Raw genomic sequence first — 63,506 nt, 5'->3', positions numbered from 1 at the left:
CTTTGAAGCACAAACTTTTAAAATTTTGATAATGTCCAACTTATCCATTTTTTTTCTTTCCTGTGCTTTTGGTGTCATACCCAAGAAATCATTGCCAAATCCAATGTCATGAAGCTTTCTCCCTGTTTTCTTCCAAGAGTTTTATAGTTAGAGCTAATCTTTAGATTGGCATCAATTCAGTAATTCACTAATATTTTAAGTATACTTTTGCAATCACTTATAAATCTATCATCATCCAGTTCACATTTTCCACCTACCCATTAAGCAATTAATCCTTTTATCTATTCTTTTAATCAGTACCTACAAAGCTAAGAATTATGGATCCAGCAGTGAAGTGGTCAGGAATGGTCCCACCCTGCCCTCACCAAGCTCATAGCCTATTGATTGAAGAAGGCAGACACTGAACAGGTGATTACAAGCACAGGTATGACGTGAAAGAAAAGGAAACTGCCAACATGTAAGACTGAGAAACATAAACTAACCAAAAAGATTTTATCAATTTCTTGGGAATCTTTGACTTATTGGTCTATTAACCCAAACAAAAGAAATACTTTAGCTAACTACTGACTCCGAATGTAATTATTGCTTTCTTCTCTAAGTGCTCACAGACTTTTATTAGTTTCAGAGTCCACTCTAGGCTCTACCGGGGGCCAAGGAGCTCTTGGTCTTCAGATTCTGGAGTCTAACATTTCACGGGTTTTAAAAAACTAGGACCACATTTGCCTTTGTATTTTTGGCTCTCTGAGACTCAAAATCTAAAAATATCTTAATTTCTCATAGATAATTCTCTGAAGTAACATTTATAACTTCTTTATCTGCCTCGGGGTATTATTCACTGGATATGAAGATCTGAAGTCATTAAAAGCAACCTGGTGTTATGTGCTCATCTCTTTAAGGTTTTGATCCCTCCTAACAATGTTTGTTTGGCCATTTTTGGCTTGAAGATTGGTTCCCTTTATAGGAAAGAGAGGAGAATTTGGAGTTAAATGATTTCATTTTGTCTGTCTCCTTTATTAAATCTTTTCCCCCAGATACTTGGGCCTATATTTTACTTTTTCATTATATTCTCAGAATATAGTTTAAAAGCAGTTAGCTTCCCCTCCTCACCCCACCTTACCCAAGCCTCGGGTATCATGGATAAAAATTGGGGGAGTTGGGGAGAAGTGCTTGTTGGGGGTTGAGGAAGTGCTGAGTATGAAGTGAGTGATGATGTGGCATCTATGTGTGCACAGCTGGAAGTAAAGGCAGGGGGATGAGAGGTTTGGATTGGTTATGGAGATCTGAATTTTTCCACATGGAGATGAGTATAGATTATCTGTCCATGGGAGTGGGAGAAAAGAGAGTCACATGGAAGGCCAAGAACTAAGTCATGAAGGATTGGCACAGTCAGAAGTGGGGAGAAGTTTCAGCCAAAGAAACTGAAATTCATAGAATAGGAAGAAAGCTTAGAAATGATCTAGCCCACCTCTCTCATGTAACTGATGAGGAAATGGTTGTCCAGATAAAAAAGAATCAGTCAATGGAATAGCTACAAATGTATAGAGTTGTATAAATCCTGAGAGGGTGGGAAAGTGGTTTTCAAGAAATAGGAGATGGTCCACAGGACCAAATGGTACTGAGGAATCGAAGAATGTGAGGGCACTAAGGATGGGTCTCAAAATTGATTAAATGATGCTTTGGTCTTCCAGAGTACAGTTCTGATAAAGCAAAAAAAAAAAAAAAAAAAAGGAAGCCAGATTGCAAGGGTAAGTATCAGGGAAAAGGGTTTGAGTGTGAAAGAGACAAGGAGATAGATAGTGAGTTATAATACACTCAGTAGGTTTGGCAGTACTAGGCAAGAGAAATAAGATGATAGCTAGAAGGAAAGGAGAAATAAAGTTTAAGATAATGGAAATATTACTATTTTAAGACAGAAAGGAAGGAACCAATTGAGTGGGAGGGATTGAGGATGCAAGAGAACTCTTGCCATCCTTGGCAGGAAGATCACAAGAAGCAGAAAAGGAACCAGAGCACAGGTGGATGTAAGCTTTGGAGAAAGGAAGATACTGGAAAGTGAAAAGAAGAAGGTACCACATGTGGTGAAGGAGGCAAAGCAAAAGGAAAGCCACATCCCAGAGGACAGGTATGGGGATATGGGGAGAAAACCAAGCTGACCTCAAGGTCCAAGGTGGGACTCTGAGTCCTGCCTCTGCCTCTCCCTGGAACACTGACTTTGATCCCTTGGAGCCAGCAGCTTTACATTTGGATGTCACAGAGTTTTTATGAGACTGATATCAGGTAACATACATGCATATGCCTAGTACAAGCTGAGTTATCAGAGCATTTTTGAGATTCATCCCGGGGCTCACAATGCAAAAAGAGAAGATCTGAAATGGCTGCTCTAGTGAGTAAATACAAAAGTTCACAAGATGTGTGCTGGCTGGGCAGTAGGAAGGTTCTAGCTGGGGCTGGAAATTGTGTTTCTTCTTTCAGAAGAGAGACCCAAGGAGCCCTCTTGCTGCTCTCCTGGGCACTGAAAGGCAGCACAGAAAAGCCTTAGAGAAAGAAGCACCAGAGTGTAAATTCTGAGATGGGATGGTGGGAGCAGTAGCAAGAAGGTATTATTTCAAGAGCCACTATTCCCTGGAGTCTCAAAGCCCAACCAGCCCAAGGTGATGGTAGCAACACTTTTAACAGGGTTATACTGAGGTCACCAGATTCTCAAGCACTCCCCTCTTCTTTAAAGTTCAGAACCATCAAATTAGAGGACCAAACCCCATCCTTGACCACATGAAAAACAAAATGAGGCCTGCCTCTGACTCAGACTGTTCACAGGGAATGAAGGATGCTGTGGAATCATAGGAGCAGAGATTCTCAGGGTGGGTAAAGACTTTAAAGACCATTTATTCCACCACCTGGCTGGTGTGCGACCCTTTTCCATACTCTGGCAAAATGCCAGTGTAAGCTCAAAATCCTCCAGTGACAGCCCAGTTCATGCATGGCAGCTCTGATTATTTCACCGACTATCCTTATATTGATCTAAAGTCTATATGTCCCTATACTATCCTTATATTGATCTAAAGTCTATATGTCCCTATAGCTTACATACTGGTCTGAGTGTGGTCCTTGGGATCCACATAAAAAAATCTTTGATGTGCCCTCAGCGCCTACCATTCCTCCCCCTTGATGGTCCTTTTCCAGTTGACATGTTTGTCTGTCTCTGCTACCAAGTCTGGCTCTCAGATCTGAGCACAGCTCTCTGGGTGTGCTCCGGGCTGTGCGGGACAAAACAGCGCCATCACCTCCTTCATTTCAGGGACCAGTGAAGACACAGCACATTTAGAATTTTAAGGAACACATCATATTATTGATTCACACTGAACAAATTGCTCACTACAACCCCTATACTATTGTGGGCAACTGACTGTGAGATCAAGAACTCTGTATTTATCCCCAGTAAGTTACATCTTGTAATATTTGGCCCAGGAACAAAAGAAAGATATCAACATGGACATAGCTGGACATATCTAACATACTTATCATTTATTCACTCTCATTCATTCATTCATTCAATAAGCTGTTCCTCCCAGTTTTATGCCCTTAGTAAATGTGACTAGCCTGCACTCTGTTTATTCGGTTGTATTTTTACGCAAACCATTGAAAAACATGTCCAAAAGGGCAGAGGCCTACTGTACAACATGAAACACCTCCCTGAAGAATGATTGACCACTGATTTAGTTACTTTATTAATTCAGCAAATTCACTCAATTAATATGTGTTGAGGCTCTATGTGCCAGGTCATGATCTATGTGCTGGAGAAACACACAGCAGTGAACAAACCAGACAAGGTTCCTGCTGATTATAGAGGGAGAGACAGGATAATACTAATACTACTACTACTAATAGCTAACATTTATCGAGCATTTCCTATGTGCCAGGTATTTTTCTAAACACTTTACATGTTTATTCTTCACAAAATCTTATGAAGTAAATACAGTACTATCATTATTCCCATTTTATAGATTAAGTGTTCTGAGGCACAGAGGAGTTAAGACACGTGCTCAAGATCACACAGATCCTAACGGATGGAGCATCAGCCTAGGCTGTCTGGCTCCAGAGCCTGTCTGTTTAACCATTGAGTTTCTATTGTGTCTCTGCAAAAATAAACACTAACTTAAACATACACATAAACACATAAGGAAATATTCTCATATGAAAAAGTCACATTTAAGCTGAGGTCTGAATGACAAGAGGGAGCCAACATCTCAAGAACTGAGGGAAGAGCAAGAGGTAGGAGAGGTGGGCAGAGGGCCTATCATGAGGGGCCTCTAGTACTAGGGGAATGCTAGGCATATAGCTATAGGAATTGAAGCGTTTATAAATATGCCTAATTGCTTCAGTATCCAGCCTACACATGATCATTTTTTCCACAACTATAACGTGAATGATTTCCATTCCTAATCCCTACACGTGATCAAAGATGCCCCCTTTACATTCTGACAGTTCCCTTCTAGCTGTCACCATCACTGGTGTATACCAAGACACACTCTGGACCCACAGTCAAGATTCAGCATCCGTTGCATCTGCATCGTGCTATGTGATCTTGGCCAAGTCACAGCCTCTCTGATCTTCAGTTTCTGGGGATTTTCCCCATTGCTCCAGAATGCTACCTTACTCCTAGAACTGAACCACTAGGGTGTTAAGCGTCTGGGGACACTTTGATCTAGGGAGCAATCACTTTCAACCTTTCCCCTTCCTGATCTCTTCCATCCTTCTCCCCACAGGCCCAGGTAAGCTGTGTCTAACTTTATGCATCTGGCTTCCATTACTAGCAGCTCCAGGGACTGCTCTCTCATCTCCCAGAAGCCCTGCTGGTTTGACCCCATCAAGTTCTACTTACCCAAGTGTTATACAACCCTCCCCTTAATTACACACTCAATCAGTTCCTCCCGAGCTCAGCAATTTGTGGTCTCTGGGCATCCCCTGGCTGCTTTTCTGGAGGTAGCTCCCAGGCTGGGCCTTGGCAAGCCTCTGAAGCACTGACTGGGTTTCTAAGGCCACGGTGCCCAGAGTTGAAAGCCCTGCTGCTATTTCACACTCTATTTCCTTCCAAATTAATTCTCTGATGAATACTGTCCTTTGCAGTGATTCAGTACAGGCCATTTTCTTACATCTTTCCTTTACCTTTGAGACTTTTAATCTCTCTTGAATCCAGATTTTCCTCCGTGGAAAACCTGCCTCAGGGAAAAATGCCCTGCTTTCCAACCAATATAAACAGACCTACCCCACAGCACACTTCCTTTACTGGTTTACCTAGGCCCTACTTTTGATTTCAAAGCACATGCTTGCACTCTCTAAACATCCCTACACCACAAGGAGCAACTCAATCTTCAGGGCATGTAACAAGCTGCTGAATTCTAGTTTCTTTAAGCCCCAAATACATGAAGATGCAGATTCAAAGTTTGTACTTAAGAAGCTACCATGTTCCAGACCCTTTTATATAGTTATTTTGCTTTACACTCTCCACCACTTTCCCCCTCCAACGTGCAGAGAGTATCATCATCCTCAATATACAGATAAAGAGAGACTTGGCCATGTTAAGTGAGTGGCCCACGGTCACAAAGCCCAGGAAAGTGGTAAAGCTGGCATTCAAGTCCCTGGTTCTTTACTCCAAGGTGGGTGCTCTCTTACCGTCTCACAAGTGGCTTAAGTGCCTCTAAAACAGTCACCAGAATCTGACCACCAATGGCAGGCCGTCTAGGATGGGGCGCCCACGGCCGCAGCTGCCTGAGGAACACTCAGGAGACACAAAGAGGCTTTTCTGGCAATAATTTGAGCAACGCCTCACGTTTGTATAACACTTCTTTACATTATGAAGTGCTTTACATGTGTGAGCCCTGGGATAGTTCTGTGAGGGGGGCGCTATATTTGAGTCCCACCGTACAAATGAGGATACGCAGGCTTGTTAATGGAAAGTGAACAGAATGTCCAAAGTCACACAGAAAGTACATACAGAGGTAGGACTTGAACTCACAGCTCGTGACTCCAAGACCAGTTCTCTCTCAAAAGTCCTTACACGTTAGTTTGGATTTTTGCTTCAGAAATGGAGATTGCATGCCACCAGCCCTCTTCCACCACCTCCCACCTTCAGGGAAGTGTACATTTCAAAAGGCAGGTGGAGAGAAAGGAGCTCAGGGAAGACCAGCTTTTTATTGGGGAAAGTGTTTCTCCCCTCCCTCCACTCACCCTTGGGCAGGCACCAGGTTCCTAGAGGTTGGCGGGGTGGACCGGGAGGGTCAGGGCTGCATGGCTGGTCCCCTTGGCCACTAGAAGGCGGGGTCTGAACAGAGCACACAGCCCTCTCCCCAGAGAATTCTCCAGCCAGCCAAAGGGACTCACACTTGCCCGAGCAGACCCAGGGTGCACAGCGAACCACAGCTCTTGGACCCAAAGCTGAAGAATGATACTTCCCTGGCATATAGTAAACAAAGTAGTGGCTCTTAGCCCCTCCCAGCCTCCTTCGCAGGTACATGGGCAGTGCCCTAGAGGAGTCCAGCTAAGGAAAAGGGGTGCCAGGTATCACTTACAAAGACCCAAGTTTCTTATAATAAATACAAACAGGTCAGCATGCCAAGACCCAGGACTCTGAGGTCTGGGGGTGGGGTGGGATGGGAACTCTTTCTTCCTCCCTCTCTCCAGGTGGAACTTTCAGAGTTTTGACGTCCTTGCTGTTCTTTTAAACTGTCTACATGAAACTATTAAAGGGGTGCCGGCACATAGCAATGCCTGGCCTTGTCTACTAACAGCTATTTCATCCCACTGCGTACCAGACCAAGAGCTCTTGAGTAAGATAAACCATGAGGCCCTCAGGAGGGTTTGGCAGGTGAGTTCCCCATGAAATCAGCCTACCCGAGCAAGCCCGGTTAAATGGGGGAAGAGGAGTGACCACTCTCCTCTATCCTGGGAGGCCCTTTACTTTGCCATCCAAGGATGAGATCCCCTCTGGAAATTATTTTAACCTTAACAACACTCATTTTCAAAAGCATTAAGAGAAAGGAGTCAAGGGCAAGGGCTGGTTAGGAGTTTATGAAGTGCTTTTCACATCCATCCTCAGAACAAATCGTCAGGTAGGCAAATAGCAACATCACTGTTTTATAGTTGGGAAAGCATAAGCTCAGAGAAGTTAAATGACTTGCCCACAGTTGCACAACTGGTGGGCGAGGGGCCAGAGTTCTCCTGCGCACACAGGCTCACTCTTCTCCGTAAGGGCAGGCAGAGGGGAGGCACTGCCTACGGAGAGGGTGGCTGGAAAGAACAATCCCAGTTTCCTACTAGTTGAGGAAACCTGTTACAGCTAAGAATCTAGTGGGGAAGAAATAGCCAAAGGGCAAAAAGGAAAGTTTGAAGGCCCTTATATTTACTCAATTCTCACAACAACCCTAATTAGTAGGTATAATTATCTCCGTTTTACATGAGAGGAAAAACAGGCTCAGAGACACCTGTCCAAGGGTCACAAATACCAGCTTCAGAATTTGAACCCAGTAGAAGCCGCGTTTTCTTTACTCCATGCTTCCCCCTGGTGGTGAGTGGGGAAGAGTACATAGAAGCCCCTTTGCGCAAAGCGGAAACTAGGAGAGGGAGAGGTCAGAATCCATTCAGTAAATCTTGGCTGAAGTCCACTTTGTGCCACGTCTTGTACTTGGCTCTAGGAACACAATAATGGACAAGACAGGCAGCTCCCTACTGAGGGACAAACAGAAACACGGGAGGCATCCAGATGAGAGGGATAGGGACTTCCTTGGTGGTCCTGTGGTTAAGATTCCATGCTTCCAATGCAGGTAGTACGGGTTCGATCCCTGATCAGGGAACTAAGATCCCACATGCCACAAGGCACGGCCAAAAAAAAAAAAAAAGAAGAAGGAATTCTCAAGACAGCAACATAGAAACCCTGTCTGAGTTTCCAACCATCAGACTCAAGATGGCAACACCAGCTCTTACCTGAGCCTCCTTCCTAAAGACTTGCTGGTCCCCAGGATTGTGTGAGCCAACTCCTTAAAATAAACGTCTCTCTTTCTCCTTAAAAAAAAATTGCTTAATTAAAAAAAAAAAAAAGATGAGAGGGATACGTGGGCAAAGGGAGGGTGTGTCGGGGGCCAGGGGAGGAAACAGTGTGTCACAAGGGCCAGAGGAGAGGGACTAACTTTTCTTGAAACAGTTCAGTCTGGCCAGGGGGGCAATGCATGAGGGGGTGTGAGGGACGAGGCTGGAGATATAAGCAGGGGCCACGTCTCAAAGGGTAATGGAGCACAAGAAAGGGAGTGATCTGTTAGGAAGGCACTGAGTAACCTGGGAGGATGATTATGGGCCCAGGAGAGCAGTGCCAGAGGTGCTCACTCACTCAACAAATCTGTGAGCACTAGCGCGTGCTAGGCACTATTCTCAGTGCTGGGGACACATCGGTGAACAAGGTAAAGTCTGCCTTCACGGAGTTTACATTCTCATCAGGGAGATAAACAAATAAATACACAGATGTGTAATATCAAGCACTGAGAAATACCACAGGGTAAAAGAGACAGGACAAGGTGGATGGATTTGCTTGGGCTACTGTAACAGAATATTACAGATCAGGTAGCTTAAACAACAGAAATGTATTTCCTCACAGTTCTGGAGGCTGGAAGTCCAAGATCATGGTGTCAGCAGGGTTGGTTTCTTCTAAGGCCTCTCTCCTTGGCTTACAGATGCCCATCTTCTCCCTATGTCTTCACATGGTCTTCCTTCTGTGTCAGAGTCCTAATGTTCTCTTCTTTACCCAGTCATATTGGATTAGGGCCCACCCATATGACCTCTTTTTTTTTTTAAGTTGAGAAATATGGTTTTTTTTAATTAATTAATTTATTTATTTATTTTTGGCTGCATTGGGTCTTCGTTGCGGTGCGCGGGCTTCTCTTGTTGTGGAGCACAGGCTCTAGGTGCGTGGGCTTCAGTAGTTGTGATGCGTGGGCTCAGTAGTTGTGGTGCATGGGCTTAGCTGCTTCTCGGCATGTGGGAATCTTCCCGGACCGGGGCTCGAACCTGTGTCCCCTGCATTGGCAGGCGGATTCTTAACCACTGCGCCACCAGGGAAGCCCATATGACCTCTTTTTACCTTAACTGCCTCTTTAAAGGCTCTATTCCAAATTCAGTCACATTTGAGGTACTGGGGGTTAGGACTACAAAATGTGAATTTTGAAGGGATATAATTCCACCCATAATGCAAGGTGATAGAGTGTAACTAGGCTGGAGGTAGAGTGAGGGGGTGGATCTGAAATATCTTATGTAGGACAACAGGGAAGGGCCTCTCTGAGATGAGAGTGAGCTGAGATCTGAATGAAGAAAGGGCGCTAGCCATGCCCATGTCTAGGAGAGCATTGCAGAGAGGGGAAGAGCTTGTACAAAGAGCCTGAGGTGAGGACATGACTCGGGGCTCCTTGGCAGACGAGAATGGTAAGGCGGCTAGTGCAGCTAGCATAAAGTAAGAAGAGACAGGTAGGAGAGAAAATCACATAAAGGTCTTGACGACCATTATGACTGGCTCTTTCTTTGAGATGGGAAGCCCAGAGAGAATTTGGAGCAGAAGAGTGACATGATCTGACTCGTATTTTAAAAGCAACACCTGCGTTGAGGATAAATTAGCAGAGAGGGAAAGGGCAGAAACAGGAGACTTTGCAATAATCCAGGTGAGAGGTGATGCTGGGATGAAAATAGTAGCAATGGAAGTCTTGAGAAGTGGTCAATTCAGGATAAAGTTTGAAGAGAGGTGCAATAGGATTTACTGACGGATTAGATGTAGCACACGAGAAAAAGAGAGGAGTTAAGGGTAACTCCAAAGTTCTTGGCCCAACCGACTGGGTTAATGGTGGTGCCATTTACCTCAATGGGGAAGCGTGTGGGAGAAGTCGAAGAGGCATGAGAATTGAGAGTTTAGCATGGACAATGGGAAGTTCAATACATATTAAATAGCTTAAATATCCACGCAGAGATGTTGAATAGACAGTTGGAAATGGAACCAGAATTCAGGGGAAAGGTCCAGATTGAAGGTATGAATTTAGGAGACATTACGTAAATAATATTTTAAATTATGGAACTGCTTGAGATCACCTAGGGGGGTAAGTGTAGGAGAAAAGGTACAAGGACTAAGCCTTGAGATACTCCAACACTTAGAGATTTTTAAAATGTAGATTCAGCAAAAACTGAGAATTTGAGAAATGAGGAAAACCAAGAGAGTATTTGTCAAGGAAGCCAAATGAAGAAAATATTCCAAGAGTGCTGATGAGAAGCTGAGTAAGAAGACTGAACACTGGCTACTGATTTAGCACTCAGAGGTCACTGATGATTTTGACAAAGCTGTTTCCATGGAGTGGGAGGGGTGAATGCCAAATCACAGTTGGTTCAAGAGAGAAGGGGAAGGGAAGAATCAGAGATGGCAAGTATGAACAACTCTTTTGAGCAGTTTTGCTACAAAAGGAAGAAGAAAATAGCATAGTAGTTCAAAGATGTGGGAAAACTTCTTAAGACAGGAGATTTTACAGCATATGTGTAAGCTAATGGGAAGACTGGGAGGAAGAGAAAATTAACAATAGAGGAAAGAAATAATTGTAGGAATTAATGCAAAGCTGGAGGGTTGGCCTTGGATAGGAGTAGGGATGGTTCATTCTTAGTAAAAGGAAGGAGGGCCTTATAGGCACCAATGCAGCTGGGTTAGCAGGTTGGGGGTGGGGTGATGGATATGGAAGTTCTCTTCTGATTGCTTTTACTATCTTAGTGAAATAAGAAATATAGCAATTAGTAGGGTGAGGGGATATTGAAGATCGAGGAAAAAAGATATGAGTATATTCAAGAAATAAACAGGTAGGACTGATAGAACTTAACTGATTAGACATAGAAAAATGTGAGAGGAAGGAGACAAGGATAGATTTCTGGTTTAGTAACTGAGTGGATGGTGGAGGCGTCTTCCATTCAAATAGGGAAGGCTGTAGGAAGAGCAGGTCTAGGAGGAGAGAGGGAAAATTTTGTGTCTGTGGGAAATCCAAGTGGACATAAGTGTCTGAAGCTCGGAAGAAAAAACTTGAACTAGAGAGGTAGATCTGGGAGTCATCAACATAAAGATAGGAAGCAGAGAGGTTTTTGTGCTTGCTATTTTCTCTGAGAAGTAAAGGGGTTGGTGGCTCGAGATCAGAGAAAGTTTGAAATAGATTCTGGGGAAGAATGAGAAAATTGATAAGGAAATAGGGGGATCACCAGGTAACCTTGGGGGCCCAGGTCACGGTGGAGCACTTATGCTGAGAGTGGTCCCGACCCGCCATGCGAGCCCTCATCCACGCTCCTGGAGCTCCAGCTACCAGAAGCCAGTGCCCTTCCTGCCAGGTCTCCACAGCAGGGCCCCACCTCCTTGCCCAGCAACGTGCCCTGACCTTCAAGCCTGCCTTTTACGTAACACCACTTCCTTCTTGCTTACCTGGTTAACTCCTACTCCCTCATTTTCTCTATTCAGATCAGGACAGAACTTCCCAAGAAGCGTTTAACTGCTCCCCCCAGCCCCTGCCAACTGGGGCTGCGGGTGTCTTCTCTGTACCCAAGTAGCCCCTGATGTACCTTATCACAGAATGAAATATACTGTATTGTCATCACTGATTCACTTATCTGCCTCTCCTACTGGACTGAAACAACTTGAGGGCAGTAACCTTTCACCTTTATAATGATCACTACTTAGTAGGTGCTCAATATATGTTTGTGAAATGAAGATAAGAAAAAAGAACTGAAGTCCAAACCCACACTCAATTCTACAGGGTCATGATGTCCCCAGCCTATGTCACAGGCAGCTGCTTCTGGCCATGGAAATCAAGCCACAAAATAGGATACATCATTCTGGTCTCAACATTACATGCCTTTTCCTTTCAAGAAGAGACCCTAATATACCTACAGGAGGGAAATACCCTTCCCTTATGTTAAAGTACCTTAACCCTTGTTCCTGCCTTTCCCAAACACAACAGCTGGAGGCATTGTGTAAAGGCATTTTATTTAAAAAAATCAACACATCCTACTTGTACAAATCACTCACTCTCCATTTCCAAGTCTCATCACTTGTGCTTCAGAGCAGAGTGTGTGGTATTTTTCTGGGCTCAAGGTATAAATTGACATGGTGTTCAAGAACTTGTCCAGTGGACAGAGCCGGTCAGGGCAACCTTTCGGCACCTGCTCCTGTGGAAGAGATAGAACTCAGCAGGGGCACTGAGGACCCCGTCTGGCTGTTTTCAGCTGTGCCCGGAGCTCTGAAAGGCTTTGACCCAATGGTGTGTGTATACACACATATAACAGACAGGAAGGCCCCATTAACTGGTCAACTTCCAGAGTCAGAGCACTATGCCCTGCTTGTGAAAGTCCCTCAAGAACTGTTGGTTGAATTGACTGGGAAAACACACTCATGTTTACTCCTGAGCTGGGAAGGCTAAAGGTCTAAGCCGTGGGGAGTGCTCTAGCCCCTGCCCTGGATAGCAACCTGCTGAAGCAGCCAAGGCACCAGGAGTACTGACAGTAAACATCACCTCCCAAAGACAGCATCATTCATTTTCAAAACAGGCCTCACAGTCAGGGTGTTACATCCTGGCAGAGACACTCATGAGAAGAGAAGGGCGGTCCTGTTCTTAGAAGATAAGGGATAAGGCCCAAGTCCCAGCCTGCCACTATATGCCCAGTTCTGCCTTAACCCTGGGCCACAGCCTTGAGAGGATTCTGAGAGCTCAGGTGCCAGTGGAGACTCCCTGGGCCCGAGGAGGGAGACTTGGTGCTAAACCAGGTGGGTGGGGTCGCCCAGCCACCTCCCAACCCCACCCCGGGGCTCTTACCTCCCCACGGTAATAGAGCTGCACAAACCACTCCTTAGACTCCCGGTGCTGGTAGAGTTCCATGGTCAGGTCCACAGCAAACGGGGGCCATTTGTGGTCAAAAATCCCCAGGGCCATTAAGAGAGGCATGAGGGTCACATCATGAGCTGCATAGAGGTACAGCTTTCTGCAAGAAGAAAACAGTTCTCCACAATTAATTCTTTACCTTAGGACTCTGGAGGCCAGGACACTGCTGCCTTCGCGAGTGAGGAAACCGGTGACATCTACAAATCAGTTGAGCCTAGTAAAAAACTCCTTTGAAGTAGATCGTGGGGAGAACCCTTATCCGCACGCCCCTTGTTTTCATGAGGAGGGATCCCCACTGGAGTAGCCCTCCTGGCCTCCTCCTGCCCAACCAACCACCTACTCCTCCCCTGGTGAGTTTTGAAGAAGAAACTGGGCGTGTGTGGCACAGCCCTACCTCTCTTCTCTCTTTGGGACCCGCCTGCCTACAGCAAATGTTCTTCCTACTCTCAGCTGTGTGATGAGTTTAGCAGAGCAAGCTCTCCTTGTTGGGGAAGGTTGCAGTTTGGGGGAATTAAGTCCATTTCATTAATATGCCTGTTTGGCCCTCAATACATTCTCTAAATGGGCTTTAATCAGTAATAAAGTTGCCTTTTAATCTACATCTACCTGATCCTTGTATCTGTCTCTTGGGAAACACTGAGGATTTTATTTGTTGACCCCCAACCTAGAAGGCTAACATTGGACCGTACAGGACTCTACAGACACAAGGCCGAGGCCGGGCAAGGTGGCAAAGGCCAGTAAGAAATCTATTGTCATTGCAGGTCTGTGAAGGGCAGGGAAGGGCATTCACATGGTTTGCTATTATAAATCTAGGCCCAAAGTTCCTGAATGTTCCTATTTCAACTCACTGTCCCCTACCTTCCCCACGCTCATTGCGCATTTCTAACTATGTACAATTCTTTCTCTCAAGAAGGCAGTCTACAGCAGTCCTTCTCCAATATTAGGGCGCTTACAAACCACCTGGGTGTCTTGTTAAAATGCAGATTCTGATTCAGTGGGTCAGGTTGGGGTGAGAGAATCTAACAACCCCAGGTGACAGTGAAGCTGTTTACCTGCAGACCACACTTTGCTTAGCAAGTGCCCAGGACACATAACATTCCAAATCTGTGGTCCCTAACCTGGGCTTCCAGGCACTCCAAAAGTGGCAATGGAGGTTCACGAGCCACGTCCAACATTTTTAAATGCCCAGTAGAAATCCTACCTTCCTGTATATTCAGTGAAGTTGTTTAAATAATCTATTAAGCAATTATCAGTGTTTGGGGCTATTATAATACCAAATCAGTGTGATGTCCTAATTAGCTACTCCGTTGGACACATGTTCAATTAGTTAAAAAAAAAAGGAAAAATAAATTTAGGGTTCTTTTTTACTAAAATAAAATTTCAGAACATGGTAGGACAGGTGTGGCAGGAAGAAAGGCAGAAATGTTGTGAATGTCTCTGGGACACGTGGCCTCTTAAACATCTACTTTCAGTCACTGACAGCCTCGTTCTTGCCCTCCTAGAACCTGGGTTCGCTCCCTGCAGCCAGATGCCACCCCGCCCCGCTGCCCTCAGCCACACCAAGCCGAGCTGCTGGGCCAGGTACCTGGTCTTGCCGGGTGGAGTGGCAGGGTCCACGACGTTCAGCAGGTTGCTCTCCAGAATGTGGAGGAATTGGCCCACTGCCATCTGAAGGCTTTCCCTATGGCGAGTAAACAATATTTAAGTACCCAGTGGGCACCCGGCACACAAGGGATGCAGGCTAGTTCTGCCCCCTTGAACCTCATGAGCCCAATGAGACAGAGTTGAGAAAAGCCAAGGGATGCGTGAGGGACAGTGACAGGCAGTAAGGAGAGAAACAGTGCTGCCACGAGTCTGAGGGCGCTCTGCGCGCAAAGCCTGCCGACAATAACAGCAGCAGGATACAGACCTGGTATGAACACAGCTGAGACAGGACACGTCATGGAGAACTAGGCCTTCACGGTTAAAAGAACAAAACTGGGAAGGACACGGTGTAATGGATTCCAGGAATTCCAGAAGGCCCTTAGAAAAGCCATCCAAAGGAACTGCCTAAACTACACTTCCTACGCTTCTTTGGAATTTAGACCATAAGGACTTTTCTTATTTATTTAACAAGAAGTTCAACACTAGTGCTCCCAGGCTTGGCGCTGTGGCTCCACCACTTTCATGCTCAGGACTGTCAACCTCATGATCACAAGGTGGTACCTCTACTCAAAGCATGTCTTCTCACAGTAGCAAACAAAGCTAAAAGATGGGGCTAGTAAGTAGCAAAAAGGCTTGGTTTGGGTGCCTCACACTTTTTATCAAAGAGGAAAAAAAAAACCTCTCCCAGAATTCCCAGAACCCAATCACTGACAAAAGGAAGCGGGGTTGCCATGATTGGCTTAGACCAATCTTTATTCATGGTGACTGGGTAAATGGCCACCTTTATAAATCAAGGAAAGTTGAAGCAATAGCTGAGGAGTACGCAAATACGCTTTCCAGAAGAATGTGTGCAGGCCAAGCCAAGTTGGATGGCACTGTGAAGTTGTAACCATTTGTCCTTGAAGAAACATCAGTTTTATGAAACCAGGGCTAACGGAAAGGAGAATGGATCAGGTCTTGTTTGAAACGCTTTACACCAGGAGAAAGCAAACTATGGCCATGGGCCAAATCCAACCCACCTGCCTGTTTTTGTAAATAGAGTTTTATTGGAACACAGTTGAGCCCATTTGTTTGCGTATGATCTATGGCTGCTTTCACGCTACATGGGCTGAGATGAGCGGATGCAACGGACAATACACGGGCCGCAAAGCCTAATATATTTACTAAATATGTGGGTATGTGTTGGTGGAGGGGAAGGCAGTGAGTGACAATTTAGGTCCAGTGGGGCCACTTCAGGAAAAGACGAGGGAAGGAGACAAGTCACAGGGAGTGGCAGCAAGCTGAGTGGCGCGACTGGAGCCTTCCAGATGCCCAAGGCAAGTGCAAAGTGGACACACTGACTCTGCGTGGGAGAAAAGCAGGCAGAGGCTCCTATGTTTATGCAAGACCAAGCAAATTCTTGAAATGTTAGCTGCTTTTTCCTCCCACTCATCTTCCCCGGACTGTTCCTCTACTTCCCATTTCCCCTCTCTACCAAGTCACCTATTCTGAGGACAAGCTGAATGCTTTGAACCAATCATAGAAAGGTGTTTTTTGAAATTTGGTAAGAGAGGCACTCTCCATTCTGGTAGTCAGGAAATAGGTCTTCTAAAAACAGAGCCCTAAGTACCAGTAAAATAGAGAAAACACAGGATTGGCGGTCAGAAGATCTGGGTTCAAGTCCCGCCTCTGCCACTTGCTAGCTGAGCCTGGGCAAGGTAGCCCACATCTCTCAGGTCCAGTTTCTCCATCTCTAAAGCGAGGACTTGGACTTGTCAGGGATAATGACACCTACCTCACAGCGAGAACAGGAAGGTGCTTTGTAAACTGTAATGTGATGAATAAAGTAGCAATAATGATTCTTCCTTCAGCATCCCCCGCCACCCAAATCTTTTGAAACTTAAAGCAAAGGAAAAAGTCAGTGATTAAGAGAAACCCAGCCGAGTGGTGGCTCCCGGTTCTGTGTAACAGTGAATGGAAGCACTAGGTCACTAGTCCCAGCTCTGGAAATGTAAGGACCTAGGGCCGAGTCCATTCAGAAGGCCAGCAGAATGGGGTGATCTCGGCCTCTGCACACAGAGACGCCAGCTAACAGTGTGAGCAGGCCTGATGAGCCCCCGTCCCCACACACTGGGAGGCCTGACCGAGCGTGACTTTATGCCAGCAGCCGAAGAGGCTCCTCACCTGTCTTCCCTTTGCAGGATGTACAAGGCTGTGTCCACCGCTCTCTGCTCAATCATCCATGCGAACCTCTTCAACGTGGGGCAGCTCGGGAGGCTGTGCACCTGAAAGGTCCAAGGGTACAGGTTTTGAAAGAAATGCTTCTCATCCACTGAGCCTGGCAGCCAATCAGCTTTCATGGAGCCCTAGGGGCCTGTCTTCTCCTGGGGAGAGCTCTCTCCTGGGGAGAGCTCAAAAATCTATGTCCCCAAGGCCTGTCGGAAGCTATTCCTCGAGATCTAAAGGCCCAGGAAAAAAAAATTGTTTTTCCTCTCTTTCTGATACTCCTCATCTACCCCAAAGTAAAAAAAAATTTGTATTTTCTTAAGCTAAAAAAAAAAAAAAAAAAAAATTGAATAAAATACAAGGCAAGGAATTCATAAATTTCTACTTGGCCTTCATTTTCCCCAAGATGATTTCTAAAAAGTATGCCATATAAATACGTTATATACGCAAACTCTTGTTTATTAACCTTAACCCTATTTTAGGCATAAGCACAAGGTACATTTCTGCCTTCAGGGCACACCGTCAACTTCACAAGAGAAGGAAGGAAGATCCAGGCTATACTGCCTTTGGGTGTCTGACTTTTGAATCTAGAGCAGCATTTCCTATTGTGCAGTCTTCAGTATTTATTAGATAAAAAAGATTCTATGGCTAAACAAGTTTGAGAAAAACAGACTTAAGGATTAACCAACTTTCTTTACTACAGGCTTCTCAGATTCTTTAATATGCTGACGTGTGTATAGACTCTCCAAAAAGTGATACAATAAAGAGGGATTCCAAAATTTTTAGACAATAATCTCTCCCTACCATCACCCACCCCACCCCTGCCTGCCCACGTAATACACGCTCACATCATGGGCATTCTGGCGAATGTGCTTTAAGAAACTCTGGTTGAGAGTTAAATGTCTGGGCTCCTAACCCAGTAAGGGGTCCTCCTTGATTGTTCCCTATCCCTCGGTTCCCACGTCCATTCTGTCTGCAAGTCCTATCACAGCTGCCTCCAAGCCAGGAGGTCTCCACCCAGTTCTAACTCCGGAGGCAGCCCACCAAGCCTCCCCCAGGGTCCCCCACCCCCAGGGCCCGAGGAGGACCGCCAGCCCACCTGCTCAGCAGCCATGTTGTCCAGGAGGATGAGGAAGTCCACTCCATCGCTACTGGCAATGCCCATCCCTTCCTTCACCTTCTTCAAATCCTCTGAGATCCCTGGCTGCAAAGCAGCAGCCTGCCTCCGGCCTCTGCCAAAAAATAACAAGTTATTCCTTATATTTCATCATACTGTAGAGTGATTAACAGTTGACAAAGTGTATACAATTCTTCACTTGGGATCTCATTTAACCTTCAACGACGACTCATCGGGGTTAGCTAGTATTATTGCCATGGTATAGATGAATAAACTAAGACTCTATGAGGTCAAATGACTTGTAAAAGGAAGTTAGTATGTACCAGGACTAGACTAATAACCCGGATTTTCCAAATCCCACTCCAGCATGATCAAAAACAGTGCAAGCATGGCCAGGTCTGCTTGAAAGCAGCATTCTCCTTCTGGGGGAACACATACTACACAGGCTTAGTGCAGCCCAGAAATACCTGAAAACTGAAAAGTGCCACCAGCCCAAACCAATCTATCCTACACGGCGGAACGCTGGTAAGAAAAGGGGAAGCTGTGTCTTCCTCTGCTTGTCCGTCTGGATTTGCAGCTTGATGACTGACTGGCTCATCCTTATTTAATCATCTTTTCTGTAAGGTTCTTCATCTGCCCCATCTGAGAGCATTGAAGGACTGAAGAGAGGATAATGCTTGGTAAATGGCAAAGCCCCACTCATGGCTGTATACACCATCTTTCCAGCCCTGCGTGTGGCTCTCCCCAGGCACCCTGTACCTTCACTATTAGCCTGTCGCCGTGAGCAAGAGCTGCCTCACTTCCTGGACAGTTGATGTCAGACCTGAGCTTAATGCAATCTCTTTCATCCCTTATCCACCAGCACGGCCAGCCTGGGCAGGCCCTCAGTTCAGGGAGCGCCTGCCAGCTAAGGTGGTAAAACGCTGCCTGTTCACCCCCTGGTGAGCAAGAATCAGGGGCAGTTACCTGGTTCTTTCCCGGAGGCTCCGGCAGTTTTGGTAGTTGGGGTACAAGACTTCAGAGCTTGCTTCATCAGTGTGGATGATGACAGGTCCTGGAAGGAATGTGGGAAGCACAGGCGGGAAGAGGCTTCAGCTTGTTCTTCCCAGCAGCTCCACCCCCTTCTTCTTCTCTCTGTCTATACAGACAGAGCTGCTCCCAGAGGCAGATCACCGAGGTTACTCCTTAAGGACAGTGAATGCCTTCAACATGCCCTGGCCTTGCCAACAGGAGCTCTGCTGCGGTCTGAGCAATGGAGAAAGCAGTAGCAGTCTTGTTTTGTCCAGCACAACCTCTCCTGCCGGGCCACCTATAGCTGAGAGCAGGTACAGGTGCCGATCAGACTGGCACGTCCATGACCCATTCCAAAAAACGTCACCTCGAGGTACCACCAGTACCTGGGGATTCTAATAAAGAATGCATCCTCCCTCACTTTATCAGAACTAGGTGCCATTCTTGCTTCCCAAAGTCCGATCCTATAGGCCAATATGGTGACTGACATGACAATCTGAGAAAGGTGGCCACAGGGTCACAAATTCTCTCAGACCCCATGGCCTCGCCCAAAAGAAAAACCAGGCTTCCACATGAACTACCAGGAACCAAAGATTAGACTACAAACAGTGTTCTTACAGACCTCGCAGCAGCTTGATCCTGCCCAGAGCTCACGAGTACCCTTGTCCCATCCAACAGTGCCCAAGAAAAGTGCTCTAACACCTTCCCACGCTTTGCTCTGTGCCAGAGATGGCAATGGCCTGTGGTAGCACCCCGTTCTACACAGCTCAAGCCTCACCTTCTCTGATGGCAGAGAAGCTTTTTGGAATTCACTGAGGTCAATCCATGGAGTTATTAGGTGAATCTAAACCCCAAAGAGCTATTATTTCCAAACAAATTATTGATAGCCAAAACCTCAGTATTTAAAAGTAGCCTATGGTGACTTGAGTAGAATATCAGAATTCAGACACACTTTGTTGGTCTGGACAGAAAAAGGAAATCAGACTGAAAGTCATGAGTTTAGGCCTGAATCTACAACTAACCAGTAGGATGGCCCTGGGAAGTCACTTCCCTTCTCTGGGGCTCATGTGTAAATTGAAGGGATGAGACTAGTATCAGCAATTTTCAGTTGTTTCTAAAGCAGTGGAAGCTTTTTCCTCCCACTGTTAGATAAGGTAATAAAAGAAAAGGTGCTGATGGCTTCAAGGTAGGGGTCCAAAGTATAGTCTACTTGCATTCCCCAACCCCCTTCTTTTCTGTAGTTTCTGACCCCTCTGAAGAATCATGGGGTTCCACGGGAAACATTGTAAAAAAGAATAGACCAAATGATCAGAGGCCGTCTCCAGATATACATGTTTTCTGAGAAGCAGGAGAGCACAAGAGTGAAGAGTATGGATTGTGAAACCAGACTGCCAGAGTTTAAATCCCTGCTCCTCCATTTACCAGCTTTGTGTTCCTCAGATAGTCATTTAGCCTCTCTGTACCTTAGTTCTCTTATCTGTAAAATGGGGATAATGTTACCTACCTCACAGGGTTATCACAAGAATTAAACAAGTTAATATCTGCAAAGCTCTTAGAACAATGTTTGATGTATAGTAAGTCCTTTAAATGTGAGAATAATAGTAACTATGATTTAAACCTCTAATTAACACATGATAATTCCTACCTGGTACCTGACATTAGTGTCTGGATAATGGACCTACAGTTTATGATAAATAAGGCACATTTGAGTTGGCACTCAGATGTGCATTGAATGAATGAAAGACCAAATGGTGCAGACCAACACCTTCCAGCTTCCCCCCACCAGCCTGATTCTCTGTAGTTTACTCAAAACCTTCTGGGCCTTCTCTAGGATTTTACTCTTGAAACAATATCCCAAAGTTGCACCACTTCCACCAATGGTAGCACCTTGTGGGCTTCTTAGGTCTATTCAAATCCCTTGATACTGGCCAAGGCATGGAAGTAGCTGTGACAGGAGTCAAATTGGACTGTGAGGATGTCTGGGTCCAGTGCAGGGAGCGGCTACCCAGGCAGCCACACCAGAGGCTGGTGATGATACCACTTCCTTCCTTGCACCAAGAAACACCTTTCCTACCTCAGTTACACTTCAGGTGGTTCTGAGGAGAGGACATTTGCCTTTTAGAAGCTGAGCAAGTGAACAGCTTTCAGAAGGCCAGGCACTATGGATTATTCCTAAACTCAGGGGCTCCCAAGAGGTAAGGAGCAGCCCATCCTGTTTGCTTTATGTTACTTAGGCTCGCTGTTTGTGTTCAGCCAACTTCAGCCAGAATTAGCAGCAGTACCCAAGCCAGCTGGGGGCAAGGCCAGCCTCCTTTGGCCTGGAGGTTCTGTATTTTACAAATTTTTTAAAAGCCTGATGGAAGTTTTATCTCTATTTGAGATACTGCTACAGAAGCTAAAGAAAATAACAAGAACCTCTGCCTTATGGCATCATTTTAGTATTTTAATACTGGTGAGGTCATGATGATCTGAAACTCAGACCAGCAATTAAATGTAAATTTCAATCAATTACAAATGACAAGATATGGCTTCATTTGATAGTCAAAGGGCCTCAACACATGAGATCCATAAGGGAAAATAATAAATGTAGTTCTTGGTGGTGAAAAGGTTGAGAACCACTAGCTGTGCTCATTCACTGGCTGAATAGGTCAAAACGCAAACTCGACAGATTTTCTTAACTAGGAAAGGCCGTACGGAATACTGTTAATACCATCTGGGTCACGCTGTGGATTTTCACCAAGACCAGGGCAGTAGCAGCAGACCCATGTCCCAGCGAAGTGTCCCTCCTGCCCTCCTTCCTTTTCAGCAGCGTCTCTACTAAACAAAAAGGCCCCAGTACTGTTCACAAGACCTGGCTGGGGCTGCCTCATGCAGCTTGTGTAGACGCTTGAGAGAAGAAGTCAGGAGCCAGAGGCGCATCAGAGCAGCTGACGCATTGCTGCAGGTGTGCAGGTCAGGCTGGCAAGGGCAGCAGCAGGCCAGACAGGGAGGGGGCTGCCAGAGTAGTAGGTACACCATGGAAGCTACATGAGCAGGAGGAGAGAGACCAAGGAGACAGACACCAAGAAAGAGAGAGCGGGGCTTTGGAAGTGAGAAGAAAAGGCTCCTCAGGGACAGGGGCTGACTCGTAGACCCCAAACTCAAACCTTCTTTCTGACATTGGAAAAGCCCAGCCAGCAAACACCGGGTAGACTCCAGATTCCGATATATGTTAGTGGAACGAATGCTGGGGAAAAAAACAAAAAGGTAGATTAACTCATAAAAGGAAGATTTATATCTACACTCCACCTTATTCCACAGAGCAGCTGGGAGGCTTTCAAGACTACATAAGGGGAGCTATAGGGCAGGGAAGTATCCTTTATCTCTCTGTGGGATGGCTGCCCAAGGGACCTGAAGGCCAATGAATGTGACCTCCAGTGACCACTTGTTCACTGAATCCTACTGTACTAGGGTAACTGCTCCCAGACTACCTTGGAGGTTCTAGCAGGGGAGAGCAGCTTCTCGTATACCCTTGACCGGAGAATGGTCCTCCTCTATCGGGGAAGGTCATCCTCTTCGACCGAGTGTGCAGCTTCGGGAGGGACACACATGGAGAGGTGGGAGAGGAAGGGGATACCCGCCTAGCTAGCCAGATCAGCAGAATCAACCCTGGCGATCAATGGGGTGACAGATGTCACAGCCAGATCGCCCTCACATCCCCCCAGACTACCTTGGATGAGAGTGGGAACCACCTGGGGCATCAGGGCAGGTTTTCTCATGCTCAGGACCTTACATTGGGTGCAACATCCCTTTTTCAAGTGACTCACAAGACCTCCAGTGGGTTGAAGGTTGGCGAAAGAAAGGGGATGTCCTCCACGTAGTTCTTCCTCAGCCTCTCTCCCAGGGCAAACATCTGCTGCATGCCCACCTTGGTCAGCTGTCCAGCAAACATGCCCCCCTGAGGTGGGGGAGGAAGGAGAGAAGAATGAAAACATCTGGTGGCCTGCTAACCTCAGGCCAGAGCACACCATCACAGCCCTGCAGGGGGGCTTCCCAGAGCAGGGAAGCATCGCTCACCTTCAGCGTGGTCTCGTGGTACTGAGAGTCGAAAGGAGAATGTGGTTTCGGGCCACCGGCTAGATTGGTGACTGTGTAATCAAACCGAGTTCGGGGTGGGACCTCTAGTAGCTGGGGTTTCCACTCTACCTGTTGTGACCACAAAAAAACAACACATTGTTTAAAAAGGTTTTTGAAACTTAGGGCATTAATATCCAGCAGCACATAGCTAGAATCACACTGACACTAGACAAGCAACCTTCCTATGGGAAGGAAGGAAAGAAACTTTAACTCCAGCTCCAATTAAGGGAAGAAAAGACTGAGATCTATTATTCCAGGTGTCCTCAGCCCAAGTCCTGTTACTGCTACACTAGTACTCACTGTTAAGCTGTTGCTCTGGCACTAAGCCCAGACTGAAGTAAAGGGGAGAAGCAGCCAGAGCGCCGTGGCGAATGAATGAATGAACTAATGACTGAATAAGTGAATGAATATGATATAATCTCAGTGACCATATACTTAAGAATTTTTAAGAAATCAACCTGAAGGCTTTTATGGCCCCTCCTTAAGGACTCTTGCAACTACTACGTATTTCCCTTCCTTTCATCCAACTTCTCAAACAAGTAGCTGCCCTCTAAGAAACCTTCACTTCTTCACCATCTTCCTTTATTCCTTGCAATCTGGCCCCTGCCCCAACTGTACTGATTTTCGAAACATAACAAGTAGTCATAGGCCTCACAGCTCCAATTGCCCATAAAATTCTTACACGCATTGAGTCCGATGTGATGACTTCAATTTTAAAAACAAAAGTCTTTTCTTCTAATCCCATATACCAGCCCCTCTTCCCAACTGACTATGATTCTCAAGGCTACCCCAATCCTATTTCCCAAGACTCAAACCTCTGACTCGCCCCACTGCTCCCCCATCCCCACCCCAAACCCTGTGGATCACTGGCTAGAAAAAATGTTACTCCCACTGGTCCTTCTTTTATCTTACTATTAGAGTATAAAACCTTATTACCTCAGGCAAAGTCCTGTGACAGGCTCTCTCCCTCCCACCCCCCAAACCATATATACATAACCACCTAATTAATCTTGCTAGGCCACTCTCATCACATCAATAGCTTTTTCCTAATGTTCCAAGAGAGAAACATCTGCCTTTCAGGACTTTTGGCCCAGCCTCTGTCCCCAGCTGTACTGCCACTATGCCTCTCTTCCCCTACCCAGGCCAGACCATACCCACTGCTTCCTCTACATCTTCTTTCAGCTCGCTTCCCTTGCTCGGAGGGAGTCCTGTCCCTCTCTGTCCATCCAGCTTCTCTCCAAGGTTCAATGACAGCTCAAGCCTTACCTCCCCATCTGTGTCTGCTCCAGCTTTCAGTGGTTGTCTTCTTATCTGAATTCCTACAGCACTTACAATATTTAACTCAATTTCTTACTGCTTCATTTTGTTTTAAAACTAACATTTGAAAACCTACGAGGTCACACAGCATCGTATTTATCTTGGTGCCTCCCAGAAATATCCCAGGAGACGGCTACTGGGAGTCCCAGGTCCATTCTTCCAAAAGGCATTGTCTCAGCCTCACCTGCACCTGGTCTCCAAACACCTGAGCCTCTTCCCCTGCTGGTGCTACAGCAACTGATATCAGAAGATTGGGTGTTCAGAGCCGAGACCTTCTTCCTACAATCTTTTAATCACTGCTCCTCCTTTCAAAGTTCTAATCCTATAACTTCCCTTCATAAAACCCTTCAAGGGCTCATGGCTGCATGACGGCCCCTGCCTCTCTCTCTTCACCAATTCTTCCCTCCCCTACACACTTCTTCTCTAGCCACACAACTCTGTTTCCTAGAACACCGTCCCCACACCTCCTGGCCTTTCAACCTCATGTTCCTTCTACCTGGAATTTTCTTTTCCCTTTCGTCTGGAAAGACTTCTGTTCATACCACAAAACAGCTTAAATGTTCCCAGAAGCTGTGACCTTGGCCCTGTGCTCTCACAGCAGCCTCAGTGGATCTTTTTGGTAGCCTTCACCAAACTGTATTAGACAAGTCCCTTTACTAGTCTGTCCTGCCCAGTAGACTTAGCTCCTGAGAGCAGAGCCTGTGTCATCTATTGATCTCTGCATTTTGGGTGTCCAACAAAGGGCCTGCCACACAGTAGGCATAATTAACAGCTCCAACAGGGAATTCCCTGGTGGTCCAGTGGTTAGGACTCTGCACTTCCATTGCAGGGGGCACAGGTTCCATCCCCGGTTGGGGAACTAAGATCCCACAAGCTGTGCGGCCAAGGGGGGAAAAAAAAATAGCTTCAACAATTTGCTAGATCCTGTGGAAGATACCAAGATTGAGATAACATGACCCTGCCTTTTTTGGATTTTCCAGTTAGTAGAGACAGCAAGCTTTGTATGTAAATGATAGCAGAACTAAAATAGAAACTACGTGCTACAAGAAACCAGAGGATGGCCATAGTAGTTCAAAGGCAAGACAGACTTTCTCTTCTGGCTGAGGATTCAGGAAAAGTTTCATGGAAGGAATGGTATTTGAAATGAATAGGATTTAGACAAGCAGAGACCAGGACTTGAGAGGAAGAGGTAGGTAAGAAGAAAGGGTGGTATTCAGAATTCTAAGACTAGGTAGAAAGCTTGAGCAAAGCGGAGATGGGGAAGAATATATAGAGGAAAGAAGTGGCTTGGTTTGCCTCAACCTGGGAGTGGTTTTCAAACTTTTTAATTAGCAAGTATCAGGTTGAGTTAGATTTGTATATTTAAAGGCAAAAACTGGAGTTCCTCTAGTTTAAGTAGGAGTGGGAACTCAGAACCCTAGCCACTCAGCATCCCCTTAGCCAGCAGGCTCCATAGAATAGTTTGAAAGCCATCAGTATAGATCACAATTGAAATGGAAAGACTCAACGCAGAAAAGCCAATTTCAAGATGTCTGCCATAGAGCTGGTGAGAGCCTAAGGCCTCATCTAAGGCAGCAGGAATAGAAGGGGTGGATTCAAGACTTTTGAGTCAAACCTGGCAAGTGAGTAGATAAAAGCTTTATTTGGAGGCTATATTGGTAGGTAAACAAGAAAGAATAAAGAGAAAATGACTTTGATTTTGAGTCTGGGTGCCTAAGGTGGTAAAGGGTAATAGAGGAACTCCTTGACTAAAACTAAGGCCAAGACAGAAGAATAGCTGACAAACTGAGTTCAGGTTTGTACAATTTAAGTTTCAGACACCTCCTTTGAGTTCCCAGCACTCCCCGCATATTCCCATAATTGGAATCTGTTTTGTCTCTCTCCTTCATCACATTGTAAACTCTTTTCTCTTTTACAGCTGAGATTGAATTATACATCCTTGTAAGCCCAGTGTCTAAGCACAGGTCCTGATACCAGGTCCATAGGGCCCGCTCAGCCACACTAAGAAATCTCCTCCTGTTAGGTGCATTCACCAAGAGGATCTCTGGTTTTTCTAGGAGATGACTCCTGAGGTCTAGAGTACATATTTTCAAATTTTCAAGGATGGATCATACATGAGCTCCATACATGGTGTCCATCCCACATACACACTCTCATTCTTGTGCCTGCTTTTCAGCTTCGGAGTTAGTGGCAAAGACTAACTTTATAATTTTATTTACTTACACTCCATTTTCAAGAACTAACTTAAAGTAAGTGGTAGCAATACCTAAAATATAGTAAGATAAGCAATTCAAAGTAGACAAGAAAGACAAAAGCAAATGAGTATATAGGGACCAAAAATATGGATACAGTAATAAAGTTTCTCAAAAAAATACATGCTATGAAGATCCATATACTTACTGTACGTGGGCCAAAAGAGTCAGCACTAAGCTTTCTGGCTTTTATGTACAAGGAGAAACTTGATCAGCTAGACAAGCTTAAAGATAAAAGCAAGGCAACTGTTCAGGAGAAGCGCACCATTTCTCATGCTAACAGACAAATTCCTCCCAAGGGTCCTCATAAAGAGGATATAATGAACATCTTTTCAGTAGTCACAGCAATGAGTTTTGTGGGATTGTTTCTCATTGTTCCCTCGACACAGAATGATAGCATCTCACCAAAGCACATTTCCGTGAAGACAGTACTACACTGGGATCGATATGCTACATTCAGGTAAAAGAAAAAAAAATCTACGTAAAAGTAAACAAGAACTTCCAGGTGTAGATTTTAGAATAAACCAATGATTTGAAACCTTGCACACTGCACAGTAGTATCACTGGGAAATTTTTTTAAAGTTACTGATGCCTGAGCCCCTCCTGGGCTAATGACATCCAGATCTCCTGGGGATGGGGCCTCAGTTTTTTAAATGCTACCCAGTCCAGATAATTCTAAAGCTTCACCAGAGAAGCTTTAACCATATCTGGATGCTCTGGGTCAATTAAATCAGAACCTCTGGGAGAGAGACCTAGGCATCAGTGTTTTTTAAAGCTCCCCAGTTGAGTCCAATGTCCCACCAAGGTTAAGAACCACCACTGCACAGGAATGAATGGATTGACTGGCACATCCTTTGTGTAATGCTTCCTGAAAACTGCTGCTCTTAGCTGAGTTTTGAATAAGTATTAATCAACACTGATACTGACATTATCCTTCCTAGCTCATCTACACTATCAAATAAATATGGACCCAAATGTCTTCATGAACAGTGGAGCTGGAACGGGTTGGACTTTATTTTATAAAAACTGAGAAATCTTCCTGGGTTGGGGGCTATTTTGCCATCATATAGAGAGGAGCTGAGGGAAATCCAGAAGTAGGGCCAAATTTATCTTTTGAAAGCGTACCTGGATCTAATCTAACAACCAGAAAAAATGGACAATCAAGTTTCAGAGTTTTATTTCCAGAGCACAGATACAACTTTTAGGAAGATAGGTTAATTCATCAGCCATTCAAGCCATAAGAAAACAACTCAATAAAACATCTAGTTTTAAACAATGATATTTTCTGAGGATTTGTGAGATAACTGAATGGATTGACTTGTCACATAAGTTTATCTATAAACTAGTCAGAAGTCTGGAAATATCTACCAAAGGCAATTTTAGTTTTAGAATTGTTGTCAAAGTCCTTTCTGACTATAATTAATAGCAGAACCACGAAGATTAGAAAATTCCAGTAACAACCTCTATTAAATTGGAGCTTGAAAAAAAAACCTGAGAGAGAATATCCAGAAACAAGTTACAGGAGGCTGATGATACTTGGTCATAGCCTAAGTTGAACAAGAGTTGGTTCTACCCCTCGCTTTTATGCACAAGACTTTATACAAGATAACCAAAGACGTTCAGTGCATCTGCCTAAAGTCTAGAGAATGTGAGCAGGCAAAAGAGGTAACGTGCCTTATCTAATTGCAAAATAACACCGAGGACTCAGATTCTCTATATTTTGTGGCTACAAAGACAGAAATTGAATGAAGCCGGCAGTCTACCTGAGCTACAACTGCCGCTTCCAGCATAAAGGCAGAAGATACCCATCACACATCCACTGGCTCAGGAGAAAGCCCTAAAAGAATCTAAATTTTTTTCTGGGTCCTTTAGGGAGCACATATACTGTCTGTAGGAGGTCCAGGCCTAGACATTCAGACTTTTATTCACTGCCACCACTGATAACTTTGTCTTCTATTCTTGTATGTTATTTTCCATACAGCCTTTCTGTACGGAGAATAAATGGCGAAGAAAGGGGAGTACACAAGAGATGGGCTATGTACAAAACTATAAGGAAAATTTAGTGACCTAATATAAACAGGCAAAGTAAGAGACTGAAAAAAAGGTCAAAGTATCCAAAAAAAGGAAAGAAAGAAAGCGAAGGAAAGGAATGGAATTCAGGCACCAGATAGAATGTGGTATAGCCATATAGAAAGGCTAACTAGAAACCTGATAATAGAATTAAATGCCTGACAAAATTTATTCATTTCTGTGGGAAGTGCTTTAGAGGTTTGATTTCATGTGTGGCCAGCTTTAAAAACTGGGTTTTCAGTTGTACAATGTGAGTTGTACAACCTTGAGGGTTTCTTAAATGCAGCTGTCACCATGAGTATGTCTAGTATCAGATTTGGACATCCTGTTGAACCTGCTCCAACATCAACCTGGAGAACAATGCAAAAGCACCCCACAGGTTAAGTTTGACACCTGGATGCCTGGGGATTTCAGGTTACCTATTTATCTTCACTAGGAAGACAGTTCTTTAATCACAGGCCTGCCTGCTATGAAAGGCCAGAGATCTTTACTGGCTCTCCCCAAGAATCAAATCCAGAGAGGGTAATCATTTTCAAAACTGACTACTTGTACTTTAATCATAATTATCCTGACCAAAACCAGGTAGATTTTAAGACATAAGCCACAAGACTAAACAATTAAAAATTTTTTTTTCCTACCTCAGATTCCTTCCACAATAGGTTTAGGAACCCAAAATAAAAAAGGAGAGCTCCAAGATACAGCACTTGTTACCAAAAAAATCTTCAGGATTTCAAATGGTATCCAGCAAACCCTGAGAGAAAGCTGCAGTAAAATCTGTTCCCAAAGGTATTAACCTCTGTTATCCACTGTGACCCCAGTTAGGGTGGCTCCTGTCACAAAGGTCCCTGCAGCTCTTTGACAATCGTCAAAATGGTCACACATAAATGCATTACACCCTTGTACTCAAGTTCCCACAAATATTTACTAGAAATGCAGAATCTCAGGCCCTACCGCACGTCGGCGGAATCAGAATCTGCATTTTAACAAGATCCTAGGAGATTTATACGCACCATGGGAAGCACACTACTACTACTAGCTGTGCTTCATCACAGCCATCGGGGGGCGTAACTGGAAGTTTCCGGTCTGCCCTACAATCCGAGAGTCCGAGGAGTCTTGGGGGGGCGGGGGCGGGCAGCAGGCCAGCACCTTTGCTCAAACTGTTTTCCCTTTGTCTGGACCCAGCCCGAACCCCCGCTCCGTGAGAGTAAAATTCCAAAGGTGGTGTGTGTTGGGGCGAAGAGCCCGGCCCGCCACTGGTTGGCCACACAGTCCTCGCCCCACCAGCCCCGCCGATCTCTCACCTGCTCCTCCCGCGGAAGCGCCTTGAGAGGGCTCCGCGCCCCGTGTCGAAACACAACTTGCACCATTTTCAACTCCAGCAGGCTTCGGTCGACGGAATTCTGGTCGTCAGACCCCCGCTGCTCGGCCAGAGCCACCCGCCGCTGGTGGAGGCAGTACGCCAGCGAGGTCAGGACGCCCACCGGGGCCCACATGCGCACCCTGAAGACCCGGGAGATCATGGTGAAAACCCCTCGGCTCCCCTCCGGGGTGAGGGTGCAGAAAGCGAATACAAGTCCTCCGCGATCGACGGGGCTCAGCAGCCGCCCCCAAGTTCCCGGGAACCGGTGGGCGAGCACATCCACCCACCCAAGCTGCGACCGCTGCGACTCCCAGCTGTGAAGGGGACCCCGAGTGGGAGCGTGGGGGAAGAATCGGAGGTGGGAGCAGCGATGACTCCCCGGGAGTTTTACCCAGGGTCGGGGTTGGCCTCTCCCGCCGCAGACTGGGAGGGGGAGCGGGGAGCTCAGCTCCTTATCCTTCGTCCTCTAGGGAACCTTAAACTTGTATTCCAAGTTCGGCCTCCAGCACTCTTGACGGGACAGGAACCTGCCCAGAGTTCCTGGGCGGCAGTGACTCCATTAACACAGATCACTGAACTCCACTTTTTTATAAGCAAGCTCCCACCCACTTTCTCACCCACCCGGGGACCTGCCCCAAGCGGACCCGCGCAGAGGAGCACGGGAAAACGAGTCCCGCGGTGACTCCTATCCGGAGGCTCTGAGTTGCGAGAACTACAACTCCCACAAGGCTGCGCACAGCGGGCCCTCCCCGGGAGGTATTACCCCGCCCCCGGCAGTGGGCCTAGCTCCTCGGGCCGGCAGGTTGGAAGTCACGAGAACTGGCGGCCAGCGTGTGTAGGAGTGAATCCGCTAGTTTGCCAAGCTGATTGGGTAAGAGACATGAAGACAGGGGTAGATAGAATTGGGTAGTGAAGCCGATTTATTTTGGGTCTACTGAGTGTAGAAGACTTCCTTGAAGTCCTGGAAGTTGGGGTTCCTGAATTAAGAGCCACGTACCGTTTGCGAAGGGCGGCACTAGGCGCTTTATATTTAATTTTCATTTGCTGTTTCCCTTCTATGTTTAAAGAGGCTTAAATCGTTGCAAACGTATAGAACTTCAAGCTCACTGATGTGTTTATTTACATCCAGAATATTTCCTGTGGAAAAATCCAGGCTCTGCCTGCAGATGTCCCAGTGACTAAGCACCTTAGCTAAGCCTCAACCACCTGCTGGTCTGGTTTCTCATGAATATACAGCGGCCCCAAACCACTATTCCAGATCTTTGCAACAGAGCACAGTGAAACCATCTGTGTCCATCTCAAGGCAAAGGTCAAGTTGTGAGAGTCGGAATATGTTGACATTAAAAAAACCAAATTCAACAGTCAGTTTGAAGATCTAATTGGCTTTATTCAACTATTCATGAATTGGGCAGCATCCCATCTAGCAACTAGAAGAATGCTGGGAGTGGTTGTACAAAATGGAAGGCTTTTAATAGGCAGAAGGAGGGTGGGGCAAGAAGGTACTAAAAAAAGAAAAGGGTTCCCCTTCTGGGAAGGGGGCCCGCAAGGGTTTTATCATGCAGATTGCCTCTTCTGGGGGTGGGAATGGGGGTTGATGGAGAGGGACCACGTGACAGGTTACCTTACTGGTGCTTAACCAGAAAATTCCATACTGGTCCACTAACATTACATTTCTGGGGGAGGCAGAAACTGCAATTAGACATGGGTACTAAACCTAGATAATAAATCTAGGTTTGGTATCATGGGCTTTAGCACTAGTGATGCCACTTTGGGCCTGTGGTTTTCTTTTTAACACCATCCAACCAATTCTTTTATCATTCTAAATTCTATCATTGAATCAAACTGGGCAAGATGTGAGGGCAACATACTTATGGAGTATGGCTCCTGACCTGAGTCTAAACTAGTTCACCAAGCTAGAAAATTCTGAATGTCCTACTGTCGGGAAGGGTCAGTTGGGAACACTGCACATTGTCACAGTTTTCCCCCTGGCCTAGCCCATGGACTCACTTCTCAGAGTCTTACTGTGTGTCCTGATACTATTAAAAACTGAAAGCTGTTTTCCTAGCTGAAGTAAGGTATCAGGAGCACCAGACAACTCAGCTTCGGAACCTGTGTAATGAAATGTAACCTCAGTGGGGAAAGCTGTTCTCAGCAGTTGAGTGAAAACATGGTATAACTTTAGTGCAGAAGGGCCCTGGTGTTTGAGCAGCTTCAGCAGTCCTGGTTGTGCTAGCACATCAGAGCAGCTTCAAGGCAATGTAATGTTGGCATCTGGATGCCATTCCCTTCTGCATAATGGACAGGCCACCCTAGTCCACACCCTTACCCTGGCAGCCTCAGCACAGACCTGTCAGGCATCATGAGCAGCACCTTTGACCTGGATAAGCCTGTGCTGCCGGGGTGCCGTGTGTAGTTGAGGTGAGGAGCAGTGCTGTGGCTGGCTTAGCAACAGATCTCTGCAGGAAGCCAGAGCAAGTGAGGTTGGAAAATGACGGATTCCATGTGGCACTGTTTGTCAGCACATGTGAGACAACACTTGGGAAGCCCTGTAAATATTTGGTGTGTTATGTACGGTGGTGCTGGTAGTGTTAGTAAATTGCAGTTTAAAAGAAAGGCTAGAAATCCTGAAATCATGCTCTGGGGCTGCAGAGTGGCAAGGGTGGGGGGGTGGTAGGTCGTGGGGGACCGAGCAACTTATATGGTGACCTTGGCTTTACCATCAGGCAGGTTTGGCTTGGGAAATAAGCCCTCTTCCCACCAAATTGTCCTCAGAGGGTTGGCTTTAATATTATGCCAAAACTTGGTTTGAATTATGAGATAAGGAACAACCACATTCACTGGTTTTTTTGTTTGTTTGTTTTTTTAAAAAAAGACACATTTATTCAGCGTCATGATCAGACTATTACATTTAGCAATCAACAGCATGGGCGCAAAAAAAAAAAAAAAAAAAATCTACATTAAAACCCTTTGTTGGAATGCTTTACATTTTCCACAGAACAGAAACTAAAATAACCTGTTATACAATTAGTCACAAATACAGTCCTCGAGTTTTTTTGCCCATACACATGAGTATTGTCTAAAACATGTCTTCTTTGTAGCAGCTAGGCTCTGCCACCACTGTGCTTGGCTGAGTTCACAAATCTGTTGTAACCTGTAGCTTCCCTGTCACTTCTCTGGCTCTCCTCACCTGCTAAGCTTTGTTTCCTGGCAGTAATCAGAACCTTCTGCCACTGCCATAACTACTGCTGCCGCTGGAACCACCATAGCCACCTTGGTTTCGGGGTTTGGCAAAGTATTGGCCTCCACCACCATAGGGGCCAGAACTTCTGCCTCCAAAGTTTCCTCCTCTCATAGGTCCAAAATTTGAAGATTGATTGTTGTAACTGCCAAAATCATTGTAGCTTCCACCACCTCCAAAATTGCTTCCTCGACCACTGAAGTTTCCTCCACGACCAAAGTTGTCATTCCCACCAAAACCACCTCCCCGACCACCACCAAAGTTTCCAGAACCACTTCGACCTCTTTGGCTGGATGAGGCACTAGCCATCTCTTGCTTTGGTAGGGCTTTCCTTACTTCACAGTTGTGGCCATTCACAGTGTGGTATTTCTGAATGACAATCTTGTCTACAGAGTCATGGTCATCCAAGCTTACGAAAGCAAAGCCTCTCTTTTTGCCACTGCCTCGATCAGTCATGATTTCAATCACTTCAATTTTCCCATACTGTTCAAAATAATCTCTTAGGTGATGTTCTTCAGTGTCTTCTTTAATGCCACCAACAAAAATCTTTTTCACAGTTAAGTGGGCACCAGGTCTTTGAGAATCTTCTCTTGAGACGGCCCTCTTTGGTTCCACAACTCTTCCATCCACCTTGTGTGGCCTTGCATTCATGGCCATATCCACCTCCTCTGCAATGGCATATGTGACAAACCTGAAGCCTCTGGAGCGTTTGGTGTTTGGATCCCTCATTACCACACAATCTGTGAGCGTTCCCCATTGCTCAGAATGGCTCCTCAGACTCTCATCGGTTGTTTCAAAGCTCAAACCTCCGATGAAGAGCTTCCGCAGCTGTTCGGGCTCTTTGGGTGACTCTGACTTAGACATGACGGCAGTGGAGTGGGGGGAGACGTCAACGATGCTTACTCGGCGGCGTCCACGGGCAGAAAGGAGTAATCTACCGAACGTATCTCACATTCACTGTTTTATCTCCAGTAGTGAACACAGTGCTTGAGTCATAAGTACTCCATAAATACTTGCGGAATGAAATTATAGAATATATCGTAGGAATGTTGTTGAGGACATTGTTCATTACATCATTTATTGCTCCCTATATAAATCGCCTCTTGAGAAATTTGTTTTAGTGTTAGCATTAGAACAAACATTAAAACGTATGAAGATTACTTTTCCTTCATTTTTGCCTTGGCTGATAGGAAGCTTGGAGCTTAATTTTAAACTTAACCACAGCAAATATTTAGAACCTAACAGCTAGTGTAACTGTGATCTTTTCCTCCAGGATATCACCCTGGATTGGAAGGGGGCAAAACTGGAGAAAGGTCAGGCTGTTGCAGGCTTCCAGGTGTGAAACCTTTAGGAGGGAGAGTTAACAATAGAGAGTGAGAGGGAGGAAGGCGTCAAGGATGACTTCTTAGTTCCTAGGTCGGGCAACTTGCAGAGGATGCCTTTTACCCGGAAGGAGGTTGAGCAGAAAGTAGCAAGTTAATTTTGAATATGTACTTTATGAGGTTACCTGTGAGGCATGTAAGTACAAATGCCCTCTAGATTTCATGGATCTGGAACTCAGGATAAATTTGGAGTAGGAATATATAGGTGGAACTCCTCCACGCATAGTTATTAATTGAAACAATAGGAGCGGTTAAGATTCCCAGGGTGAGTAAGTCGAGTAGGAGAGAAACAGGGGGCTAGGACAGGACTCTTAGAGTTACGGAGCAAGGGCTCGCTGCGGAACCCGCATAGAGGCCAATACTATGGCACTGGCTTTTGAGAAAAGAGCTTTATCTTGAGGTCGACTGATAAGGAGGTGGGAGGCAAGGCTCTCAAACTTGTGTCCTTGATCTGTCGTCGGGGCAAAGTTTAAGGGGTTAGAGAAATTTCAAACCTGGAAGCTGATTGGCTAGTCTTGAATTAGTCCATATGAGCTACTCATGCTGCTGGAAGCCAGGTTTTTCTTATTGAAGAACTTCTCACTTTGTAAAGGGCTCTGGTGGCAACACTTCCGGAGGCAAGTCAGGTTTGTGGGTTCAAGCCCCACCCTAAGGGAGCCAATATAAAAGGTTACAGCTGCTGAAGTACTTAGAGGATTGAAGACCAAAACCCTGGGTTAGAGTCTGCAGTCTTTGGATTTCTCTGCTTGTCTATGTTTGTCGGTGACTGTTTTATTTGTGAGGAATTGGCCAATAGGGTTAACTATTGGATGACTGCAGCAAAGCTTTGCTGAATCTGCTGCCTGTCATTTTGCTCTGGTTATCCTGAGGAAAAAACACTTCCAAAATGGGGAATGTTAACAGTACCCCTGCTAATTTAACAGGAAGGGGGGAAAAAAGAAAGAAAAACAATCATATCAGTTAGTCTAAGGAATAGAGTAAGCACAGTAAAAGTAATTAGGAAATATAAGGAGTAAAATCAGTGAAATGGGAGCTAGGAGAAATCATCAATTTCCAAATGGGAGGTCAGCATGGATTAAAAAGCAAAGCTTTGTGTCTTTAGAGTGATTTGACGAAAGACAGATTAAAGAGAAACAAAACAAGTGGGGCAACATTATTAGACAAATAGATATTTTAGGAAGGTTGAGATTGTTAAGGTAGTAATGGGACAAACAGTGATTTTACAATATATAATTACTTGCAGTTTAAATAAGAAATACAGTAGTCAAACTTGGCCTACATTTAGCCAACTGTAAAATAAAGCAAAAAATCTTCCAAAACACAAGCAAAACTTGATAAGAACATTTTTGTGAAAATAGCTCTTAAATACATCTAGAGAATGGCCTGAGAAGATTGAAGTATTTTGAAGATGGAGATAATGTTTCTAATGCAGATAATAACTAGAATCATCTGGGTATAGATCTCTATCAGTAAGTTTGTGCTTTGTTCTGTTTGTACCTGTCCTTTCTGATAACAATATGGTTCTTTTAGCGATGTGCTTTATCCCGTAATTTTTAATGTATTGTGTTCTTGGTGTTCTATTTGACTTCCTACTGTATATGGTATACTGGAGTTATGAAAAAGAAGAAAATGATTTTCTTTTGTAACACTGCCTGGCCCAGTATCAGCTGGGGTCAGGGGAAAATGGCCCAAGAATGGGTCTTCTAATTGTAAGACTATTTTACAATTAGACTTGGTTTGCAAAAGAGAGGAGATATGGGACAAAATCAGCTTTATCCCTGTTTCTTGCAAGGGAGGAGTCTTTTACAATTAGACACATTTTAGTTTTTCTTCATTGAGAATTTTAACCCTCTTTTGTATGAGCCAGACTATCAAGGAGCTAGCATTGAACTGCTTTTACACACACACACTATTTTGAGCAATATAGTGAAGGAAATCTGGTCAGCCAGCTGCAAAACTCAGACTTCACGAAGGGCTTGTTTTTCTTCAGAGAAGGAACTCCCAGATGGAGAACCCTTGGCTGTCCTACCATCAGCTCTGCCTTGCACTGTGGTTATCAACTTTCTTCAGATCAGGAGTAGGCAGGTACAAGTAGTGGGCTCACGACGTTTGACCTTGACTGGTTTTTCTAAGTTGTTTTGTTCAGCAGTTAAAACTGCTGAACAGTTTTCAGCAACGAAACCTGAGTCTCTATATCAGAATAAGAATTTGCAGAAGATATGTAAAGTTATGGTTCAGAGGAAGACCCTCAGAAAAAACCTGTTTTCCCTGAGTCAGAGCCCAGTGATGATCTCGACTTAACTACATTTGGCTCCTCCTTTGGTGCCTCCCGCCATTCCCCCGCCTTATGAAAGGGGAAATCCCTCTGAGTGGTGCCGAGGCTTCCACCAGCAATCCTCCTAGAGCCCCAGGTCTGGCCCCAGCCCTGTACCCTTCCTAACCAGATAGTCAACAGGGTCTCCCCACCCCATACCCGCGAGGGTACTCAATTTGACCCAGGGGGTACTCTGCCTCAGGCAGGGCAATATCCATGCAGACAAGTTCCCACAGGTCTAAATGACCAAGGTCAACCCAGGGGATCTGAATATGTGCCCTCCTCCTTTTCTATCTCTGATCTGTATAATTGGAAAAAAGCATATTTAAAGCACAGCTTTCCATATGTGCCTGAATGCCCTACTCCCTTGTTGAGGCAAGGTCTACTAACAAAATTAAATGACTTTCTCAGCAGAAAAAGCAAGCCTGCACCCTCCAAGCTGCACTATTACACCTGGGAGACAAGCCTCAACCAGAAGTCCCTGAAGAAATTCTACAAAAGGTAAGAGCATATGTTTGGGCTGACCCAATAGTAGCAGAACTCTGTCCAGGCACCAAGGCTCTAAATTTAAAGCAGTGCCCTTTAAAGAGGCATGTGAAAGAAGGTATAAAGCCTCTGCTAACCACCTGTCTTAAATCCCAATTAATCTGACCTTGTCATTCCCCATATAACACTCCAATCCTGCCGGTATGAAAACCTGGGACAAAAGATTATCGTTTTGTGCAGGATTTGGGAGCCATTAACCAAATTGTAGAGGATACATTCAGTGTGCCAAATCCTTATACGGCTTTATCTGGAGACTTTTGCTGGTTTACAATTCTGGATGTAAAAGATGCCTTTTATTGCATATCCCTAAGTCCTGAGTCCCAGGAACTGTTTGCCTTTGAATGGGATGATCCAGAGACTAATATAAAACAACAGTATTGTTGGATGGCACTCCCACAAGGATTTAAGAATGCTCCCACCATCTTCAGGGAAGCCTTAGCCAAGGACTTAAGGGACCTCCAATTAAATGAGGGAATGTTACTTCAATATGTGGATGCTAGTAAAACTAAGGAAGCTTCAGACCAAAATACAATCCTCACTTAAAATTTTTGGCAGACCAGGGATATAAAGTCCAAGGGAAAAGTACAAATTTCTCAACCAACTGTAAAATATCTAGGATTTGAGTTATCAAAAGGACAAAGAAACTGACTGCCGGATCGAAGGGAAGCATTAGCTAGGGTGGTTGTACCCACCACCAGAAGGCAATTGCAAGGATTCTTAGAAATGGCTGGGTTTTGTCATATTTGGATTCCTAACTTTGGACACATGGCCAAACTCCTATATGAGGCTCTTAGAGGAAGTGACAATGGACCATTAAGATGCACTCCGGAATGCCATAAGGCATTCCATACCATAAAAAAATTGAAGAAGTCTATTCTAGCAGACCTGACCTGACTGATCAGCCTTTAGAAAAGCCAGATGTGGAAATGTTTATGGATGGGAGCAGCTTCATGGACTGGGGACTTCGAAAGGCTGGGTATGCAATAGTAACTCATCAGGAAGTCCGAGAAGCAGAAGCCCTCCTCCAGGTACATCTGCCCAAAAGGCAGAGCTCATAGCCCTCGTGAGAGCCCTGCACCTTGGAGCTAAGGAAAAGTTAACCATTTATTTATTTATTTTTAGTAGAGTTTTTGCTTTTTTTTTTTTTTTTTTTTGGCCACGCCATGTTGCATGTGGGATCTTAGTTCCCTGACCAGGGATTGAACCCATGCCCCCTGCAGTGGAAGCACGGAGTCTTAACCACTGGACCACAAGGGAAGTCCCCAAGGTTACCATTTATACTGATTCTAAGTATGCCTTCTCTGTAGTGCATGCCCATGGGGCCACATGGAAAAAGAGGTCTACTAATATCAGGAAGGAAAGAAACGCAGAGAGGAGATACTGGCCATATTAGACTCTATTATAATGCTGAAAGAAGTAGCCATAGTACATTGCCCGGGCCACCAAAAGACTGATAGTTATATAGCTAAAGGAAATAATTTGGCTGATCGGGCTATAAAACAGGCAGTCAGAAATGGAAATGGATCTAGAGAGAGCAGACTAATGGGGATTTCACGATGACTCTCAGAAGACTTAGATGGTAATTGGTACCAAACAACCAAATAAGGCTGGATTTATAAGGAATAGGGACTAGTGCTTACACCTGAGCATTTAATGGAAAGAATTATTACTCATCTACATCTAGGAGCCCATTATGGGAGGGATGCAACCTATCATTGGCTACAAAGGTTTATTATTGGTTCGCAAACTCAAAGGACCATCCAAAAAGTAATACAAAATTGCCTGATCTGCATCAGAAACAATCCTAAAACCAGGCCATGCCCGATAATAAAAGGGGTGCAAGCCTGAGGGACAAAACCAGGAGATGATTGGTAAGTAGACTTTACTGTTATGCCAAGAACCATGGGAAATAATAGACATTTGCTCATATTTGTGGACACCTTCACAGGATGGGTCGAAGCATTTCTATGCTGAACAGAGAAAGCTTCCGAGGTAACAAAGGCCTACTAAAAGAAACCATCCCTCCTTTTGGGTTGCCTCTTTCTATTCAAAGTGGCAATGGAGGAGATTTCATAGCCAAGATAACTCAAGGGGTGTCTCAGACCCTCGGAGTATAGTGAAAGTTACATGCTTCATGGAGACCTCAGTCTACGGGAAAGACTGAAAAGGTGAATCCTACCTTAAAAAAGACAATCACCAAAATATGTCAAGAAACAACTTAACTTGGGATAAGGTCTTACCAGTTGCCCTGCTTAGGGTAAAAGTAGCCCCTAGAAGCAAGCTCCAAATGAGCCCTTATGAAATGTTATATGGGAAACCCTTCCTTAAGACAAAGTATTATTACAGTTTTGAAAATGATCATGCAGCATGAGTAGCTCATATTGTAGAAGAATTAGATACTATAACATGTTTTCATGGATTCCCAAAGGAGTAAGGTCTGTTTCTGAAGGACTGTTAAAGTTAGGAGTCATACTTCTTTGTATCTTAGGGTTAATCCTTTCATTCATCAGATTTTGTACTTATTGTCTATCATGTATATTTAAAAAGGCTTCCCCCACTCACATGATGATTGCTCAAGACAAGAGTTCAAGCTAGAATTTGCAAATATTTATAATTAGATGCAAAACAATTTCCTTCCTGTTATAAAAATCACACCCCCAATCAGCAGGAACAGCTAGAATGGTCATTGCCCTATTTGCCTCAAGACTGAGGAATGTACAAAGAAAAAGGGGGGAATTGAAATAGCACGTAAAACATCGACCAGCTTCAACTGTTTTTGTCTCTTTAAATAGGTTGTTGATTAATCAAACTGAAAGAGCACTGGCTTAAACTTTTACTTCCTTAAAACAGGTTGTTGATTAATCAAAGCTGGAGTCATTTTACAGAGGTAGCACTGTGCATGTGCAAGACAGGAACCTGTGTCTCCAGGATGACCTTGGAACCAAGAATCTTCAGTCTGCAGAACTCAAAGAATAGAAATCTTGCCACCAGAGCCCTTTACAAAGTGAGAAGTCCTTCAATAAGGAAAAGCTGGCTTCCAGCAGCATGAGTAGCTCATATGGACTAATTCAAGACTAGCCTATCAGCTTCCAGGTTTGAAATTTCTCTAACCCCTTAAATTTCACCCCAGACGCTGGGTTGAGGAGACAGGTTTGAGAACCTTGCCTCCTGTCTCTTTGTCAGTCGACCTCGTGATAAAGCTCTTCCTTTTCTCAAAAATCAGTGCCATAGTACTGGCTTCTATGCACATCAGGCAGCGAGCCCTTGCTCAGTAATGTAGGGAACACCACCATTTAAGGGAAGGGCAGAGAAAGAGAGGCCTGAGAAGGAGAATGATAAGGAGTGGCAGAGATAGAAAAGACTTAGGTATCAAGGAAGCCAAGAGAAGAAAGGTTTGAAGAAGAAGGGAATGGACAGCAGTGTCAAATGGAACTGAGAGGTCAAGTGATGGACAGAGCAAGTGTCTCCTGGATTTGACAAAATATTCTTTGGTCGCTAAAGTGAGAGTGGTTTCAGTGAAATAGTGGGGTGAAAATTAAGTGGGTAGTGAGTGGGAAGTAAGTGTAGACATCTTCAAGAAGTTTAGCTGAGAAGAGGAGGTGAACAAGTACAGTATCAGGAGGTGTTTGATTCAGGAAGTTAAGGGAGAACTGTCTTTTGAAGATGGGAGAAGTTTCTATGTATGTTTAAATGTTGATAGAAAGAAGGCTATAGATAGGGAGAGGCTGAAAATACAAGAGACAGGATAATCGAGTGAAGTGCTTAAGAGGGTAGGAAAAGATGAGAAATAAATGTAAAAGTCATTAGCCTCTGAAGGAGAAGGTACATATTGGCAATGTTGACAGGTGGGAAAGAAAAAAGAATAGGCATAAGTGGAGTTACATTTATAGTGTGGGAATTAGAGGGGTTTTGGGGGGCATAGTTTATTTTTTTCTGCAAAATCAGTGGGGTGGGGGGTTAGGTTTGGTACTTCTTGAAGATTTGAGGAACATGGGAAAGTGAAATATCTGCAGCATACACGGGAGAGAGGGTGATGGCGAGGTAACCAGAGGCTTAGCTGGTCCCCAGGTGATTCTGATATAGGAGTTCTTCAGATCACACTTTGAGAACTACTGATAGGAGGGGATTATTTTATTCTGGGAGAGTTTTTTACAAAACGGGAGAAAATTGCCAGCTGCAGGGTGGGGCGGGGACAATTAACACAAAGAGGTATCATTGATGGGGCAAAATCTCTAAGGAAATGGGAGTTGTGATAAAGAAGAAAGGAGGAAGGATCAGTCTTGGACAGGAGATGTGTCACCTCTCCAACTAAGATCAGTCTTAGGCAGAGAGAGCCTGAAATCCTCTTTCATTAAGGGTCACCTCTTTCCGTTAAGATGGGAAAGGAGGTAAAGATAAACATGGAGGCAGGTAACATTGGTAGTTTCACTTCCAACAAAATTTTTCCCTGGTGATAATCTCCAGCAAGCTTGGAAAAGAGAAACTATCAATAACATTATACCTAGCATTATGCTAAATCTTTCTCATGCGGTGTGTCATTTAATCCTCCTAGTAACTTAAGTGGAAGGTCCTATCACCATTTCATAGAGAAAGAAACTGAGGTTACAGAAGTTAAGTAACTTGTCCAAGGATGCACAGATCTTAAGGGCAGAGTCTAGGTAGTCTGAATGTGGACCCATGTCTGTCTGACACCTGAGCCTACACTATGAGCCACAGATATTATACTGCTAAACTCATTGGGGAAGGGGTAGTAATTTGTGTGACATTTTGCATGGATGATACCATGCAACATGGTAGCATGGGAGATTGAAACTGTTTTTCCTTCATGACTTCTCACCAGTAAGTCTTTCTTCCTACCATCACCTCAGTCCTGATTGATGGCTTTTTTTTTCCTGAATATCATTTAGAACTTTGTTGCAAATGGCAGAAAACTGACTCAAGCTGGCTTAATATGAAAAAAGAAAAGGAATTAATTAGCCCGTGTAATTGAAAACTTCAGAAGGCTTAGCTGGGTAGAAGCTCGGATAATAATGGTTTCTGGTTCTTTTGAAGCCTCCAGCTCCATCTCTCACTCTTTTGCCTTTTCCGTGAAACTTTATCTGGTGACTCCTAGCTCCTCCCTGGGTCACACGATGGCTATAGCAGTTCTATCTCTTTACCACTCAGTATATCTAGAAACAAAGATTTCCCCCCATATAAACAAATCCTGGGCCTCGGTCATTTGCAAGATGAGACGTGTTTTTTAAGTTATAAGAAATCATTTCCAACCATCTCTGGAGTTCAAGGGGAAGTCAAACCCACCCACATGAGCTAAAGGGTTACAGGTAGTTCTTCAAAGGAGACTCGAAACAGTTTTTACCAGAAAAGGGTGACTGGATGATGAGGGGGAAATAACAGATGTTTGCTTGCCTCTCTCCCAGCTTTTTTCCCCTCATTAATCAACTTCCTATGTGATTGTCAGTGACTCAAGCTGAAGTTGCTGACCTTTTGGCAGAAGGAGGTGGGCTTAATACTCTCTACAACTCTTACCGGTCACATCTGTGTCTATACATCTTTGTCATTTCCTGGTTTAAACGTCTCTATTGGCTCCACATTGCCCACGGAAGAATGATTTACAGTATCAGTGTTTAATGGTCCACCACTCTGGTCTTCCATGGTGTTTTAAAGTCCTGGAATACTGGCATTTCTGTTGGTGTGATACAGTTATTTTGGAGTTTAAAAAATCTGAATCATTTATGTCTTGATACATACCAGAGACATGCTTCATTAAAATCTTGAATCAGATATAAGTGCGCTTGTTTAGAAAGCCATCTTCTATACTTCCATAATCCTTAAGCAAAAGAAGAAAATAACAACCACCAAAGCAAAGCTTCTAATGCAAGAATAGTTCTTATCTATTACAAAGATTTCCAACAAATGGAATAGGAACAGAACACTATTGGTATTAATATGGTGTCCGCATTAGAATCTCCATTTATGTAAGATGAGACAGGAAGATGAAGACAAGTGAGAAATACTTTCTTTGAAGCAAACAAACAAAAACAGCTTGTTACAAACAAATATTGTCCCTGCAAAGAAAGAAAATATTGTCCCCCCCCCAAAATTATCTCCTCAAACTTATTAACCAAGCGATAGGGTTGTTTGAAGATAAGGGACTAGAGAAAATACTGATATTTAAGAACATCTTATAACTATCTCCTTATCATTCCCTTAACCAGCGTACATTCAGAATTTTTTAGCAACTGGAAAGTTTTTCACAGCTCAATGATGATATCATTGATAGACTAATATCACTTTAAAAACAATTGTAATTTTACTTAATTTTAAACCTAATTAAACTATTTTATGTAGAATTTCCTTTAAGCAATATTTTATTTTTATATTAAAGTGATATGTTTAATATATTTGCATTTATGCCTATGAATTTTTATATTTGAAATGTATTAAATACTTAGTTTTACTGATCTCGGGTACTTAATATGTGAAATAAGTACCAAAACCTCCTGAAATTTTATCCAGTATTTAAATGACTGTTTAGCTTGGCGCTGGAGGCCCTTCCTGTCAGCCCCTTGTCTACAGTCCCAGCCGCCCTCCTGCATCCCCATCCCAGGGATGGATATGTTTATCTATGTTTCCTTTTCCAAGTAGAGCTTGGATCCAGTCACCTCTATTCCTTTGCTGGAGGCCCCTTCTTCAATTTTTACCTGTAAAGGTTACATGGAACGAGCACAACTGGTAGAATGGAATCTTAAAGCAAATTCTTTTTTGTCTCCTACTATCTTTTTAAGTCTGCACCAAGGGGCTATTTGTCTCTTACAGTTAGAACAGACAAAGGTTGTCCCTCAGAGGTAATAACAGTACTGTCACTTTTTAAGGCACAAAATGTCAACCAGGCATTTAAATGGGAGTCCGAGATGAGAATTGTTGTAACTTCAACTTACAGTTGAAGTGTCTCCTCTCCTCCAGCTTCAGCTGGCTGCAGGCTAGAAGTCTGAAATTTGAAGATCAGGGAGAGAAGGGCTCTTGGCTTCTCTCTTTCCTCCTCTCATGCTCCTTCTTCTCTTCTCCCATCTTACAAACTTGTTTTTGGCCCTTTAGGGGCTGGAGCCTGGGGAGGGGAATTCGTGGATTCACAGAATTCTTGGTTGATTGATGCTGTGGAAGTGATCTAGCTGGTGCTCTCTGGACCTTGCAGATGTTTGAAGCCAATTTCCCTCTTGAGGGACTTTCATGGGTTCCTCAGACCTTCCCTTTCTCCACTTCTGCAGCATCTACATGTCCAGCAGCAGTTCATTTCCAGCTTTCACCCCCGCAGGAGGCCATTTTGATCAGGGGCTAAGCATAACCATGCCAATTCCCTTTCCCTCAGGGATCTCATTTGGTCCATAGGAAACACCATTCACCCAGACAGACTCTGGGAGTGTAGCTACCTCCGCACACCTCAGCCCTCAAGATTTTGATTTCTCCAGTGTGAGCCAGTCAGCAGACCTGTGTCCCTCAAACTGTAGGAGACACACATTAAGCTCCACAGATGGTTCCCTCAAAGTCCTGTCCTTTGGTTTGAGGTAAGGAGCGGATATCCCTTCTCCTCATTCACCCTTAGTGAGGAGGGTAGAATTCTTCGTACACAGTAGTTCCTTCCAAAGAAATCCATTTCAAAAAGCTTCCTATCAGCATCCCTTTATGCCGTCAATGTGCGTGACTGTTTGAGAGTTACCTGCCTCTCCCTTCTCCCCTTTTTACCATCTATGTTTTGGTCCAACACATAGCTCTGGAATGTGCCTCAACTGAAGCTTTTATTTTAACATCTTGTTACGTCCCTAAAGGTCACTTTCATGCCTCTACCTCCACAAAATCTTCTTCATCAGCCCCAAGGTAGTAATTTTCTACTTTGCCAAACTCTTAGGTGTGGATCATTATGCCATTCACATGGTACTTATTTTCTGCCTTGTATTGTAGTTACTTAAGTACAATTATTTCCACCAAAAATTTGTAAGTTCCTCTAAGGTAGACACTATGCATCTTTGTTTTTATATCACTAAAGTCTTACACACAGTATGTACATAATATTTATTATATCCAAGAAATGGATTGCTCAATATTGCTGTGTATGGTAAAGTCTTGGAAAGTAGATAATCTTTCCAATTCAACCTCTATCTACCGTCCTGAGTTTTAAGCACTGTGGCCAGTTGAGGATACAGGCACAGACAAGACATAGTCCTGTCCAGAAGCACTCATAATCAGCAGAGGAGATGGTATATTACAAAAAGTTACATAAGTCTACAATAAAGGTGTGATCTAAAGGTTGTGCGTAGGAGGGAGTGGTTAACTAACCAGGAGGCTCAGGGAAGTCTTCGTGAAGTTGGAACTACTTGAATTTTTTTAAAAATTGAGCTATGATTTACAGATCATGAAGTTCATGCTTTTCAAGGATACAATTCAGTGATTTCTAGTATGTTCACAAGGTTGTGCAACCATCACCACCTTGTAATTTCAGAACATACTCATCACCCTCAAAAGAAACCTCACGGTCCTGAGCAGTCCGTCTCAATTCCCCCTCCGCCAGCCCCTGGCAACCACTTACCTACTTTCTGTCTTTATGGATTTGCCATTTCTGGACATTTCATATAAATGAAGTCATACAATATGTGGTCTTTAGCATCTGACTTATTTCTCCTAGCATAATGTCTTCAAGGTTAATCCATGTTGTAGCACATATCAGAATTTCCTTCCTTTTTTAGGTTGAATACTATTCCACTGTATGTATATACCACTTCGTCCATTGATAGACATTTGTGTTATTTCCATTTTGGGGGCTATTGTGAACAATACTGCTATGAACATGGGTGTGCAAATATCTATTCGAATCCCTTCTTTCAGTCCTTTTGGGTAGACATCCAGAAGTGAATTGCTAAATCATACGGTAATACTGTGTTTAATATTTTGAGAAATCACCGTAATATTTCCCATAGCAGCTGCACAATTTTACATTCCCACCAGGAATGCAGAAGAGTACCAATTCCTCCAAATCCTTGTCAACATTTATTTTCTGTTTTCTTTTTGTTTTTTTATAATAGCCATCCTAATGAGGTGAAGCAGAATCTCACTGTGGTTTGGGTTTGTATTTCCCCAATGATAGCGATTATCTTTTCATATGCTTTTTGGCCATTCGTATATCTTCTTTGGAGAAATTTGTATTTAAGTCAAAAAGCTCATTTTGGGTTTGTTTTTGTTTTTGTTTTTAACTTTTATTGAGGTACAGTTGTTTTGCAATGTTGTTAGTTTCTACTGTACAGCAAAGTGAATCAGCTGTATGTATACATATATCCCCTCTTTTTTGGATTTCCTTCCCATTTAGGTCACCACAGAGCACTAAGTAGAGTTCCCTGTGCTATACAGCAGGTTCTCATTAGCTATCTATTTTATCCATATTACTGTATATACGTCAATCCCAATCTCCCAATTCATCCCACCCCACTTTTCCCTCCTTTGGTATCAATGCATTTGTTCTCTACGTCTGTGTCTCTATTTCTGCCTTGCAAACAGGTTCATCTGTACCATTTTTCTAGATTCCACATATATGTGTTAATATACGATATTTGTTTTTCTCTTTTTTTAAATTTTTAAATTTTTTTTTTTTTTTTTTTGCAGTTGACAAGAAAATTAGTTATTTCTGAGATATACATTTTAAAGTAATAACTAGGATTATGACTTATAATATTATACCAGAACATATAAGATTTTTAGAAATTTCAGGTAATGTCTGAAACATTTATATTAACATATTTCCATACAAATAACCCAATGAAAGTTTAGTATTAGTTGTTTTGTTTGTTTGTTTATACTGCAGGTTCTTATTAGTCATCAATTTTATACACATCAGTGTAAAATTTTTAAATTTTATTTATTTTTTTTATACAGCAGGTTCTTATTAGTCATCAATTTTATACACATCAGTGTATACATGTCAATCCCTATTGCCCAATTCATCACACCACGATCCCCACCCCCCCACAGCTTTCCCCCCTTGGTGTCCATACATTTGTTCTCTACATCTGTGTCTCAACTTCTGCCCTGCAAACCGGTTCATCTGTACGATTTTTCTAGGTTGCACATACATGCGTTAATGTACGATATTTGTTTTTCTCTTTCTGACTTACTTCACTCTGTATGACAGTCTCTAGATCCATCCACGTCTCAACAAATGACTCAATTTCATTCCTTTTTATGGCTGAGTAATATTCCATTGTATATATGTGCCACATCTTCTTTATCCATTCGTCTGTCGATGGGCATTTAGGTTGCTTCCATGACCTGGCTATTGTAAATAGTGCTGCAATGAACATTGGGGTGCGTGTGTCTTTTTTTTTTTTTTTAATAGAGAATTATTATTCAAATGGAGGAGGGAGAAATTCAAATAGGAATTATTTATTTATTTATTTATTTATTTATTGGCTGTGTTGGGTCTTCGTTTCTGTGCGAGGGCTTTCTCTAGTTGTGGCAAGCGGGGGCCACTCTTCATCGCAGTGCGCGGGCCTCTCACTATCACAACCTCTCTTGTTGCGGAGCACAGGCTCCAGTCGCGCAGGCTCAGTAGTTGTGGCTCACGGGCCCAGTTGCTCCGTGGCATGTGGGATCTTCCCAGACCACGGCTCGAACCCGTGTCCCCTGCATCGGCAGGTAGATTCTCAACCACTGCGCCACCAGGGAAGCCCAGCGTGTGTCTTTTTGAATTATGGTTTTCTCTGGGTATATGCCCAGTAGTGGGATTGCTGGATCATATGGTAATTCTATTTTTCGTTTTTTAAGGAACCTCCATACTGTTCTCCATAGTGGCTGTATCAGTTTACATTCCCACCAACAGTGCAAGAGGGTTCCCTTTTCTCCACACCCTCTCCAGCATTTGTTGTTTGTAGATTTTCTGATGATGCCCATTCTAACTGGTGTGAGGTGATACCTTATTGTAGTTTTGATTTGCATTTCTCTAATAATTAGTGATGTTGAGCAGCTTTTCATGTGCTTCTTGGCCATCTGTATGTCTTCTTTGGAGAAATGTCTATTTAGGTCTTCTGCCCATTTTTGGATTGGGTTGTTTGTTTCTTTAATATTGAGCTACGTGAGCTGTTTATATATTTTGGAGATTAATCCTTTGTCCGTTGATTCGTTTGCAAATATTTTCTCCCATTCTGAGGGTTGCCTTTTCGTCTTGCTATGGTTTCCTTTGCTGTGCAAAAGCTTTTAAGTTTCGTTAGGTCCCATTTGTTTATTTTTGTTTTTATTTCCATTACTCTAGGAAGTTTATCAAAAAAGATCTTGCTGTGATTTGTGTCAAAGAGTGTTCTTCCTATGTTTTCCTCTAAGAGTTTTATAGTGTCCAGTCTTACATTTAGGTCTCGAATCCATTTTGAGTTTATTTTTGTGTATGGTGTTAGGGAGTGTTCTAATTTCATTCTTTTACATGTAGCTGTCCAGTTTTCCCAGCACCACTTATTGAAGAGACTGTCCTTTCTCCATTGTATATCCTTGCCTCCTTTGTCATAGATTAGTTGACCATAGGTGTGTGGGTTTATCTCTGGGCTTTCTATCTTGTTCCATTGGTCTATGTTTCTGTTTTTGTGCCAGTACCATATTGTCTTGATTACTGTAGCTTTGTAGTATAGTCTGAAGTCAGGGAGTCTGATTCCTCCAGCTCCGTTTTTTTCCCTCAAGACTGCTTTGGCTATTTGGGGTCTTTTGTGTCTCCATACAAATTTTAAGATTTTTTGTTGTAGTTCCGTAAAAAATGCCATTGGTAATGTGATAGGGATTGCATTGAATCTGTAGATTGCTTTAGGTAGTATAGTCATTTTCACAATAATGATTCTTCCAATCCAAGAACCTGGTATATCTCTCCATCTGTTGGTATCATCTTTAATTTCTTTCATCAGTGTCTTATAGTTTTCTGCATACAGGTCTTTTGTCTCCCTAGGTAGGTTTATTCCTAGGTATTTTATTCTTTTTGTTGCAATGGTAAATGGGAGTGTTTCCTTAATTTCTCTTTCAGATTTTTCATCATTAGTGTATAGGAATGGAAGAGATTTCTGTGCATTAATTTTGTATCCTGCAACTTTACCAAATTCATTGATTAGCTCTAGTAGTTTTCTGGTGGCATTTTTAGGATTCTCTATGTATAGTATCATTTCATCTGCAAACAGTGACAGTTTTACTTCTTCTTTTCCAATTTGTATTCTTTTTATTTCTTTTTCTTCTCTGATTGCTGTGGCTAGGACTTCCAGAACTATGTTGAATAATAGTGGTGAGAGTGAACATCCTTGTCTTGTTCCTGATCTTAGAGGAAATGCTTTCAGTTTTTCACCATTGAGAATGATGTTTGCTGTGGGTTTGTCATATATGGTCTTCATTATGTTGAGGTAGATTCCCTCTATGCCCACTTTCTGGAGAGTTTTTTATCATAAATGGGTCTTAAATTTTGTGAAAAGCTTTTTCTGCATCTATTGAGATGATCATATGGTTTTTATTCTTCAATTTGTTAATATGGTGTATCACATTGATTGATTTGCGTATATTGAAGAATCCTTGCATCCCTGGGATAAATCCCACTTGATCATGGTGTATGATCCTTTTAATGTGTTGTTGGATTTTGTTTGCTAGTATTTTGTTGAGGATTTTTGCATCTATATTCATCAGTGATATTGGTCTGTAATTTTCTTTTTTTGTAGTATCTTTGTCTGGTTTTGGTATCAGGGTGATGGTGGCCTCATAAAATGAGTTTGGGAGTGTGCCTTCCTCTGCAATTTTTTGGAAGAGTTTGAGAAGGATGGGTGTTAGCTCTTCTCTAAATGTTTGATAGAATTCACCTGTGAAGCCATCTGGTCCTGGACTTTTGTTTGTTGGAAGATTTTTAATCACAGTTTCAATTTCATTACTTGTGATTGGTCTGTTCATATTTTCTATTTCTTCCTGGTTCAGTCTTGGAAGGTTATACCTTTCTAAGAATTTGTCCATTTCTTCCAGGTTGTCCATTTTATTGGCATAGAGTTGCTTGTAGTAGTCTCTTATGATCTTTGTATTTCTGCAGTGTCCGTTGTAACTTCTCATTTTTCATTTCTAATTTTATTGATTTGAGTCCTCTCCCTCTTTTTCTTGATGGGTCTGACTAAAGGTTTATCAATTTTGTTTCTCTTCTCAAAGGACCAGCTTTTAGTTTTATTGATCTTTGCTATTGTTTTCTTTGTTTCTATTTCATTTATTTCTGCTCTGATCTTTATGATTTCTTTCCTTCTACTAACTTTGGGGGTTTTTTTTGTTGTTGTTCTTCTTTCTCTAGTTCCTTTAGGTGTAAGGTTAGATTGTTTATTTGAGATTTTTCTTGTTTCTTGAGGTGAGATTGAATTGCTATAAACTTCCCTCTTAGAACTGCTTTTGCTGCATCCCATAGGTTTTGGGTCGTCGTGTTTTCATTGTCATTTGTCTCTAGGTATTTTTTGATTTCCTCTTTGATTTCTTCAGTGATCTCTTGGTTATTCAGTAGCGTATTGTTTGGCCTCCATGTGTTTTTTTTTTTTACAGTTTTTTTCCTATAATTGATTTCTAATCTCATAACATTGTGATTGGGAAAGATGCTTGATATGATTTCAATTTTCTTAAATTTACCAAGGCTTGATTTGTGACCCAATATGTGATCTATCCTGGAGAATGTTCCGTGTGCACTTGGAAGGAAAGTATTCTGCTGCTTCAGATGGAATGTCCTATAAATATCAATTAAATCCGTCTGGTCTATTGTGTCATTTAAAGCTTCTGTTTCCTTATTAATTTTCTGTCTGGATGATCTGTCCATTGGTGTTAGTGAGGTGTTAAAGTCCCCCACTATTGTTTTACTGTCGATTTCCCCTTTTATGGCTGTTAGTATTTGCCTTATGTATTGAGGTACTCCTATGTTGGGTGCATATATATTTATAATTGTTATATCTTCTTCTTAGATTGATCCCTTGATCATTATGTAGTGTAACAGTCTTTATTTTAAAGTCTATTTTATCTTATATGAATATTGCTACTCCAGCTTTCTTTTGATTTCCATTTGCATGGAATATCTTTTTCCATCCCCTCACTTTGTCTGTATGTGTCCTTAGGTCTGAAGTGGGTCTCTTGTAAACAGCATATATATGGGTCTTGTTTTTGTATCCATTCAGTCAGTCTGTGTCTTTTGGTTGGAGCATTTAATCCATTCACATTTAAGGTAATTATCGATATGTATGTTCCTATTACCATTTTCTTAATTGTGTTGGGTTTGTTTTTGTAGGTCTTTTCCTTCTCTTGTGTTTCCCACTAAGAGAAGTTCCTTTAGCATTTGTTGTAGAGCTGGTTTGGTGGTGCTGAATTCTCTTAGCTTTTGCTTGTCTGTAAAGTTTTTGATTTCTCCGTTGAATCTGAATGAGATGCTTGCTGGGTAGAGTAATCTTGGTTGTAGCTTTTTCCCTTTCATTATTTTAAATATATCCTGCCACTCCCTTCTGGCCTGCAGAGTTTCTGCTGAAAAATCAGCTGATAACCTTATGGGGATTCCCTTGTAAGTTATTTGTTGATTTTCCCTTGCTGCTTTTTCTTTGTATTTAATTTTTGATAGTTTGAATAATATGTGTCTCGGCGTGTTTCACCTTGGGTTTACCCTGTATGGGACTCTCTGCATTTCTTGGACTTGATTGACTATTTTCTTTCCCATGTGAGGGAAGTTTTCAACTATAATCTCTTCAAATATTTTCTCAGACCCTTTCTCTTTCTCTTCTTTTTCTGGGACCCCTATAATTTGAATGTTGGTACATTTAATGTTGTCCCAGAGGTCTCTGAGACTGTCCTCAATTCTTTTCATTCTTTTTTCTTTATTCTGCTCTGTGGCAGTTATTTCCCCCATTCTATCTTCCAGTTCACTTATCCCTTCTTCTGCCTCAGTTATTCTGCTATTGATTCCTTCTAGAGTATTTTTAATTTCAGTTATTGTGTTGTTCATCACTGCTTGTTTCTTCTTTAGTTCTTCTAGGTCCTTGTTAAATGTTTCTTGTATTTTCTCCATTCTGTTTCCGAGATTTTGTTTGTGTGTTTGTTTGTTTTAACATCTTTATTGGAGTATAATTGCTTTACAATGGTGTGTTAGTTTCTGCTTTATAACAAAGTGAATCAGCTATACATATACATATATCCCCATATCTCCTCCCTCTTGCGTCTCCCTCCCACCCTCCCTATCCCACCCCTCTAGGTGGTCACAAAGCACCAAGCTGATCTCCCTGTGCTATGCGGCTGCTTGTTGCTGAGATTTTGTATCATCTTTACTATCATTACTCTGAATTCTTTTTCAGGTAGATTGCCTATTTCCTCTTCATTTGTTTGCTCTTGTGGGTTTTTACCTTGCTCCTTCATCTGTAGCATATTTCTCTGTCTTCTCATTTTGTTTAACTTACTGTGTTTGAGGTTTCCTTTCTGCAGGCTGCAGGGTCTCAGTTCCTCTTACTTCTGGTGACTGACCCCACTGGGTGAGGTTGTTCCAGTGGCTTGTGTAGGCTTCCTGGTAGGGGGCACTGGTGCCTGAGTTCTGGTGGGTGGAGCTGGATCTTGTCCCTCTGATGGGTAGGGCTACATCAGGTGGTGTGTTTTGGGGTGTCTGTGAGGTTAGTATGACTTTAGGCAGGCTGTCTGCTAATGGGTGGGGTTGTGTTCCTGTCTTGCTGGTTGTTTGGCATGAGGCATCCAGCACTGGAGCCTGCTGGCCATTGGGTGGAGCCGGGTCTTGGTGTTGAGATGGAGACCTCTGGGAGAGCTCTTGCTGATTAGTATTCCCGGGGGTTAGGAGTTCTCTGGCAGCCCAATGTCCTGGACTCAGCTCTCCCACCTCAGAGGCTGAGGCCTGACCCATGGCCAGAGTACCAAGACCCTGCAAGCCACACAGCATGGAAGAAAAGAAAAAAAAAAAGAAAGAAAGAAAATGAACAAACAAACCCCCAAGACACATGGTAAAATCAAAGCCAAACAGACAAAAACACACAAAGAAACACACATACACAAAAAAAAGAAAACAAAAAAGAAGAGAGCAACCAAACAAATAAACGAACCTAGAAAGGAAAACAAACAATAAAAACTAAACTAACAAAAACAAAACCAAAAACAAGAAGCTCATTTTTGAACTGAGTTGTTTGTTTTTTGTTGTTGACTTGTAGGAGTTCTTTATATATTCTGGATATCAGTCCCTTATCAGGTATATGCTTTGCAAATATTTCCTCCCATTCTGTGGGTTATCTTTTTCACTTTGTTGATAGTGTCCTTTGATACACAAAAGTTATAAATTTTGAAGTCTAATTTTTTTCTTTTGTTGCCTGTGCTTTTGGTGTGATATCTGGTAATCATGTTTGAAATGTGAGTGTATTTGGAAGAACAGTGCTTTGTCATTAGTCATTAGAACATGTGTGCATAATGTATTGGTCATTTTCTAACTTTAGCCGGTGACAGTTAGGTTGTAGAAAAAAGAGAGGAAGGTACCTGAAGAAGAGGTTGGGGTAGGATGTCACAATGAGTGAAGGGACTTTTGCCAGTATTAGAGCAATAGCTATCCAACAGGGAAAAGCAGAAGGGTTCCTGGTAGGGGGAGAGAGATGTGTTGAGAAGAGGAAGCACTAACATTAGATGAAATGGTCTTATTGAAATACGGTGAAAGCAATTGTCCTGAAAAAGCTGTGAGGGGGTGCTTTTAAAAAACATCCCTCAGAGTCTTCTTGGTACTGTAAATTAGGGAAGCATGCCATATGTGAAAGCATTATAAAAGTGCTATGTAAGATTGCATTATTGTTTTTAATATGTTTGTTCAATCAATGAACATATAAAAATGGAGCATAGTAACTTGGACCTAGGAGAGATGTAGTATAAATGGAAATACAGCACCTAGATCTCTCTTCCAGGAAAGACTTACTGCCCACCTGCAGGGAGTGTGATCAACAGAGAGGTCATGCCCTTCTGCATGCAGCCTGCATTTGGTGATTGAGAGGGTTGAGAGAATAAAGGTCAGGCCATTTTGACCCAATGTGGGACACTCTTGTGGGCATTGCTTGCTCTTAACTTCCTACTGAGGTGGCTAAGATTTTCTCAGGTCTTTACTACAGTTTAATGTCTTCCTCTGCTTAATCCTTCTTCGTCTTCCTTTCTTTACAGTGCTGATACCCCTAAAACATCTTATACCAAACTCCATCTCAACATCTGCTTCCAAAGAACCCAACCTTAGAGATGATTTAATCTGAACCCTATCTTTTCTAGATAATAAAGATTATTTTTTCCAAATTCAAAACTATTCTCACTTCTTATAGAATAGGTAAATATTTATGTAGAAAGAAAAAAGAAATCATGCATATTGGCCACCACCTTTGGAGACTGGTGATAACAATCTTAAGTAACTATTCCAACCTTTGAGTGTATCATAATTTACTTACCTCTTAAACGATTATTATTGTTTCCAGTTTTTTTCTGGTTTTTCACTAGCATAAATAATGCTATAATAAACATTTTGTGCATAAAGGTTTTATGTGTTCTAAATTATTTTCTTAGGATAGATTCCCAGAATTACTGGGTTAAAGGGTACTCCATATTAAAGGCTCTTGTTGGATGATTTTCCAGAGGGTTGAACCAGCTTTCACTATCATTAACAGAGTACAACATGGCAATGGCATTCCCATTTCAGTGCATTTTCTCTGTCATTTTATAGACAAGATAATTACTGGTTAAATAGTAATTTGTGACAGTGTAGTGTCTCTGTCACAAATTTAGATGAATTTGTGAATTTAGATTACATTAATTCTCGTTAGCCCAAAATGCGTATAAAACCTAAAAGTGTAAAGCAGCTCTTCTCATCAGCTCACCAGTATTCTTTACTCTCAGGCATGGAATGCCAATCTTCAGAGGATGCTTTTGTGGGGAAGGTGGTGAGTAGGTAGTGATGGTAAATGTGCAGAGATTCCTCCCTGGGGAATCATTAGAGATAAATCACAAAGGGAGGGGCCTTAAAAAGAACCAGCGGGGCGTGGCGGGGGCGGGGGAAACGACTTCCCTGGAGGTCTAGTGGTTAAGATTCTGCGCTTCCACTGCAGGGGGCATGGGTTCCATCTCTGGTTGGGGAACTTAGATCCTTCAGGTCACGCGGCACGGCCAAAAAAATAATAATAATAAAAATAAAATAAAAAATAAATAAATTAGGCTTAAAAAAAAGAACCAGCTGGGCAGAGACTGCAGCAGTGGAAGGGGACCCGTGGGCTAGGTGGGTCCCCCTGTTTCTATCATGATGCTACATATATGTGGTAGCAGTGGACGCAAGCACAGCAGAATACTTGGGACAACTGCACAAAATAAAATGTTATTTCATTTTACAAAATGGTGACATTCTGTAACACTTTCCATAACGTTTTTTTTTTAATTGGGGTATAGTTGTTTTACAATGTTGTGTTAGTTTCTACTGTACAACGAAGTGGGGTAGAGTTCCCTGTGCTATACAGCAGGTTCTTATTAGTTATCTATTTTATACATATTAGTGTATATATGTCAGTCCCAGTCTCCCAAATAACTTTCTTTTTTTACTTAACAAGTCATAAAATTTCTGTGTGCTCCAAGGACAATGGTGCTTCAAGGACAAAGGACGACCCTGCCTGAAAAAGTGTCAGCATTACACCCCTGCCGGACTCTTAATCGCCCTCCCCACCAGGTTGCATGGTTATGAAATTCCTGAGCCCACCTGGGCTACGCCCACCTGGGCAACGGGACCTGTCCCAAATAAGGAAAGGCATCTGGGCTGTCCCATTCTCACCCTATAGAAGGAAGGTATATGTGCCTCGACCAATCAGTAAACGAAATTTTCACCTCGGACCATTCCTTTGTTTTCTGGCTGTAAAAACTGATCAGTACCACATGTTCGGGCTCAACTAGGAAGCTGAACCCAAACTGGAAGTTGTCTCCCAGACTACTAGAAAGTCGGCCCGCTGTTCTGGCAGTGACCCTTCCCTCTAATAAATTCTATCTTCTTTACATCCTGCCTTGTGTCTGGAAATTCTTTTCCAACCCGGACCACAACAATTTCCATGTCATTAAATATGGGTCTATGTATGATTTAGTTTGCATTGTGCTAAATGAACTATATAGATTCTGAAATAGGTACTAATGTTTTCATTTTAAAGATGAAGAAACTGGTGTGCAGAAAGTTTTCAAAACTTCTACAGGTCCCACAACTAGTAAGTGGAGGAACTCCTATTGAAATCTAGTTGCATCTAACTCCAAAACCCAAGATTTTCCCATTACACCACGTTGACCCTCAGGTCATAAAAAATTAAGCCTAACACCAACCCTCTTCTTTTGATTATCTGGCCAAAGCTCTGGGGAGTGGGATGTCTGTATAAGAAAGCAGAGTGGTAGAAATGCAGCCGCAACCACGATCTCCCTGAAAATTTTCTGTTATTTTGCGACTAACAAGCTTACAGCAATTTAAATTCCGTTCAGGCACTTAACTCTTAGGCACTGGGCACACAAAGATGAACAGGGATGCCAGTTTAAACAGCTGTGTCTGCTTCAAAACATTTCAAAGGCAACGGGGAAGGGGGAGCAGGTTCCCAGAGTGAGCCAGTGGAGTAACCCCACACTGGCACCCCACCCAGGGGTCACCACTGGTCCCTCCCGTGCGTACGTACTGCTTCTGCCAGAGAATGTGACCTAATTAGAGTGGCACACATTTGCTCATACGTGAGATTCCTCTTGATACCAAAGGACGCCTTTCTCTCTGGCTTTTAGTGATGAAGACACCAGTTTTGGGGGGTTGGTTTGTTTTTTGTACTGTTGTCTTAAAAAAATATACGCACAACGTGAGAGTTGCGAGTTAAGTTTTATTTGGTGCAAAATGAGGACTGCAGCCCAGGAGACGGCATTTCAGATAGCTCTGAGAAACTGTTCCGAGCAGGCGAGGGGAAGAGCCAGGATATATAGGAGCTTTGCAACAAAGAACAGATAATTGGGAACGTCAAAAGATTATTGTTATATAAAGAAAACCAGCTATCTCAAGTTAAGGAATTTAGTGCTTTTCTGTGTAGGGGAAGAGGCAAGAGTCTGGGCTCACTGAAATCATTCCTTTGATATGCACCTTAGATTATCTGGGGCCTGTATTTTCACATCCTGAGTTTCCTCAGGGCTCACCGCAGGGAGTGGCTGCAATCTGATGGCTGCTAGATGGCAGATATTTTTTTCAGCCCTGAGTTTCCTCAGGGCTCACCAGCTCAAGTTGGAGGGCGGCAATCATTGGTGACTGTGACATCCTTTGTTTATTGACATGGCAGGAAATATTCTATTTATAAATATTCCATTCCATTTGTAAATATTCCATTTATCAGCGTCATATGCCAAGGCTCTCTTGAGTCCCCATTTCAGAGAGGACGTGAGAATTTGCCTCTCAGGTAGGGTGCCTCTGATTCCCACTAGAGGGCACTTGCTGCTGATTCTGGGCGATGTGCCATTCAGCGGGGGCGGGGGCGGGGCCGGGGCCGGGGGCGGGGCGGGGCGGATAGTATGTCCTGCTTCTGTGATCAGCCTGCTGTCAGATTCACAACACGCTTGTGGTACTTGGTTTGTTTGTTCTGGAGAACGGTTGGAGAGTGTTTCCTTGGCCAGCTGGGAGAGGCAGAGGGTGCGACGGGAGGGTTCCCTGCCCACCTCACTCTCCTCAACGCCCCCTCCACTCCCTTCCCTGCAGGACTCTTCCTAATCGCCCCCAGTGCCGCTCAGAGCCAGCAATGTTTGGAGGAGTAGATTAACCCTGGAGGGGTTGTGAGAACTCCCAGTTCAGAACACAAAGGAAGAAAGAACATTGAGATGCAAAGATTTATGAGGGAGAAAAGACTTCCGTAGGAAAAGGAAATTAGAAACCAAGCAAGCAGAATATTCAAAAGACAGCCACACACCACGCATAATAATGAAGTTTCCATGACTCCCTTCGGCTCAGGTCCGGCTCCTTAATAATTTAGATAGCAACTCTCCTTCCCTCTGCAAACAGGTGGGTGTGGAGGCTTTGCGAACGTTTCCTCACTGCTCCGTTCAGGAAGGTTAGGTTGTCCAGAAGGCTTCCCTTTGGGTGTCCAGATGGAGAAGCAGGCTCTGCGAGCCTGCCATTTGCATAAGGTAACGGAGTGAGATGATGGCACTTCTGGGACCAGCGGGCACGCTTCCTCGTCAGTGCCACGTGGACAGCACCAAGGTCGTCCCTCGGGCGCCTCAAAAGGGTGGGGGTGGGGCTGAGGAATGCAGGCAAATGTCAGTAGGTGAGTGGACTTCGAAATGGAGGCAGGCACTCAGACTGCACTGGATTCCTTTGGAAAATGATGCCACGAAGTCCTCATCTCTGGTTGGGTCTTGTTCGGTTGGTCTGTGGCGTGGGGGATATCCGTGGCACGCTCGCGCTCCACGGCCATCCCCTAGTCCGGGTCCACTGCTCTCCGTACCTGGGCTCGCAGGTAGTTTTCCCTGCCTTCACCTTTTCCTTGCAGTCGAGGCCATGCACACTGCTACCAGAAACGTCTTCCCAAAACACTGCTTCTCCCACGTCCCTCCCCAGATAGAAAACCTTCTACGGTGGAAGTCACAGACAAGTCCTCTCAGACCTGTAGATAGACTCTGTTTGACTACATGATGCTTTAAAAAAAATATTTTGAATTCATTTCCAACATTGTAAAAGAAAGATTTTTAGATAAAAATCTGAATTTCTAGCTTTGAGGGGAAAATTAGAATATTTGGCAACTCTAGGCCTGCGTTTCCACATTGTAATTGACTGGAGCAGAGGAACATCGTTGCCTTCAGACAGGGCACGTGTTTTCCAGTTCAGCTCAGTCCCTACCTCTCCGCTGTCTGCGTGCCTCCAGCTTTACCCCACCCCAGTGAGGGTGACCTGCCTGGATCTTCTAGACTGGGTTCGTGATTCTTGTTCTATGACAAACCCTGACCCAGTGCAGAGGGTCCAAACCAGGCTCCCCATCAGCATTACCGAAGGGGCTCCAGCCTCAGAGGTGATCAATTCTGCGCCAGTGATGCTAATTCCATGTCTGGGTTTAAAAAAAACAAAAACAAAAAACACTACACGTGATATTGCTTCTTAGTCAGGCAGTGGCACTGAGGATGGAAAGGAAGGGTCAGTTTTAAAGAGAGATTTTCGAATTGTATTATAAAAACAATACAGTTTAGTGATTTGATTATGGGGAGTGAGGGAGCAAAAGAAGACTAGGATGGTCCCAAGGTTTGTGGTTGAGAAACTAGGTAGCTAGTGGTGACATTTATGGGTAGAGGGAGCCCTGGAGGAGAAGCGGGTTTTGGGAGACCACCCAGATGGAGAGATGTAGAAGGCAGTTGGATCTCTGACTCCCAGGCTCAGTGGTGAGGCCTGGTCTGGAGACAGAGTTTGCAAAGCCACCAGCCCTGAGGTGGTTGATGAAGCCATGGAAGTGAAGAGATGGCCCTGGAGAGGGATGTGGTCTGAGGAGAGAATGGGGCCAAAGTCAGAATACTAGGGAGCACCAGGCAGAAGGGGCGTCGGCACAGTGGCAAGTACCAGGGGAAACTCTGGGAGAAGAGAGCTCCTCAAAGGGAGCGGTCAGAGAGGGCAAATCAAATGAGGCCTGAAAAAAGAATCTATTTGATTGGGCAATTGGGAAAAGGTCATTGTCTTGTTTTCAGAGTGCAATAGTTGAAGGGTAAGCGGCAGAAGCCTGATTTCTGTGAATTGACACATAAATGGGAGAAGAATGGAAATGCGTGGTTGCCAACCATTCTTTTTTTTTTTTAATTAATTAATTAATTTATTTATTTATGGCTGTGTTGGGTCTTCGTTTCTGTGCGAGGGCTTTCTCTAGTTGTGGCAAGCGGGGGCCACTCTTCATCGCGGTGCGCGGGCCTCTCACTATCGTGGCCTCTCTTGTTGCGGAGCACAGGCTCCAGACACGCAGGCTCAGTAGTTGTGACTCACGGGCCTAGTTGCTCCGCGGCATGTGGGATCTTCCAAGACCAGGGCTCGAACCTGTGTCCCCTGCATTAGCAGGCAGATTCTCAACCACTGCGCCACCAGGGAAGCCCACCAACCATTCTTTTGAGAAGTTAAGAAGGAAAGAAGACAAAGAAGTAGTGAAAGGAGTGGCAGAATTGGAGAGGGTGTTTTCTTTTTCTTCGGATAGAGGAGGTGTGTGCATTTTGATACGGGGCAGAGGGCAGTGGAGAAGGAGAGGCTGACTTTGAGGTGGTGGTGGGGGGTGTGGATTAAGTGTGGAGCAGAGCCCAGGAGGACAGCGCAGGATGGGATGAGGAGCACGTGACCAGCTTAGACTGGGAAAAGGGACCCTTCACCCTCTGGGTCTGGAGAAAACAGGAGAAGGAGGTTGCAAGTAAAAAGGTGGGAAGTTGGAATTCATGTCTGATTGCTTCAAATTACTTTGAAGTTGGAGGCAAGGCAGGTGACGGGAGGAGTGCTGAGGGTGTGGGGTGGGTGGGGTGGGACGTGCTCCTCTGGGGGTGCTCTGAGCCCTTGTGGTAGTGGCTGCTCCTCATATCTACTTTTCCTGTATTCTTTAAAGTTCTCTTTACTTTAAAAAAATTACTTGTTTAAGGTGTAAAATTCAATAATTCTTAGTATATTTACAGAGCTGTACTACCGTCATCACAATCCAACTTTATCAACATTTCCATCACCCCATAAAAATCCCTCATACCCACTTTTAGTCAATTCCCATTCTCCACCCCAGCCAACCACTAATCTACTTTTTTTCTCTACAGATTTGTCTATTCTGAACTTTTCATATAAATGGAATCATTGCAATATGTGATCTTTTGTCTCTTGCTTCCTTCACTCTGCAAAATGTTTTCAAAGTTCATCCACATTGAACTTGTTTCAGTACTTCATTCCGTTTTATGGCTGGATACTAGTCTACTGTATGGGTGGATCCCATTTATTTAGTCATTCACCAGTTGATGGACATTTGATTTGTTTCAAGGCTTTGGCTATTATGAATCATGTTGCTCTGAACATTCACGTTCATGTCTTTGTGTGGACATACGTTTTCATTTCTCTGGTGTAAATACCTAGGAATGGAATCACTGGGTTACACGGTTTTTGTTTCACTTTTTAAGAAACGCTGCCACCCTGTTTCCAAGGTAGCCGCACCATTTTACATTCCCACCAGCAATATATGAGGGTTCCAGTTTCTCCACATCCTTGCCAGCACTTGGTATTATCTGTCTTTTTTATTATAAACATTCTAGTGGTATGAAGTGATATCTCATTGTGGTTTTAATATGCGTTTCCCTAATGACTAATGATGTTGAGCATCTTTTCATGTGCTTACCAGCTGTTCATATATCTTCTGTGGTGAAATATCTATTCAAATTCTTTGCCCATTAAAAAAATAATAAGTAGTTTGTCTTATCATTGACATATGAGTTCTTCTTTATTTTTTTACTAGACAATTTCTCATTATTCCAATCCCCTGATGTAGTTAACAATTCTTTATATTAAACTTCACCTGTTCAAATTACTGTGTGGTATCTCTTATTATTGCACACTGACTTACACAGGTGGCCACTAATACTTATTCTCTGATAAGCCAGCAGGAAATACCCAGAACAGAAATAAGAAGAAGTGAAAGATTTGGATCTAGGAAGATTTGCATTTGTATCCTGGTTTTGCCACTTACTTCTATAAGTCCTTAGGCAAGGCATTTAAACTTTATGAATTGCATGTTATCATCTGTAAGATAGGAAAATGATGTTCATCTCACAGGATTTTCTTAAAGATTATAGATAACATACATAATAGCTTATCACAGAGATTGGCACGTAGTAGCAACTCGATAAATGAGCCAACACAAACAGAAGCAAGTGGTCAAGAGCTGAAAATAAATCTTAGGATGTTCTGTAAGAAAGGTCCTTGTTATTCAGTGAAAAGTGTCCTTAACTGGCACCTTAGTGCTGCTATTGTTAAAGAAGTGTCAAAGAGAGAGTCGAGTGATGGCTCAGGAAGGTCCTCAAACCGTGGCTGCACTTGGGAAGCTCACTATGAATTTGGGGTGTGGTCTTCAGTTTCAGGGGGCCTATCTTATCAGTACCCCAGGAGCGTCCAAGCTTTAGAAGCCTGACTCAAGTCAACGAAACTCATATAGTTATTCTAGTCATTAGGATAACTGGAATGACTCACTCAGAGACTGATCCATTACTCAGTCACTAAAAATTATGAAGTTTAGAAAATAATTACTTATTGTCATATTCAACTGACTATATATGGAGACACAGCCTTAAACTGAAATGATCAAGTTTGCATTTAAAAAAGCATAAGTAACAACATATCACAAGCACCACTGCATTGCTTATGACACTAAAGATTTAGTTTACCGGTAGGTTTGGACATTTTTAGATATTCGAGTTTGGTATGTGAGATCTTTTGCTGCCTTAAAGAATGTTAGAACCAGAATCAGAAATAGACACAATGAAGGAGTCATAAAGGGGTAATATGTTGCCTGGTAGAGAATGGGTTTTAACCCTGATGGAGCTGGAAAACTGCCAGCTGGGGGCTGGCAGCAGCTTCTGCCCCTTGGGTGGGGAAGCTGAAGTATGAGAATACCCGCTCTTCTCCCGAGAGGGTCTTTTAGTGATCGATTTGGTCAGGTAGATGTAAGGCAAGTATCCATTCATTGTCCCTGGGGAAGCCTGCTTCAGACGTGTTAAGTATGCTGTTTGGATTACCTGGAGTGTGATCTATTACCTGCAGTATTAGAACATTTTCTTCTACACTTGCATTTGAGCTGTGCTATTGTGAACAACGTGTGTGCATGCAAGGCATGGATGGGCTTTTTGCTCAGGCATTTACACTCTAAGACCGGGGGACCAGGGGACAGCAGCTGGGCCACACAAGCCTGATTTCCTGCTACACACCAGGAACAAACTGGCCTGGGTGGTTGTTGTGCTGCATGCTTTT

General features: G+C 43.5%; 2 protein-coding genes and 1 long non-coding RNA gene across 5 annotated transcripts; 1 reads left to right on the top strand and 2 right to left on the bottom strand.

The window, feature by feature from the left end:
• Positions 1-12,015: 12,015 nt before the first annotated feature.
• On the bottom strand, positions 12,016-30,600 carry ACP6 (acid phosphatase 6, lysophosphatidic). Of its 2 annotated transcripts, XM_061183595.1 has the most exons (11): positions 30,410-30,600; positions 29,960-30,158; positions 22,960-23,088; positions 22,710-22,840; positions 22,050-22,129; positions 18,859-18,946; positions 17,875-18,007; positions 16,734-16,834; positions 14,512-14,607; positions 12,861-13,026; positions 12,016-12,216 (listed from the first exon to the last, which is right to left on the bottom strand). In XM_061183595.1, the coding sequence occupies exons 2-11, from the start codon at positions 30,149-30,151 to the stop codon at positions 12,073-12,075; spliced, it is 1,260 nt and encodes a 419-aa protein (XP_061039578.1). In that variant the 5' UTR covers positions 30,152-30,158; positions 30,410-30,600; the 3' UTR covers positions 12,016-12,072. The 2 variants fall into 2 exon arrangements, with proteins under 2 accessions (XP_061039578.1, XP_061039577.1); XM_061183594.1 differs by lacking the exon at positions 30,410-30,600 and having other exon boundaries at positions 29,960-30,300.
• A 100-nt stretch (positions 30,601-30,700) lies between these two features.
• Positions 30,701-56,516, top strand: LOC133088237 (uncharacterized). Of its 2 annotated transcripts, XR_009700496.1 has the most exons (4): positions 30,701-30,889; positions 37,364-37,453; positions 40,349-40,591; positions 54,689-54,770. It is a non-coding gene; the product is annotated as an uncharacterized LOC133088237 (long non-coding RNA). The 2 variants fall into 2 exon arrangements; XR_009700497.1 differs by lacking the exons at positions 40,349-40,591; positions 54,689-54,770 and adding an exon at positions 56,110-56,516 and having other exon boundaries at positions 30,704-30,889.
• LOC133088236 (heterogeneous nuclear ribonucleoprotein A1-like) lies at positions 33,233-34,165 on the bottom strand. The gene has a single exon (XM_061186081.1). The coding sequence runs from the start codon at positions 34,118-34,120 to the stop codon at positions 33,233-33,235; it is 888 nt and encodes a 295-aa protein (XP_061042064.1). The 5' UTR covers positions 34,121-34,165.
• Positions 56,517-63,506: the final 6,990 nt, after the last annotated feature.

This window comes from Eubalaena glacialis, chromosome 3, assembly GCF_028564815.1.
Source record: "Eubalaena glacialis isolate mEubGla1 chromosome 3, mEubGla1.1.hap2.+ XY, whole genome shotgun sequence".
Taxonomy (NCBI): domain Eukaryota; kingdom Metazoa; phylum Chordata; class Mammalia; order Artiodactyla; family Balaenidae; genus Eubalaena; species Eubalaena glacialis.
Note: the sequence above shows the minus strand (reverse complement) of the source record. Positions and strands in the feature narration are given on the sequence as shown.

Excerpts from the sequence above, each read along its gene's own strand:
- ACP6 (XM_061183594.1), bottom strand. The coding sequence starts at position 30,178 with ATGATCTCCCGGGTCTTCAGGGTGCGCATGTGGGCCCCGGTGGGCGTC. Across the intron at positions 18,947-22,049 it reads TTTCCAATGTCAGAAAGAAG|GACCTGTCATCATCCACACT; the intron begins GTTTGAGTTTGG and ends CATTCCTTCCAG. Across the intron at positions 18,008-18,858 it reads AGCCTCCGGGAAAGAACCAG|AGGCCGGAGGCAGGCTGCTG; the intron begins GTAACTGCCCCT and ends ATTTTTTGGCAG.
- LOC133088236 (XM_061186081.1), bottom strand. The coding sequence starts at position 34,120 with ATGTCTAAGTCAGAGTCACCCAAAGAGCCCGAACAGCTGCGGAAGCTC.